We start from the raw sequence: 72,089 nt of genomic DNA, 5'->3' as shown, positions 1-72,089 counted from the left end.
AGACCCGGGTTTAGTATGTGTGCTTCAAGCAATTACATTACATTACATTTATTTGGCAGACGCTTTTATCCAAAGCAACGTACAAAAAGTGCATTTCATGGTCATAGACAACTGCTTAACACAGGTTCAGTAAGGTGCAATACTTATTTTGTACAGCTATTTCTAGCCAAGAACACAGTTTAGTTCACACACTGAACACTATTCAGACCTAACCTCTGCAAAGCCAACTAGGCAGAAGAATAAGCTACAGTATTAGGACAAATACAAATTACCAAAAATGTTTTTTTGCTCACAGACCTGCTCTTGGTGACTGTGATCACATTACATCATCCATCCCTCAGAGACGGGGCTCAAAATGGGGCATTTCTAACAGAATGGCATAATTCAGCATGAAAAAAATCCAGTTTCTACTCGAAAGCTGAGAATAAGATACTGTGTTATTAAAAACCAAAAAGATTTTTTGAAAACCAGACATTATCTTGGAAGTCTAACCTCTGAATGCTCTTTTTGTCTTGCCTCTTGATAAACAGTTTGATTTATGGCACACGTACACGACATGCCTGCCCACTGGACCAAATCTGTATTTTTTTAAAAAGTCATAACCCCCGGGCTCCACACATTGATGATGAATTGTCGCTATGGAGACAGCTTGACGAAAGAGCCGGGGTCATCCTTTACAAGCGCGCCATTAATTACACAAACAAATGCGATTTAATTCTTGGCAGAGGCTCCATTTGGCAGAGTGATGAGACAGCCAGAATCTGTGCACAGCTGCGCCGGGGATGTTCATCTTCAGGGGGGACAAACCCAAAGACTGATCTATGAACAGGGGTGTCGCCGAAGGCCGGCCGCATCTTCCCAAATGGGAAAGGGGAACAGTGAGCGGCGGGAGCTGCTGGGAAGAGTCCTATCACGTACTCAAGGCTGTCATGGGGCACGGTAGCGGGACACGGGCTGCTGTTTGAGCTCAGTTTGTCAGGACCCAGGCTCCCCCTTGACACTTTCATTAAGAACAAGCAACAGACCCTGCATCAAGAGACCAGATATGCCATATTTTTTGATCGTGGTTCACATATGTTCAGAAACGTTCCTTGCATAAACAACATAGGGTTTTAAAATTGGGTGCATTCCTTTGCGATATTGGGACTATACAAAACCTGACCTGTATCAGGGTAAACCTGAATTATAGTAATAAGTTATTATTATTTGTATTATTATACTGTATGTCTTTCTTTATTAGTTCAAGTTTAGAGAGATGTCAATGTAAGCAGTTCTGCGATCTAGGATTTTTTCTGGTCAATAAAATGAATTTCTTGTGCTACACATATCCACCAGCTCCCCCTTTAGTTATGTAAACCCGTACATTAGGGAAGAGCTATTCTGGGTAAGGACAAGATCGATAAAAGCATGTGGCTCTGTGCTTTGGGAACTGGTCCCAATGCAGCACTGGGGTCCCAGCAGAAGAGACTATTTATGTGGAGAAATGAGCCGGCAGAGGGAGAATTGATCCTGGAGCCCTGCTCCATCATCCATCCATTACCGAGGCCCAAGTGCACCATTCACACTGCCTGTCAGTCTGCTGCTGCCCTGCAAGGGCAAACCTGACAGTATCCTTCCAGGGCAGGGGCACAGGGTCAGGCAGAGACAAGAGGCTCACATCCCAAAGACATCTTAGAGTCTGATCAGACTCAGAGAGGTATTCATGGTCCCAAAGACATTTTAGAGCTTGCTTCAGACCAGAGAGGTCACCAAGGTCCCAAAGATATCTTAGAGTTTGCTTCAGACTCAGAGAGATTGCCGTGGTACGAACAACATCTTAGAGTTTGCTTCAGATTCAGAGACGTCGCCATGGTACCAAAGACATCTTAGAGTTTTCTTCAGACTCAGAGAGTACACCATGGTCCCAAAGACATTCAAGAGTTTGCTTCAGACTCAGAGAGATTGCCATGGTACGAACAACATCTTAGAGCTAGCTCCAGACTCAGAGAGTTAGCCATGGTCCCAAAGACATCTTAGAGTTTGTTCAGACTCAGAGAGGTAGCCATAGTACGAACAACATCTTAGAGTTTGTTCAGACTCAGAGAGGTAACCATGGTACCAAAGACATACTAGAGTTTGTTCAGACTCAGAGAGGTAACCATGGGTATGGGGATCTGTCATATGTCCCCCCAAAACACTGAAGATATGTGTAAAATCTGCAGAAGTTCTCCAGTCCCCCTACCAAAACACAAATGCACATGACAGGGAAAAAAACAAAGAACTGGCTACTCCAATGTCCAGTCTGACTAATTTGCCAGTCATAGGCAATTAGAAACTCATTAGCTTGGTTAATTCTGCTCATTAGCATGGCTAATTCTGAGACTGGTGTCATTTTTTAAAATTATTCAATTGAGCTCAGGGGATATGTTCTATTTCCGTTGCCGAATGCATAGCATGGAGTGCAGCTCAACCTTCGCTTACAATTTCTGTGTTCCATGAGGAGCAAGAGCTGACAAAGTTTTACAGAACGAATTGCAAGTGACTTTTCAGCTGGAGAAGTTAGAATTTCATTCCGAATTCAGCCATAAGCTCCCAAATCAGGCACAAAGCTGGATTTAAAATGAAGTCTAAATACCACACTAAGACTGACAAATGACAATTACGAGCAGTCATAAATACTTTGCCTTCAAGTGAACTACATTTTTAGTTCATTAGTTGCCTCAAATTAATCTACATGATTCATCAATTGTGGGTCCTACATTTGAAGTAAGACTTTCACACTAATGTGCCAATTGGTAGTGTCCTGGGGTTGGAAACAGTATTATTTCTAAATATTGTTAGAAATAGGGTTTATGTATCCTATAGCATTATTGTCATTATCTTCTCTGTATCTGTAATACCCCAGGAGAGAATATCATCGTATCCACATTATCATATCCAGCAATTTTATATCTCCTTATACTGCACGAAGATGTAAGTGGGCGTCTGAAGACATCTTTGAGGTGCAGTGCAGCTCGCTGGCACATGTTCACAGATGTGAATGTCAAATTTTTGCATGTAATTATCTGCAGACTGGTGTATGGTGTGCATCAACAGGCAAAAAAGAGAACACACTAACTAATTCAGAGAGAAATACAGATGCAAATATACCAAGCAAAGAGGGACTAAAAAGCTAAAGTGGAGCAGCTACTCAAGGCCAATGGCGCACGAGAGGCGTGGCACGGAATAAAGATAATGGTTGGTCTGAACTCACAGCAGACCAACTCTGCACAAACAGTAGAGTTTGCCAATTACTTAAATCGCTTTTCTGCACGTTATAAGAATGACAGACCATCCCAATTTGAGCCCAAGGGGGACTGGAGAGAGGGTGGCACACCAATACATGTAACATCGGAGGAAGTGAGGCGCACCCTCTCCCAGATAAATACTAGGAAATCCATCGGTCCTGATGGAATGGATGGGAATATGCTACAGAAGTGTTGTGAGCAGTTGAGCCCTGTATTCACTGAACTCTTTCAAGCATCACTAGACTTTCAAATAATTCTGAGGTCAGGGAAAATATCTAAAATAATCCCACTACCTAAAAAGACAAATCCCTCTGAATTAAATGATTTTAGACCGGTAGCCTTAACTTTAGTAGTTATGAAATGTTTTGAGCGAATTGTTTTATCTCACTTAAAGTTACAATCTCGAAGATTTCAGTTTTGTTCTCTATGGCGGTGCCAATGGCGAGAAGCGGTAATAGCAGGTGCGTTTTTGGATCTCACTTCCCAGAGATCCAACTGGATCCAACCAGTGTCGCCTGTGCGACGTCAGTCAGTTGGCACCTGGGCCACGCCAACTATAACACATACTATTTACTGAATAAAACATGGTTGTTATAAAAGTAATGTTATGTACATAATCATTCATTGTCTAACATTAGGCTAACTTAAACTGACTTTACACTGCCGAGCCGGGTTAAAATGCTGTAGCAGATCTGGGGTAGAATTAGTGATGATCAATTTCCACAACGTTCTTTATCCACCTTTTGCCAGGTATGAACATCTTTACACTGCAGAGAAGAATTCGCGGGATTCGCTGTGGCTCGTGCAATTATGTATCTCGTGCACAATAAACAGTCGTTTTCGGAATGACTGTTGTGTGATATTTTTGAAACAACTACCTTACAAAATGTTACCCCTGGTGTTTCTGGTTTTGCTAGCTATACTGTTCGAGAATAAAGCTGAGTTGGGTGTTAAATTAGCAACCAGAAGAAGAATAAAACAAAAACAAAGGAGATTTCATCAAAAAAGGGCATCAAGGCTGAAGGAACATATGAGGAAGCGTAATAAAATAATAACAATGCTAATCCATACTGCCGTATTCTTTTATTTAGTTTTCTCCAGCTTGACATACACAGAAATCAGACCCGGCTCTGATCCATGTATACCCCGGCTTTATTCCTATCATTATAATATACTGATGAACTTGATGGCAATGTAAATAATCGTAACGTTAAGGCCAGTTCAGATCAATGATTCGCAACGAGACGAAACGGTTTTAGAATGTTGCAGAGAAAACTGCAGCGGTGTGAACTGGCTAGTAGCAGAGCCGTTGCCTGCCCCTTTACGCCGGGCACCCACCGCACGCGTCACGTAAGCGTCGCGTAAACAGCACGGCGAAGTAGCACGGCGCGACGCGTAGCGTGTCTCCACTGGTTCCGTTTGTGTCGCGCAAAGGCTTGCGTAAAAGCTATATATTCCTAGTAGCTCTCGCAGTCTACAGTGGGATTACATCGTGTATTTCATGTTTGTTCAGGACTGTTGATTATGGGTTAAGTGAATACTTTGGTGAGAGACCTTTTTCAGTTTGTTAATTTGGTAATATTTCGTTAACTCGTAAATACGTGAGAAAGTAAACGCTTTCAAGAATTACCATAAACTTAAATTGCAACGTAGCCTGCATAACAATCAATCTCAAACTGTATTAATTTATTTGCTTGGTTAACAAGCGTGCCAATTTCATGAAGAATATGTAATGATCATAATAATAATAATAATCCGTAATCAACCATTGGGAATTCCCGTGTTGTCTTGTCATTCACGTCAAAACATTTATAGGATCAGATTTAGTAAAATCAGCTAATCATGAAAAAGACAGTAACAGTTTAATCTTGAAGGGATATGAACACCACAACGCCATGAACACCGGAAGCTTTGAAGTACAAGTGCAATAAAGGCTTGCTTACAATTCATTTATAAAATAGGTGCATTTTCATCGGCAAGACCACTAAATAATCTGATTTTTTAAAGCTCTGTGGATTATCTGATTTTTATTAACAAGCCCTTTTTGAAAGCACGGCGAACGAAGACAACGGATAAGTCAAATAGGCTGAGCAATGGTTGGTTAAAAACTACCTTCCAACACTCGAGCTAACAAACCGCTGCTCGGTGCATTCACTTCTACGTCTTTCTGTGGTGTATTTTCAAATTTACCCCACCCCCTCCGCAAAATAAGACAGCGAAACTAAGTTTCGCTGTCTTGCTTTTCCCCAGGTTCCAGTTATTTATTTATTTATTTATTTTTACAAAACGAAAAGGCTTGTATTTTTTTAGCTGCTTATAAAATATCTGGGAGGTAACTAGGGACACACCCCCAGTAATATAAGGATGAAATATAAATCAGAGCATGTATACCTAGCATTTTAGGGCATATTTCTGTGTATAAACAGGCCATCGTGACGCGCGACAAGCCGAAAAAATAGAACAGAAGCGAAAAACTACGCTTCAGTTCGCTTGTGTCGCGCGAGCTTCGCAGCCGGTACGCGACGCGTTCGCATCTGGTGGAGACGACGTCGCCCGCTGCCGTTGTAATAACAGTACTTCAACTACGCTTCAGTTACGCGCGTAATATGCGCGTAGTGCGCTCGCGGTCGATACGCGTGCGGTGGGTGCTCGGCTTTAGTTAGCTACATTGCAACGTTGCAACAAGGTAGCATTGCATTCGAGAGACGGTTGGCGAGGTCGGTAGCGTTAGCTAACATTTTTTCTAATTGTTAGCTGACATTAGATTGTGTTAATTACATTAGCTAGCTAGCTAACGCAACGTTACCTGATATGAGAGATGGATACTGTGCACAACGTTGTCTAAACTAATGTTGCCTTTCTTGACATGGTCCGGTAGCTAGCGTTAGCTGTGCGAATAGCTATGTAATTTACTAACGTTACATTGTCATCAAATGTAATACGAAATTTACATCAACAAATAATATGACCTCTCATGTTACACAAGAACTTTTTAGGGTTCCATAACTTTCTCTGTTATTGTAGCAGACACCAAAAAAACAGTACGCCGCTCACACACAAGTGAGTTGAAGAGCAAGCCTGTAGCGTTAGCTCCGCCTACTCTCTCTGGCGGACCAACCACTGATGGGTGATGGAAAACGCGTCACTATCTACGCCGCTTGTTATTTTTTCCCGGGAATGTCGCCACAGACACCCAGTTCTTTAATCATAAATAATAATAATAATAATAATAATAATATAAATTCATATAATAATAGGCTCAATCACCATTGTGTTACCTAATTCGGCGATAGATAGTGACTTAACAGACATTTATTTTAATGAAAATCTTCGAGATTATTACTTTAAAGTCTGAAACCAATGGCCAGATGGATGCTGTACAATTTGCATATAGAGCAAAGAGGGGTGTGGAGGGTTCAACAGTAACACTTCTGAACCAAGTTCACAAACACCTGGAAACCCCATCATCTCATGTGTGCATACTGTTTGCTGATTTCTCATCTGCCTTTAATACTGTCCAGGCAGATCTATTGACAGTGAAGCTGGATAGCATGGGTGTAAAGCATACCCTCATAAGATGGATATAAAACTTCCTTACTGAGAGGCAACAGTATGTCCATGTCCCAGTCATCTGTAATCAGCACTCAGACTGGGGTACCACAAGGTTGTGTGCTCTCACCTTTGCTGTTCACATTGTATACCAATGACTGTGTTAGTCATCAGCACAATTGTACAATGATAAAATTTGCAGATGATGCGGCTCTGATAGGCCTTTTAACCGATGATGAGACCAGTTACAGAGCTGAGATTAACCACTTCTACAACTGGTGCTCAAATAACTCATTGATTTTAAACACAAAGAAACTAAAGAAATGATCATTGGTTTCAGAAAAAAACTCTTCTCTGTCCCCGGTAATTATGAACGACACAACCATTGAAAGCATACAGGAGTACAAGTACCTGGGCACTATCATTGATAGCAAACTGACATGGAATGCTAACACCAATGCTAGGTTTGCAAAGGCTCAACAACACCTCTACTTTTTAAGGAAACTCAGAAGTTTAAATGTGGACAGAACTATGCTGACACTGTTCTACCTTCATTCAGAGTATTTTGACCTTTTGTATTGAGTGTTGGGGGGAGCATTGTCTTTACAAAACAAGAACAAACTGGACAAGGTTGTTAAACTGGGTGGCAAGATAACTGGGGAACCAATGTGCAGTATTACCTAAATGACAGACCAGTACACCACAAATTTAGCTCACAAGATCATAGCTGGTCCACTGCACCCTCTATGGTCTGAATATGTACTGCTACCTTCAGGGCGAAGGTATAGCACACCCAGGATGCGGATTAAAAGAGGCATCACATCCTTTGTCCCACGCAGCATACAGCTTCTCTACAAGCTCTGATTACATGATCTCCCAAATGATGCCTTTTATGATGTTTTATGACGTTTTTATGATGCTTATGTTTTATGTTATATGTTTGATGTCTTTTGATGTTTTTAAGCTCCTTGTGCAAAGCAAATTCCCCATAGGGGCAATAAAGGCTTCATTCATTCTTGAATACCCAAGGATGATGATGATGACGATGATGATGATTATTATTATTATTCATTAAAATCATATTTCATTATAGCAGTTAATTTATGTAATTGCTTGATATCTCTTGAAAATGTTATATTCAGCTTTAATTTATTGATAATTAGCTAGCATGAGTTTTCATCAGGAATGGTTTTAGTCATGGGTTTTAGCAGGGTGATTATCAAGAGAATAATCTTTTTTGAAGTTCAGAAGTTTTGTTGATATTGGGACACTGATAATTATGCATGAACTACATCCCTACACAAGCAGTAAAAACTAAATCAGAGTTTGCCAAACATATTTTAAAATTTTACAAACAGACAAACTCACTGACTGTGCAACTCTCATTTCCTCTGCTGATTACAAATAGAGATTATTAGATTATGATCTTCACTGACAGGCTCTGTGCTGGAGCACTGATATGTCCAATATGTGGATGGGTTACACTCTCCTTCACATTGACTGTAGCATTGACAGATTCACAATATATTGAGATCAGTGGAGCTCCACAGAACCTGCTGTTCTGAGTAATCCAGCAGCATTCTACACCAAAGTAATATTTTAAACACCACAGTGTTTAATCCAACAAAGCCCACAGTGTTCCCCAGCTGGGGAACTGCCCACCAGTGAGGTTTACTTCTGGTTTTCAGTCTGCTCTGTGGCTTTTCAGCTTGTGTAAAATGTCATATTGTGACCACCTACCAAAAAAAAATGTTTGTGTAACATGTTTCTTTCTCACACATCAATTGAATACCTGTAAATTATAGCCTGAGCAATACTAAACACAGCTAATTAGGAATGAGAGATTAAATGAGTTTGGTCTAGAACTCATAACAATACTAATAATTACACAATGCTTCCACCTAGTGGTCGATTCTTGAAAAGTTATTTTAAAAAAGAAAGAAAAAAGGTACTAGTTTACACTGTATGTAGTTTCTGTTTTATTTATTTATTTATTTACTTATTGCAAAATAGTGGTCTTGGTTCAATTGGTTCAGCTAATTTTGATGACTAAAAGGGAATATATGAGCAATTTACATGCCATCATTTCTAAACAAAAACAAAAATGAATTGTTTGGTTGGTGATCTGAGGGGATGACAAAATGGGAGAATATTTACTGTGGCTAGTATTAAAGACATAATTCTTCCTTCCTTCTCATTTTACAAAAGTTATTTCAAACATTTTTCAAAATATAAAACAATATTATAGTATTTTATATCCAGCATGGCCTCTTGAATGCTTTAGCAGGCAGAAGCCCAGCTAGCACAGGTATCGCTCAAGATGCACTGTGGAAACGTGCTAGCGTGGAGGACAAAACTCTCAGGCCAAAAAACCCTCGGGGAACATTAAAAGTTATTAAATTAAGCTTAAAATGAAAACAGTGACAGACTAATTTCTAATTTACAACTTGTAGCATACAAAAAAAGTCACTTATTCAATCATTTCTGAAGCCCACATTGCTGAAGTTTTCTTTTTATATTATATATAAAGTATAATTGGTTCCCTGTGTTACACATGTTAATTAATATAATCTTTTACCTTTGTTAACATAAAGCACTTTCTGCGGTCTTCCTCTCTCATAGCCTGTTTCGCCTTCTCTGAATCTTCTCATGCTATGCCACGATTGTGATAGGCTAATAAATAATTGATAATTAAAAGTACTATTTCAAGATTACTATCTTAAGATTACATTCTTGTCATGAGTTAATGCAATATATTTATGGTTGCTGTGCCAACATAAAAGGCTTGTCACCAAAGCTTATAAATTGAAATTCACAACACATTGAGTCTTGAAAGTTGAGCAAAATGCCATTGTAATCAGCTACTTTAAAATTTTTAGTTACAGTGGGCTCGAGAATTATTGGCACCCTTAATAAAGATGAAGAAAAAAGGCTGCATATAATAAATGACACAGATAATAATCTATATGTTATGTTCAAACATACGGGAAATCTATATACTTTCATTTCAATACATTTACTCTCATGCTTTAATGTTTTTTTATTAAGTAATCTAATTTTTTCTGAAAACCATAGGTGCCACAATTATTGGCAACCCTAACAATTATTGTAAAATTAAGTAAAATCAAACAAAATGAAATTGGCAATACAATTTTACTTAATTTAGTTCATCTCAGTCTAAAGGAACTATATTGTGTCATTCCATCACTTCCAGTTTCACAAGAGAATAAAAATGAGGTAACAAGCATAAAAAATCCATCAGCATGGGAAAAGCCAAATAACTATCAATTCAGAAGAGACCGATGGTAATTTACAGTCACAATCTGGTAATGGGTACAAAAAAAGACATAAACGGTTAAACATACCACTTAGCACTTTAAGGGCTATAATTAAAATGTGTAAAACATATGGAATGGTTGCAAATTTGCCAGGAAGAGGAAGCAAGTGCATGGTGTCCCCATGGATGGTGAGGAAGATGGTGAGGGAGGCCATTAATAACCCAAGGATCACTGTTTAACCCCTTAGCGCACATGCCAAATCTGGCTAATCCTTGCCCATTTAGGGGGTACCCTATTTAAAGCCTTATAATTCCAGATGTGAACACCACAGAGACTTGAAAAATGGCTTAAATGATGCACATTTGTACCATTTACAATATTAGCTTAGATTACTTTATATTCATAATTTTGGAAGAAATACAGTGCCACAAATGCAATTGTCCAGGCAAACAATCTAAAATGAATTTGTTCTTTTTTGGTTCGCAATGAAATACTGAGAGATTGCATATATACAGCAGGTTAAAGTATACATGGATCAAAGACTTCTTGACCACAAGTTCATAAAATCTAAGGGTGGATATGTAGAACTACTACAGATCTATGAAGCAAAAACTAAGCAGTGTACCCAGCGTCTCCAAATCTACCCAAAATGTCTAAATTATGCATTGCTGTAAATCACAACATATTCACGTATTTCACTACAAATCAACTGTTTTTACTCAAGAAACTCACAGTTGCATCATTTTCAAGTGGGAATTACAATCTTTCCATCAGTACAGTGGCCTAAAATAGCTAGGGGTCCAGAAACATATCCAAAATCTCTCCAAAAAGGAATATAATGTTTTTTGTCCACTGTAAAGCATATAAATGAGCACCTTATGAAGGTTTAAGATTAAACATTGATATCAGATTTTAAAATAATGCAAAAATATTGTCACACAATGCTGTACAGTACCTAAATGTGTAATAAATAACTCATGTATGTATTTCTATACACTGTACTCTCGTATGTTTTCTTGTATGGGGATGTGACGACATGAAACTATTTTCAATTGTTCACCACGTTATGGCAATGTTCAAACACTCTCGTGCACTGTACACTCGCTAACTAGTGAGATTGTTCCCACTTAGCTAACACAACAATACTTATTTTCCGTTCTTTTACCAGTGCCGCCTGGAAAAGTGTCTCAACTTGTAGCTCGATATCGGTGGTCCGCTCTTCCTGACGCGACGATACCAACCCGAACTTTCACGCACCTACAACGATCAGCTACACTTCTTCCATAACACTAAAAACATATATCACCATTTTTGCTTCTCTTTCAAAGTTAAAAGCTCTTTTCTTCAGACTGCCGACTTGCGCACATCTTCCTCCTCACCTCTCTTGCTCTCTCGCACTCGCTCTCCCTCGGTCCTGATTGGACGGCACCTGCCTATTGGCTAACAAGATGCCCACTCACTGTTCATGTTACTCCAGCTCGAACTTCCAACAGGAAATATCATGAGTCTCTGAAGCTCCGTACGGCTTGCCACAATAGTATTTTCCAAGAAATTACAAAAAATCGTTGACAACGTTTCGTTTGGTGCAGCGTCTTTTACTATTACCACAGAGTGAATACGATGATAACAAAACTTTCGATTACGTTCCAAAAGCAAAATTAGACATGGTATACATCGTTAGAAAGCTTATACTCTCACCTTCTGAATAAATGAATTGTCGATCAAGCCAGACTGTACTAAAAAGGGCGACAACGCCGTAAACTACACGTGTGGTATTAGGCACAGCTATTTTGGAAGGTACCCAGGCATCACAAATGCGCGTATATTTCACAAACGGATTGTCCAAGACAATATATGACCACTCAGTCTCAAAGGGACATCTCTATGCGTAAAACCAATGGTAAGGTTGTATATTTATTCAATATTCAGTCCCAGATATTGACTGTAGGACATTAAAAAAAAGGTATTTAAAAAAAAAACTTTTTCTCGTTTATTTCGTTATTCAATGAGCAGCGTTTTCACTGCTCTATTGGCATATCTTAGGACTATTGTCGGGTTTATCTTGTTGCTATGACGGAATACGATTTTTCAGTGGTGAAATAATATTTTTATGAATGCCAAGATAGACAATATTGTCATTATGTCATGGGTGGGGGGTATAGTTACAGATGAGACTGCGGGGAGGGGGTGCATGTTAAATGAACGACCAGAGCGACAATGGTGCCGCTGTGAAACTCTGTATTCGGCATATTTGTCGTGTATCGTCTACTAATGAAACTAAAACAAAGCGTTTCTGTTTTTAACTTATACTTTGGTTGCAGTAGCACCGAATGTCTGAGTTTAGTAATCTCGGCACGCCAGCGTGCCGACCACTAGGGGCTAAGAGGTTAAGAATAGCAGAGATTGGTTTGTTTCTTCAACAAGTCTAAAAAAAACATAAAAGAATCTGGAGCTTGCCAAACCTCATTGGAATTAAGAGAGTGCTATTGTCAGATGGGACCAAAATTGAACGTTTTGGCCATACACACCATCAACATGTTTGGCGGCAAAAGAGGAATGCATACAGGAGAAGCACCTCATACCTACTGTCAAAAATGGAGGTGGGTCATTGATATTTTGGAGATGTTTTGCTGGCAGTGGTCCCGGGGCACTATTTTAGATCAATGGCACTATGAATTCAACGAAGTACCAGAAATTCTGGCAGAAAAAAGTGGTTGTCTCTGCTAAGAAGCTAGGACATGGACATAGGTAGATTGTCCAGCAGGACAATGACTCCAAGGATACATCAGAATCTAAACAGAAATGCTTAAGTGAAATCAACATCCATGTTTTTCTATGGCCATCTCAGTCTCCAGACTTAAATTCCATCAAAAACCTGTGGTCTGAACTGAAGAGGGGGGATCCATAAGCACAAATCCAAAGATATAAATGATTCTGAAAAGATCTACATAGAGCATTGGTCAAAAATTCTCTAACCTTATCACAAACTATAGGAAAACACTCATGGCTGTCATATTTGCCAGGGGTGTTTTCACAAAGTATTAAACCAGGGGTGCCAATAATTGTGGAACCTGTTTTTTGGGGAAATATTTTTTTTATTTAAAAAATTTAAGACTTTGGTTGATTTCAATGAATCATTAATCAAGCACACTAGTTTACACATGTTGGAAAATAAATCTTATGTCAATAACTGTATAATATTTTAGTTTAGCATTTTTTTAAAAGCATTTTTGTGCATATTTATCAAGGGTGCCAATAAATCTGGAGCCCACTGTAGGCCCTCTGTGATTATTATTCTCACCAGTGCTCTATTTCTACTTAATCTCATAAAAAACGTACAAAAATGTCAAGTTACTCACACATACAAGACCGTACATACACCGTCTATAACTCATTCATTCACACTGCCATTAAAAGTATTGATATCAAAATGACGCCAAGTTATGGTACTACAAACAATATAGGTGTGACAGTACGGGTGCTGGGACCCAGGCGCAGAGTGGGGGAAGGAAAACACGAAACTCAAAAAGGGAAAATTAACAAAGATTTTACTAACACAAAAAGGCAAACACAAACAGGGAACAGGCAAGGCCACAAAGAGCAAAACAACAAACTCAAAATATTCTTAGGAACAAAAAATAAACAAGAACAGAACTACACTAGTACAGAAAACCAAACGGCAGAAACGCACAGAAACACACAAGCGGAAACAAAGTAGAAACACAAACCGGTCAAAAACATAGGCGGGAACAAAACAGATCTCAGGAACAAACACGGGAAACCAGAACATAGACAGGAATGCATGGAGCAGATTTGAGGAGGGGAGCACAGAACAAGCAGACATACCGCAAGAATCCAGCACCTGAGTCAAGGAAGAGGGCAACTTAAATAGACCACACTGACGAGACACAGGAGGGCACCATGAACAATCAGGCCACGGAAGGGGAAGGGAAAACGAGACAGCCAGAAAACAATGATTAGACAATTGGAAACAATCATACAATTAACACAGGGGGAGCAGGACACAAAACAGGAGTGCCGCCATCTGGTGGCCCAACAGGGAAAACGCAGACAGGAACGCAGGACCATGACAGTACCCCCCCCCCAAGGGACGGCTCCTGACGTCCCAGGAGGCCGACCCGGGGAGGGAGTGAACAGAGGGTGGGGGCTGGAGACAGGACTCAGGACTGGACTTGACAAGAACAGGGACAGAACTGGACTCAGGACTGGACAGGACAAGACTCAGGGCTGGACTGGGCAGGACAGGAACAAGACAAGAACAAGACTGGACTAGACAGGGCTGGACAGGACAAGAACTCGGGGCTGGACTAGACAGGGCTGGCCAGGAACGGACAGGAACTCGGGGAAACTCAGGGCCCGCACATCGGGCGACACGGGGGAAACTCAGGGCCCGCACATCGGGCGACATGGGGAATTTCAGGAAACCAGGGGGGACTAGGACAGGGGCAAGGCAGACATACAGGACAGGACTGAGACGGGGCACGACAACACTGGACTGGGTTGGACAAGACTGACGGGGAAACAGACTGCCAGATACTGGCACAATCGGGAAACCTACAAGGACAGACACAGGGACAAGCAGGCGGGGAGGCACACGGCGACACCGACGGACACACAAAGGGACAGGCAGACAGGGAAGGCGAGGGGGGAGCCCAACAACTGACATAGGGTCTGACACACAGGCAAACAAGACAAAACACACGCAGACTGGCACACTGACAGACAGGCAGACAGGCGGGCAAACACGTTGGCCGATGGGCTGACGGCCTGGGGGGCAGACAAACAGGCCAACAAACTGGCTGACACACATACGGGTAGACCAACAGACAAACAGGCGGGCAGACAATTAGACAGGGGGGCCGGGGAACACACGGACACACGGTTGGGAGGACGAACACCAAAGGGAGAATGGACACCAGGGGGAGCGACGAGACCGGGGGAGGGACGACCACTGGGGGGAGGACCGACACCGGGGGAGAGACGACCACTGGGGGGAGCGACGAGACCGGGGGAGAGACGACCACTGGGGGGAGCGACGAGACCGGGGGAGAGACGACCACTGGGGGGAGCGACCACACCGGGGGAGGGGCGACCACTGGGGGAAGCGACGACACCGGGGGAGAGACGATCACTGGGGGAAGGGCGAACACTAGGGGGAGCGAGAACACTAGGGGAAGCACGAACGCCAGGGGAAGCACGAACGCCAGGGGGCAAGGTGTGGACACTAGGGGGAGCGATAACACTAGGGAAAGAACGGACACTGGGGGGCGTGAGAACACTAGGGGAAGCACGAACGCCAGGGGAAGCACGAACGCCAGGGGAAGCACGAACGCCAGGGGAAGCACGAACGCCAGGGGGCAAGGTGTGGACACTAGGGGGAGCGAGAACACTAGGGGGAGCACGAACGCCAGGGGGAGCACGAACGCCAGGGGGAGCACGAACGCTAGGGGGCAAGGCAGGCGGCTTAGCCTGCGGGGCGGCCAGAGCCGTCTGCGGCGGCCCCTGCGGGACAACAGATGGGACCGTTGTCCTCTCCGGGGGTCTGGACGGCTCTGGAGGCCTCTCCGGAGCTCTGGACGGCTCCGGAGGCCCCCCCGGGACTCGAGGCGGCTGCGGAGGCTCCCCTGGGGCTTGAGGCGGCTCCGGAGGCCCCCCCGGGGCTCGAGGCACAAGTACAGCCCGAAACTTGGGTGTAGCAGGCGGCCTCCGCGGAAGGGTCAGAGCAGGCGAGGCCTCCGGGGCTCGAGGCGGCTCTGGGGGCCTCTCCGGGGCTGGAGGCGGCTCTGGGGGCCTCTCCGGGGCTGGAGGCGGCTCTGGGGGCCTCTCCGGGGCTCGAGGCGGCTCTGGGGGCCTCTCCGGGGCTCGAGGCGGCTCTGGGGGCCTCTCCGGGGCTCGAGGCGGCTCTGGGGGCCTCTCCGGGGCTCGAGGCGGCTCTGGGGGCCTCTCCGGGGCTCGAGGCGGCTCTGGGGGCCTCTCCGGGGCTCGAGGCGGCTCTGGGAGCCTCTCCGGGGCTCGAGGCGGATCTGGGAGCCTCTCCGGGGGTCGAGGCGGATCTGGGAGCCTCTCCGGGGGTCGAGGCGGATCTGGGGGCCTCTCCGGGGCTCGAGGCGGCTCTGGGGGCCTCTCCGGGGCTCGAGGCGGCTCTGGGGGCCTCTCCGGGGCTCGAGGCGGCTCTGGGGGCCTCTCCGGGGCTCGAGGCGACTCTGGGAGCCTCTCCGGGGCTCGAGGCGGATCTGGGAGCCTCTCCGGGGCTCGAGGCAGATCTGGGAGCCTCTCCGGGGCTCCAGGTGGCTCTGGGGGCCCCTCCGGGACTTGAGGCAGAGCAGGCCGTGAAGGCCGCTCCGGGACTTGAGGCAGAGCAGGCCGTGAAGGCCGCTCCGGGACTTGAGGCAGAGCAGGCCGTGAAGGCCGCTCCGGGACTTGAGGCAGAGCAGGCCGTGAAGGCCGCTCCGGGACTTGAGGCAGAGCAGGCCGTGAAGGCCGCTCCGGGACTTGAGGCAGAGCAGGCCGTGAAGGCCGCTCCGGGACTTGAGGCAGAGCAGGCCGTGAAGGCCCCTCCGGCACTCGGGGCAGAGCAGGCCGTGAAGGTCCCTCCGGCACTCGGGGCAGAGCAGGCCGTGAAGGTCCCTCCGGCACTCGGGGCAGAGCAGGCCGTGAAGGTCCCTCCGGCACTCGGGGCAGAGCAGGCCGTGAAGGTCCCTCTGGGACTTGGGGTGGAGCAGGCCGAGGGCCCTGCCATCTGGGCTGGGCAGGGGACAGGAACACAGACCACAGCTGTAGGGAACCCGGCTGGGCAGCCGGACGGGACCGGCGGGACCCCCGCGGGCCGGACCCTGGGAAGATCGCAAGCCGAGACCCCTCAAAAGGGTCAGGATCCGCCGGCTGGGCAGCTGGAGGTCTGGCCGACCGGGAGGCAGCCCGACCACGGCGCCTCCGTGACCGCCCGCCCCGGGCGCTGGGAAGCTCAAGGGCGAGGGACTCCCAGTCGCTGGGTGGCGAGTCCTCCGGGTCACTCCACCACCCCGGTGGCATGATAAACAAAAAAAAAAAAAAAAAAAAAAAAAAAAAAAAAAAAAAAAACTCTGCTGGGTCCCAAACTGGCTGGATTCTTCTGTGACAGTACGGGTGCTGGGACCCAGGCGCAGAGTGGGGGAAGGAAAACACGAAACTCAAAAAGGGAAAATTAACAAAGATTTTACTAACACAAAAAGGCAAACACAAACAGGGAACAGGCAAGGCCACAAAGAGCAAAACAACAAACTCAAAATATTCTTAGGAACAAAAAATAAACAAGAACAGAACTACACTAGTACAGAAAACCAAACGGCAGAAACGCACAGAAACACACAAGCGGAAACAAAGTAGAAACACAAACCGGTCAAAAACATAGGCGGGAACAAAACAGATCTCAGGAACAAACACGGGAAACCAGAACATAGACAGGAATGCATGGAGCAGATTTGAGGAGGGGAGCACAGAACAAGCAGACATACCGCAAGAATCCAGCACCTGAGTCAAGGAAGAGGGCAACTTAAATAGACCACACTGACGAGACACAGGAGGGCACCATGAACAATCAGGCCACGGAAGGGGAAGGGAAAACGAGACAGCCAGAAAACAATGATTAGACAATTGGAAACAATCATACAATTAACACAGGGGGAGCAGGACACAAAACAGGAGTGCCGCCATCTGGTGGCCCAACAGGGAAAACGCAGACAGGAACGCAGGACCATGACAATAGGCTATCTTGCCTCACCGAAATGAAATAAGATGTATTAAAAAGCAATGCTACCCAATATTTCCTCAATTCTTTCAAGTCACTTCAACCGGAGGTTTACCAGTCTGTGACTTTGTTAGTGCAGCACCATGACATATGCGTGAAATATCATTAGCAAACCTGTCCGTGGTTTTAAAGAAGAACACAGGCCAGTAAGCACAGAAGAGCTCCCGTTGAATCCATATGGCTTTGCAATGTTGTAGCCGGTTAATAACTGAAGAACGTGCAGACGGTACGTCATAATGCAGTGTATACGTTCGGTGAACGCCGGGTAGATATGGTGCAAAAGCAATAATTGAGAAGTAGTAGACAATTATTAGTGAGGGTAAAAGCAAGTTATAGAAATGTGTCCGTAGCTGAGCTTGAACCCAGGACCCTGTATTTCCAAGACTGTAACCTTGCCCACTAGGCCACAACAGACTAGCTGTTGAAACTAGAAATGTTTCAGAATAATTTGATTTGATATGATGATTTGGCTGATGTCGGTAAAGTGTCCAATGGGGAGACATGTTGTTAGTGGGATAGGCGGCAGGAAAAATAAGAAGAAGAAGAAGAAGAAGAAGAAGAAGGAGAAAACGCAAAATCCCCTTAGTTTGGGGCTTTATTGTGTGGACATGTGAAGTTGTTTATGAATTCTGTCTGTTGAAATGGGGTGAGAATGTACAGAATTTAATGTTTTTAAGGGCTGTCTGTGGCTGTTGTGGTTATTTCTGTGGGGAACCCTGAAAAGTGCCTCTCGGTACTGTATAGGTATGGGACATGCCCCCGCCAAGGCGATGAACTATCATTGGGGATGGCATACCTGCAATCCCAATGTATAAAAATACCCTTAAATAAAAGCTGAGAATGTGCAATTTAACCACGCGGGAATTGTTTGATTACAACTCTAAAATAGTGGAGTATAATCGTCTCTGCCCCAAATATTATGGAGCTCACTGTAAATATGTGCGCACACACACACACACACAGAAAGATCAAAAGTTAATTTTGAGACTAACTACTATCAGCTTGTATTGTATGGTATTTGGATGTATACATTTTGCCATTTTACAGAAACAACAGTTTTGTGTTATATAAACACACACAAACAATTGTGAAATAAATTTAGCCGCATATTTTCCATGCGGTTACAATATATTTCGGCATATTTCCTGAATAGGGGACATAAGGTGATTGTTTTTAACTTCGATAGTCAACGGAAGCAGAACCCATCTTTTCCCATTTGCCATTTAGTCTCCTATGTGTTTGTGACAGCTTGTGAAAGTCAAAATGACGAACGGGATGGATGATTTAAAGAGGACTGTGAACACGGCGGATAAAAGAGTGTTTGTTTTTTCTCAGCACCGCATGCATTATTAATGAATAATATAACACTGCATAGTCCAGAGCGTAATAACAGCTTCAGCGAATGAGCAGTGGTATAATTAGTTACCCACTTTTCAGATCACGAAAGCCAGATGCGATGGACTCTTGCATGTATTTCTTATTATTCTGGAGTTTTCGTTTTTATATCGTCCCACATGCTAATATTTGAGACCATATATAAATGTTATTTTGTTTCATTGTTTATTTTGTTCGGCCATTCGTTCGTAATAAGTAGGCTATGATATGTATCGATACGCGATGGACATTATGGAAGTTATCAAGCGATGCCTATTTAAATTCTTATGATTTCCGTCACAGAAATCACATACATGTTTCGTCTTAATGTGAATCTTTTCCCTTTTTTACTTTAATAATGCAGATAACGGAAACATATATACAATGATACAAGTGATTTCCCCTGTTTCCGTTTAGGAATATTCAAATGCGTGACGAAATATGGCGTGAGTGCCTCTGGTACAGTCGAAGAGATGCTCGTAGGGTTGTTCTCGATTTACACCCGCAGATGGCAGCCGTGAGGTTGCTGGTGTGGCACACCTCCCAACGTTGTGAAATCTCCGTGTTTTTAATTTATAGCCGCACCCCCGCCGCGCGGCTCGCCTGTGTGCCTGCCGGAATCGCACCACCCCATCCTCCTGTAACCATGGCGTATCCATGAAGAGGACAAGGTGGCACTCGATGCTCCAAGCTCAATTTTACTTTCGCAGTGATGTCTCGGTTTCTCCGCTTTCCTTCGCCATGTACGAGCTCCCTGGTTATCTGCTGTTAGCGCTGTTCATTTTCTCTGAGGATGCGTTGACGACGCGAGGGGAAGGTGGCTCCACCGCCGCTGGCCCAGCTGTGCTGACGGACAACAATGTCAACCTGATCCTGCAGAAGGCCCTCGCCAGGCCGCTGCGGCTTCGGCAGCTCCACCGCCAGGTCCGCAAGGCCTCGGTCTCCGCATCAGGTACCGTACGCTGCTACTTTTGGGTTGGGTCTGTGTTATTACGCTGACAAGAGATGCGGATACTACAAGGGGAATTGATGCTTAAGTTATTATTATTATTATTATTGTTATTATTATTAGAGTTGTCTCGATAATGAAAATAGGTATGAATTGAATATACAATTAGAATCTAGGTGTTAACTTGACGTATCTTCTGGCGATTACTATGATGTATTTAAATGTATATCTAATGTGGGTGGGCGCTGACATATCTGCTGTCAGCGCCGGCGTAGGACAGTGTGATTAAACGCTTTGGCAATGCGTCAAATTCGCGCACTTCAAGGAAAACCAGCATGGAGGTGTTTTCGTTCAGTTGATTCAGCTGATTAAGTAATAACAACATGACATACTGATACAGTTTCCTGATTAATCAAGCACGGTTGCATTTGCCTATACAATCTGGAGTATGCTCACCAAAGAAGGCAGCCACACGTCTCACCAGGGAGTTTGGCTGGCTAAAATCCAGTAGTTTTATTACTTAATGGACAGATCGATAGAAAACATGTATAGATACGTTATTGGTATACTACGTTGTCCGAGCCTAGAGAGATCTTGCGGTGCCCAATGTAGATTTTAAAGACGGAAGCGTGTAGGTTTTGTGCAGAAATACTGTGCTGTCAATTTTATTTATTTATTGCTTCTATTGCTTAATGCACAGATAGGTATGGACCATGTATAGATACGATAGCTGTCCCAACCTAGAGAAATCTTGCCGTGCCGAACGTATTTTAAAGACGGAAATACATTTTTGTGGAAAAATACTGTGCTATGCGAAGTTAAAAAGGATCGGTAACTATTACTAATGTAGGACTAAGACCCCTAGGGCATGATTAACCAATAAAATAATCTCTCTGTGTAAGTAGGAGAGTTAAACAAATCAAAACATTTCTGACATGTAATTTCACACAAGAAAAGTTATGAAGTGCTGTGGGGATACACAGTGTATTATATATGTAGGTATGCTTTTTAAATTTTTTTTTTTTTTTTTTTTTACATAAAAATGATTCCCAAACATTCCTTCTCTGGCAGACCCAGTAGACCTTGTGGCGGTAGATTCCGTTTCAGAAGCATCCGATCTTCACATGATACTTCACTAAAACTGGACACATACACGCTTTGGCAAACCTGCAAATGCTTAGTATATCAAATTGGGAGCAAGGGGATTAGCTTTTAGGGGTCTGTTCACCTCCTTTAATGTTGCTACCGTTTGATAATGGGACTAAGTTTCCCGTTGTAAAGGTGGGGGATTATGGGGGATTGTGAGCGCTCCGCTGCTGCAGTGACTAGGCCCTTTGCGCCGGTGGCTCTCGAGACCAGGCTTTTTCTAGCGAGTTCCAGTGGAGTGAGTCAGCCTTTACGAGATTAAGCAAGGGATTGTTTTCTCCATTAAGTGTTTCATTGTGGAAAATGACTGCCTTTCCGAAAACACTTCAGCTAAAGCAGCGCTCCAATTCCTGCAGATGAATCCACCTCTCTGCAGTATACCGTATGTTGTTCAGGGGAAGCTTGGCTCCTTTTCATGAAACCTGTCTGGTGTCCGGCCCTGTCTGTTGTCTTTTTATGCGACATGCTGTATACATATCATTTACTCACAGATATAATACATACTGTGATGACTGTGATGTAAACACAAACACAATCATATGTGCATTGGATCTGTCCAAATTACTTCTGGAGATTGTCTGTGTTGGATTTTGTTAGTATGAGGTCTGACTATAAACAGCCCAACATTTTACTGACTGAGACATCCCATAATGAGTGCGGGGGATCACGAGACAGCCCAGCCTGCTGTTCAGCTGCTCATAAGGTTGGGTGAAATGCTCACGCAGTAAACAGGAGAAACAGCGTCTCATTTTAAACTCACAGAAAGAGACAAGCCACACAGTTAAAAATGAAGTTCAAATGGATGACCGTGCGCATTAGACGCTTTGGTCAAACTGCACCGGAAATGAGTGTAAACAGGACCTCGGGTGCGTCAGCGGCGTTTCGTAATTAAAACCGTCTCTGTTGGAAAGCCTGACTGATATGGCCATGGACGTGCTGTGCGTGGGTGCAGCCACACGAACCCCTACAGTCCCCTTCTCCATCTGTTGTTTTTAGCCCTGTAAACAGGAGCAATTCTACAGCACTTCACCGGAGCACAGGACGATCTGCATGCTCCTGTTCAGATCAGGTCCCCTCTCATTATCATTTCATTGACAAAAGGAGGTTCTGCTGTATTCCCAGAGTGGCTAATACGTGTGTAGGAGTAGACTCTTTATTCAGAATGAGCCCATAAAGGGATTCTCTCACAAGCTCGCATTTGTACCTCACTGATGAGTGCAAGGTAGAGAAGCTTTTTGAATAAGCATTGATGTGCGCTTGAAATTTTATGGGGTACTCATGAAAGTATCTGGAGGAATCTTTGCGTTTGGTGGTACTTTTGCCAGTTTGGGTGCTTTGTGATTCTGTTCAGTGGTAAATCAACTCTGATAGAGCGCATTTACTCTAAAAGCGTACATGTGGTCCCTATTGGGCTAATATAAACTATTTAGGATTAGCACTGAACGACTGAATAATAGTTTGATCATTGTTCATTAATGTGCAGGAAACATCAGGCAATGGAGTCTTAAAGTTGGGGGAGCAGTTACTGAGAGTCTTATGCATTTGATGGGTAGGGTACCGAACCTGTGAGCTTCTGGTTACTATTGGAGCTTTGCTGGATTGTGGATGAGCAGATCTGGAGGTGATATCAAAGAGAACCTAAATTGTTGAATGTGGAACTGAATGTTTCAAGAGAGGATATGACAGGAGACTAAGGGCCAGATGTATGTACATAAAACCAGCGGCACAAGTTATGGCCTGACAAGGGTATGTTGCTACAAACGCAGCCTGCATGAAATTAAGGCCTTATTTACTACGGCTACAGCTGATTATGCAGTCAGTGAATGGGACTGCCTACTAATCACATTTCGCATTTGAAGCAGAACAAAGGTGGGTGGAATATCTGCATTGGACATGGGAAAACTAATTTAGCTTCTGGGGTGATGTAAGAGCATATCTATAACTACGGACAGGGCAGGACAAAATGGCGACTGTGAAATTCCAGCTGTGATATTTCAATTGCCGATAATCCAGATGAGAGATTGTAATGCTGTAAGCAGCAGGGCTATTGCAGGGATGGAATGGGAATGCTTGGGAGGTTCTAGGTCATCTTCTATTTCTCACAGAAGAGTAAATATTTCAAGGGCTGGGTGTTTGTCACAGGAGGAGCAGGTGTCACGAATTCCATGACTTTTATAATTTTTTGGCAGTTTTGTGTCTTTCCCTGTTTTTAATGCTTTCCGTGATTTTTCGGCAGTTTTAGATGGGAACTATAATGCAGCTGACAGTCAGTTGTAGCAAATGAATGTTTGACAGCCCCTGTCAACATCACTGATGTTGAGCGCTCTTTCTTCTGTAGCTACGGTAACACTACAGTACAATACAGTCATTGAAAACAGGCGCTCCATCAACGACTCAAACCTCACAATGTAGGCTAAAACATTGACCAAAACTAACTTAAAAAAACAAACAAAAACAACAACACAGTAACCCTGTTTATAATTATTTTATGAATGCAATTTCAGCATGTTCTTAAAAAAATATTATGTTAAAGGAAAAACGCGTACTTTCCCTGAATAAGGCTCGCAACAACTAGGACAGGCCTATATGGTCACAAGACAAGAAAGGGGTGTTATATTTAAATAGCATTTGGTTATTGAATCGTTGTGACTAAAGTGCCGCGTAACCTGGGCATTTTATATACTCCTAGCTTGGTTATTTTAAGGGGCTTTAAAAAATGTTTCCTGACTGGTTGTTGCTAGCCAACATTATAAGCGCCTAATGGCTATGTGCCTATGCTGGCTTTTAGACGTCTGTATTCTTTTAGCCAGATTGTGTCTCGCATGGCATTTTGCTCGTATTTCCCAGAGAATTGCTCTCGGACAGCCGTTAGCTAATTCGACCACTTTCTTGCTGATGAGAGGTTTTGTGATCTTCTGCCCTCTCTGGCGCATCCTAACTGTCTTTAGAGTTCACTCCATTTTTGGCTGGTTTTAGGGAGAATATATTCTATAAGGGAGAAAGGTTTCTGAAGTTTGGCTCTGTTATCACTTTGGCTGGCTTGTGCAAACAGAGTGATAAGGAGTTGCATTCACATTAATCTCAATAAATATGGCTTAATTCAAAAGGCGAGTTGTCTGATTGCAATAAAGGAAAATCCAACCATAGTAAAGTTCCCTCTCTGTAAAGTTCCTGATGAGCCTTCCTGATTTCTGCTCATTCAGTGCCTCGTGTCTCTACCCAGTGCAGGACATCAGCCGGGGAGTATGCGCTTTCCAGAGCTTTTGCTCCTGGCTGATGATGCCGTTCCCTATTCCCTGCCACCTTAGCCACTGTTCCTCATGCAGAACCAGCCAGCTCAGCAGCTTTACTCACTGAAGCTCCTGCCAAACAATGGCCACACAAACTTCCCTCTTTCACAGGCACTGACATGTCTGCTTCTGGGCATGTGTGTTCAGTATACATATGTGGCATCACATGAGAGGCATCAATTGTAAAGTGCTTTGGATAAAAGCGCTATATAAATGCAGTCCATTTACCATTTACCATATGTGCACATGTTTCGAACTTTATGCAGTATAACAGTAGCAAAAATAAACTCCAAAGCCATGCTTTTATGGAAAACCTTCTTCAATATACATGGCATCTCATTTACTCAAGTGTTTATTTTGCAACTTTTCTGTACTTCACAGTAGTACATTAGAAAAATGTGGAACAGGATCGCTTGTCTTTACTGATTACGTTACAGAGGATGGCAGCAGTAGGATGAATTGGGAAGTGTGCAGACAGGTTTTGTCTGTACAAAGAAATTCCACCAACATCATGAGCTACAGTTTCATCATGCAGCAATACAACCATAAACACACTGCTGTAGGGGACATACCACTACTTCTCATAGTGGGGCACCAAACTGTAGAAGATATACATCGATATCCTCACAGGTGGCGCCAGCATGTAATAATCAGTCTCATGATAATTATACAAACTATAAATTAGCAATTCAAATTAATGATTAAAATTATTATTATTAAAATTACACATTGTAGTCAATCTTAACCAAATCATAATATCATTCAGCTAATACTAAATTAATATAAATGATTTAGCTAAGGGGTGAAGGCATTCATTAAGTTCTTTGGATTAGCTGCGGCTGACTCAATTCAACACAAGGTAATATAAATACAGACAACCGTGTAAATTAAAGCCCGACCGATGTATCGGCCATTATTTGACTTTTTTGACGACATCGGGATCGGCAGTTATGCAGCCGATGTGTCCCGATTTTTAAATAAGTATAATAAACAAAAAAACATTGATTATTTATCTGTACTTGTCTGTTCGAAGGTTTTAATTGCTATTTACTAGAATTATCCAGTAGAGGGAGCTCTAATACAAGTGTGAACTGCAGCAGCTGACGCGCTACTTCTGTAATAAGACGTTCGTCACTCGTGCCTCATCCAGTTTTCTTCACTGCAAGACCTGTCTGCACAGATTCGATTGCCGCAATAAAGGTATGTATATTTAGTGAAAGTTTTTAATTAAATGCGTTTATACAACCACTATGTTTATCAATCCTCATTATCAAGCGAGCGAGCTAGCGAACATATTTGGTTCACTTTAGCAAGCTAGCTGGCTAGCAAGCCTTTATGAAGTGGCAGTGAGCACATAAGCAGCGTAGGATCCACATTTCCAGTAAAAGCAAGGTGTGGAGTTATTTTGATTTCACACACTTAAAGATGGTGTTAATATATATATATATATATATATATAATTTAATATCATCTTTTACATTTTTATCTAAAAAGTTCTTTGTGTGTTTATTTTTATTTTTTTGCTTATAAGTTAAATGTTCTTAAATATAGAAACTTTAATAAAATATAAGTTTTTCAAATTGATTTGAAAATGTTGCACTTTTTGACAAAATATCGGTCAAAACATCTGTAATGGTGGGCTAGGACTCTCCAAAATCGGGATTGGCATCGGACCCAAAAACCTGGCATCGGTCGGGCTCTAGTGTAAATATTATAAAGTTTATTAACCACAAAGTACAGAAAAGGCAAAGCACAATTCTATACAATTATGTATAACAAACTATGTGAGTGCATGTGAGTATGGGAGTGAGGAATGTTGGATGTTCTCCTACATGGGGGGTTGTGTACTGCGGACACGTGTTCACAGAGAACAAAGGAACAAGATGGAGTATGAATGGAGAGGTTTTTGAATATAGACAAAGCTAGTGAGAAGCAATGCTGTATGAACTGTACCAAACATGTATAGAGTAACTGAATAGCTGTCTATAGATGTTTGATAGAGATCAGCATGCCGGGTTTTGACCGGTTAGTAATTAAAATAGATCACATGCAAGATATGTTCTGTGCATGACATATATTAAAACTAACGCCGCTCGGTGGATGGCTTAGAGCAGGGGTGCTCACACTTTTTCAGCATGCGAGCTACTTATAAAATGACCAAGTCAAAATGATCTACCCACTACAAAAATGCAAAACATATATTTATTTACAAATATATTGAGGATTCTTTATATGTACAATGTATGTTGATGTTCCTTGCATAACCGCATGAGCCAATATTGCACAACACAACATAATTAACTATGTACATTTTTTTGTCATTACCTGAGTTTACTCTGATGACTTGCACTGAATTGAATCAGCCAGGGATACATAGTCCGGACAGTAGCTGCTGACAGCCAGCCTCAAGCACACTTCCAAATGTTCATCAGTCATGGTGGAACGGTACTTGGACTGACTAGCTTGTTAGTTTTGCTGCACTTGGCGCCGTTGTGTCAGAAAAATTCAGATGTCATCTAACTGGCTGCCCTATATCAATCAAGTGACGGGATGGCTGACGTCTATTTTTTTTAAAGGAAAAAATATGGTGATTTTCACACTTTCTCGGTTTTATGTGCTATTTGCACAACAGGAATTGAAGAAACACAATGAGCAAAGTATTAAATATGTCCGTTCTGTATTTTTGGAGAAATATGCGTTTTAAATTCATCGTCCTATTTTCAACCGGTTGAGAAAGTTGTCATTTTTTTGCGTCACGAATACAGTAACCACTCCCATTTCCACGCTCCGTAAAGAAATCTGACAGGACACACCGTCCTGCTGTTCAGACAATGCAAATATTTGACTAACGTTAGGTTCACTTAAATTAGAGTGCCTTTAGATTATTTCTGGTTATCAGAATATCAGATATTCATTTAGCTAGCTAGCTAACGTTAGCTAGCTAGGAGGTTTGCTTTCATAAGGCAATGTTATCGATAACGTTAGCTTGCTAGTTTGCTTTTATGAGGACGTTATAGTTGTGCTTTTATCTTAACTTGGCTAGCTAGATAGCAAAAATTATAATTGGATATAAGTCAACGTCCTTACCTTAGCTATCTATCGATACTTGATATACTATTAAGCTAGCTAGCTTGTGAAAATTCAGTCTCCCAAAGAGAGCGCGTAGCATGGGGGTAGCTATGGTAACGGGGCACGGTCTGTCAATCATAGCTAACTGACAGTTCTCATTACCACGTCCAGACGGTTCGGGTGAATTTTTATAGTGGGAAATTTAGGCTTAGAAAAATACGTTTTAAAGTACATTGAAATGACTGAAGAATAAAAAAATTATGCACATTTGTTTTGTTGTTGCTTAAAGACAACTGGGAAGTGTCACGTTCAACCACCATGGTACTCATGCGATCTACCAATACTACCTTTGCGATCGACTGGTAGATCGCGATCGACGTATTGAGCACCCCTGGCTTAGAGCCAATCGAACGAACGGAACGTTTACATTAATCATTAAACACAATAACCGTCACAGTTACATACATCCAATCATAAATGTGGCTAAATTCGGTCCGTCGCTAATTGCACTAAGCCCAGAGTTACAGCCGTACTTGAGTGTCCTTTGCTTTACGTTGGTTGTTTAAAATGTTTCCTGGTTTCCAGTGCGAAGTCTGTGGAGGTTGTGGTGGAAAGGGGAAGCTGGTCGCACATTCTGTTCCAAAACACGCAACCGGATCCTCCGTTAGCCGCTTGCTTCTTGGGACTCGCTCTGCAGGATGCGTCGGTCGTGCGTGGCTCTCCTGGTTCTTCGACCACCTCTAAAAATAGCGCTTCGTAGCGCCTCGTTCCGCCAGCAGCCACCGAGGATATTCGGGCCTGGATCCGTTGCAGGCCTTGCGAACTGTTCCTGGCGTTTGGACTCACGCGGGAAGGGAGACGGGAGATGGGTGGCGAGTCCAGGGAGAGGACAAAGGAGGCGAGAGCGGAATGGGAAAGAGAGGCGGAAAAGAAGAAGAGTGAAAAAGAAAGGGAAGAGCGAAACAACAGCAACCTTGGTTTAATTCAAGGCTGTGCGTTTCGAATGTACAGTAAGCCAATACTGTTACAGGAACGCTGTAGTAGGGGGCGTGGTTATGTGAGTCACTGAGGTGGACATATGGGCTTTGTAGTTTAAGTCTTTTGTAGGCCATGGTACCTACACTGCTTATGCAACCAAATAATTAATCAGTGGGAAAACAGTGGGACGTTTTGGATTGGCCAAATCAGTCACCTGATCCAAATAAGTATATAGCAAAGTATACAGCATATACTGTAGCAAAAATATATAGCAAGTATATAGCAAAAATAACAAATTTCACTCTTCTGTTCCCATACTTTTGGAGGGCACCGCATATGTGGCAATATCTATACAGAAATAAGTGGTGATCATTAGTGTATTTGCTGAAATATTGTGAAAATCTGCAACATCTTCATAATATATTTTATTTTAATACACTGTATATTTCTGTATGTGGAATTTTTTTAATTGTTTTGTCATGCTATGAATCACCATAATGCTGTGCAGATATTGATGTGAAAGCATTGATGTATGATGTGATGCAGATTATGCAGATTGTACATGTAAAAAGCACCATGGTTATGTTTACAGGCTGCAAATCTCTAACAGGATTAGCCCTTATCACAGGGGAAGAAAGACTATTATGAATTGCCCCTGTTTTCTTCTATTGTCCTTCTGTGGAGACAAATCTTTGGTTGAAAATGTTCATTATTGGCAGTTGAAACCATGGATGAACTGTGTATAGATCTTAACCAACAGTGTCCACGCAGTTGTAAGATGTTTTCTCTGTGGCCTTATCCATTTCTCAGATTGATATTAGAGCACATTAGACAGATGTTGTTCTGAGATAAAACCATCAGCCAGATACAACAATGATTATAGTGAAAGAAAAACAAAGAAGTGTTAGGCCAACGAGGTCTGGACCAATCAAAAGCATGAGGCTGACGGTCTGAGCCAATCAAAAGCATGCAGCTGACAGTCTGCACCAATCACCAGCATGAAGCTGATGGTCTGCACCAATCACTAGCATGAGTTTACTGTACGCTGTTGAGCAGTTTAATTCAGTGCAGTGGGGTCACAGTAATGGCTTCTGCTGAACAGGCTGGTTTTGCTGTGTGGCTGTTACGTGACTGGTTGAGAAGGGGTTGTTGAGCACGTAGATACTCCTGCCTGGCAACAGCTTGGCCTGCTCTGAGCGCCCCCTATGTCACCCCAATGGAAGTGTGTCGCTGTGACTGCTTCCATTCATTCCACTGAAGGCGGATATTTGGGCTAGTTCTGTACTCATACCCAGGCTCTGCACCTGTGGGCTTTCAGTCTGCCTGATACAGCATATTCCAGAATAAAAATGTGACATTAAAACATAGGCCTAATGTTATGCCCCGCAGTGCTCCCATTTGAACGGATGACATTAGCCAGTTAAGTGTTTCAAGTCTATGTTTTCTTGTTCAGTCATTTTTAGAGTCGCTCTTGTCATGAATGTAAAAGTGACCTGTGACATCAGCAGATCCTTTCATGGGCTTGAGTCCGCCTGATTGGTTAGTTATGTCAGTGCTGACTGCAGAGACAGTAGTTTCGGAGATGGTAATGATTTATTTGCCACTCAGAGGGAGTGTGTTCCCTTGTGCTTCAGCGTTTGTGTTTTCTGGGTCGCTTTGTGTTGTGGAAACACCCACAATGCCAACAGAGTATTAGGGACCCTGTGTTAAAGAACCAGTTGTGTTCAAAATTAATATGTAATTATTTCTTCCACATTTGTGCAGATAGGAATCTTAATTTGTGCTGTGAAAGATAATGAAAGAGCTGTGCCATGTTTATTTACGTGCAGTGGAGGGGTAGCTGCTGACGGAGCGGTGTTCCCCTCCTGTGTCTCACTGCTGCCTGTGATGAAAGCTCTTCAGACCCCTTGATGATAAGATCCCCTGCTCAGATCCATCACACCGCTCTGCCGTCTGACAGCCTGTGGTCTGCCTGTGCCATTTCTTATGACTGGCTAATTTGTTGTGTTCCGTTGTTCCATCTGGGTTTAAGAAATAAATCCCCACCCACCTTGCTGTACATTGATCTGCTGTGGCCTATCCCCCTTTTTGTTGATATCTGTTAGCCCCTCCCCCTTTCCCTGTGGGCTTGAAAAGGACATTTGCAGGCAGATTACATTTGTAAACATGCACCTCATTTAATGCAGGAATCCCATGCGCCTCATTAATGCAGGAAGCCCATGCGTCTCATTAATGCAGGAAGCCCATGCGTCTCATTAATGCAGGGAGCCCATGCACCTCATTAATGCAGGGAGCCCATGCGCCTCATTAATGCAGGGAGCACATGCGCCTCATTAATGCAGGGAGCCCATGCGCCTCATTAATGCAGGGAGCACATGCATCTCATTAATGCAGGGAGCACATGCGCCTCATTAATGCAGGGAGCCCATGCGCCTCATTAATGCAGGGAGCACATGCACCTCATTAATGCAGGGAGCACATGCGCCTCATTAATGCAGGGAGCCCATGCGCCTCATTAATGCAGGGAGCACATGCACCTCATTAATGCAGGGAGCCCATGCACCTCATTAATGCAGGGAGCCCATGCACCTCATTAATGCAGGGAGCCCTGCAGAGATGACAGGGGGCAGTGGCTCTTTGGCAGCCTCATTACCGTTGCCGGGGGCAGCGGGTGTCCTTCTTGACGTGGGGCTCAGGCAGCGCTCAAAGGGCAGGGCTTTGCTAACTCAGTGTTTCAGCAGCACTGTCCAACATCCCCATTACAGTCCCTTATGACTACAACTACAACATCCCCATTAACCTCCCTTACAACTACAACATCCCCATTAACTTCCCTTACAACTACAACATCCCCATTGACTTCCCTTACAACTACAGCATCCCTATTAACTTCCCTTACAACTACAACTACAAATCCCCATTAACTTCCCTTACAACTACAACTACAACATCCCCATTAACTTCCCTTACAACTACAACTACAACATCCCCATTAACTTCCCTTACAACTACAACATCCCCATTAACTTCCCTTACAACTACAACATCCCCATTGACTTCCCTTACAACTACAACATCCCTATTAACTTCCCTTGCAACTACAACTACAAAATCCCCATTAACTTCCCTTACAACTACAACTACAACATCCCTATTAACTTCCCTTACAACTACAACTACAACATCCCTATTAACTTCCCTTGCAACTACAACTACAAAATCCCCATTAACTTCCCTTACAACTACAACTACAACATCCCCATTAACTTCCCTTACAACTACAACTACAACATCCCCATTAACTTCCCTTACAACTACAACATCCCTATTAACTTCCCTTACAACTACAACATTACCATTGACTTCCCTTACAACTACAACATCCCTATTAACTTCCCTTACAACTACAACTACAACATCCCCATTCACTTCCCTTTCAACTACAACATACCCATTAACTTCCCTTATGACTACAGCAGTTAGGTCTCACTGTCTTATCCAAAAATTACACTCTTTTCATATTTACACATCCTGTGTGTTGCCATTGTTGGTCTGTAGTTTTCTTGTGACTTTGTGTTATGACCCCAGCTGCAAGTTCTGTGTTTACATTTGTCCCTGCTGCGTGTGTGTCATGTTCGGGTTCGTCATCAGATTGACGTTTCCGTCTCCGGGTGCTGGGTTTGAAAAAGCCGCTGTTTGCTACTTGGAGACTAGCTCTTCAAACTCGTACGTGGTGCGTCATGTATAGTGATTTCTTCCTTTTATTTCATGTATTCACCCCTATTTTTGTTTGATTCTGATTCCCTGATCTGAGATCAGCACTTCAGCTCCAAGACATGTAATGAGTACAGGCCCATCTCTAATGGAGTTGTTGATTCTAAAGCAAAATATACTATTGAATTCTTTCATTTAGATTTTTGGAGGAAGTGCATGATGGCGCAGTCCAAATCTTATTATAGATATATGTGTGTATGGTGTACATTAAAAGCACAAGTACACAGATGTCTGAGATAAAGACAAGAATACAGAATACAGGTCATCTTCATTTGCAATTTCCATAAGCTGCACTAACTGGGTTTTATTACCAATTAAGTGGTATTAGAAGCAGTGTGCTGTTCCACACTGATCTGCGGAGTGGCAGCGGTTGTTAATTTAATCACACGCTCCTGTAGTAACTGTGTGGAACTGGGGAAGTGCCCGGTCAGCACACGGCCGTTCCTGGATGTGCGATTCTGCTTATGCAACATGACCATGGCCACGGATCCATAGAGAGAGTCACACTGGACTGGAGATGAGCAGCTGCGCAGAGCATCGGCTCATAAAACCATAACCCGCTTACACAACACCTGGACACTCAGTGATGCTCAGTGATGCTCAGTGATGTGCAGCGATGCTCGGTGATGCGCGGTGATGCTCGGTGATGCTCGGTGATGCTCAGTGATGCGCAGCAATGCTCAGCGATGCGCAGTGATGCTCAGCGATGCTCAGTGATGCTCAGTGATGTGCAGCGATGCTCAGCGATGCGCGGTGATGCTCAGCGATGCTCAGTGATGCTCGGTGATGCTCAGTGATGCGCAGCGATGCTCAGCGATGCGCAGTGATGCTCGGTGATGCTCGGTGATGCTCAGTGATGCGCAGCGATGCTCAGCGATGCGCAGTGATGCGCAGTGATGCTCAGTGATGCTCAGTGATGCGCAGTGATGCTCAGTGATGCTCAGTGAGGCTCAACGATGCTCAGTGATGCTCAGTGATGCGCAGTGATGCTCAGTGATGCTCAGTGATGCGCAGTGATGCTCATTGATGCGCAGTGATGCTCAGTGAGGCTCAGTGAGGCTCAGTGATGCTCAGTGATGATCAGTGATGATCAGTGATGCTCAGCGTACCAGATTGAGCCACAGCCACGTTGTAATGATCCATTTCTGCGGTATTTGGAGAGGAGACTCAGCCTCAGTGGGGGTGGGGTTTCCCTGCATCTGATAAGGTTCTATTACCTCGATGATTAATGTAATCTGCCCTTATTCCCCGTCCAAGACCATTTATTTACCTCCTCTGCCAAGATGCTCCACACTAAAGTTTGTATGATGCTTCATTATTATCACTGCAGCACAAACCCATAAAAAAAATAGAAATACCACCTCACGTTGTATGCCTCCGCCAACCAGTAGCCAGTTTGGATATAAAATGTCATCACTTCATCAAGGCTTCATGCATGTGATAATTCACTCCTTCGCTGGTTCTTTTTCCTGGCTAGATCAATGACCCTTCACATATTATAATTTCTAGTCACCCAGGGTTGCTTTTCAATGGCTCTCGGCACCTAAGTCTCGGGGGAGAGCTTGCATTTGAATGGGCACAGTTTAAGTACAATCTCTAAACAATGGGGTCTAGCCAGGAGGAAAGGCTTCATGCATGTGATAATTCACTCCTTCACTGGTTCCTTTGCCTGGCTAGATTGACCATTCGGATATAAAATGTCATCACTTCATCATTGTATCCTATTAGACATTTGTGTGAAACTTTGTCATAATTAACGTATGAATTCTTAAGTTATGGCCAAAAACGTGTTTTGTGAAGTCAGTGACCTTGACCACTAAAATTCAGTCAGTTCATCTTTGAGTCCAAGTGGACGTTTGTGCCAAATTTGAAGAAATGCCCTCAAGGTGTTCCTGAGATATCGCGTTCACGAGAGAATGGGACGGACGTGAGGTCACAGTGACCTTGATCTTTGACCACCAAAATCTAATCAGTTCATCCTTGAGTCCAAGTGGACGTTTCCAAGTGGAAAACATTCCCTCAAGGCGTTCACGAGAATCAGGACGGACGGACAGATGGACAACCCGAAAACAAATGAATGTCTCAATAGGTGTGGTGTGTGAAAATGGTGCCTATGCAGCTTGAAAGAATACAATCAGTGTTTCCCATACAATGAATTTATTAGAGCGGCCCACCCAAATAGATTTCCCCCGCCAAAAATTTATTTTCCGGTATTTAGTTGCTTTTTTCCATAAGCAAAACACTATACTTTTGTATTATTTTTTGCATTGTTTCTTCAAAAGAACGTGTTTTCTGGCCTAACCAAGACTGCAATGTCATCAACGTTATTTGGATTAGCTAGCATTTAGCAAGCATTAACATTCACCCAGCTAACATTAGCTTCGAAAGCTAATGAAAATATTAACATTTCACTTTTGGCATGTGTATAGAAAAATTATTTAAAAAAAAAGAAGACTAGAGGAGGAAGAGGGAGAAACTGCACGACAGATAGGTTGCCAAAGCATTACTGTTATGGTGACAGTAAAGGTTAACAGTTAGGCCAACTTACTATAATTTAAATTGATGAAAATCATTGTGTTTAGAAATAAGGGCATAACTTACTGTATGTTTAGAATTTATATGTGATTATATTATCCTTCAAATCATTCTGATAGCTTGTCTGTAACTGAGATCATTATTGCAAACATGGTTCTAGTGCCCTAACACATCATATAAATAAATAAATAAAGTGCCCGAACTTAAAATGTGAACTCTGTCTGCGCAGCAAAATGTAATGACCTCTTAATAGTTACAATATGATTTATTAAACAGGGGTAGGGTTGGCTGATGCCCGGTTTTCAACAGGAACGTCTGGTTTTCAAATGATTTGTACATGTCCGGTTTGTGGTATGGGACAATTCAATGTCCGGTCTGAATAATTGATGGAAAAAATGTACCTGTGGTTTGTAATGAGTTTGTGTCCCGGTCACTCACCGGTCTGTGATCCGATAGAACCCCCACCCCAACCCCCCCGCCCCCAGTCCGGACCCGCTCCCAGTCCAGCCCCATTCCCAGTCCGGCCCCGTTCCCTACATCCTCAGGTCCAGTAGAGCAGTGCGTGCTGTGCTTCTGCGCGAGCGGGTTAGCAGCCCCTCAGGCAGGGGCCAGATGGGCAGCCTGACCGCAGTGCTGAGAGCTGGCCGGAGCGGGCCGGTCGATGCCAGGCGCTACGTTAGCTCAGCTGTTTGGATGGCAGAGTGATGGAATGAGTGGATGTTAGCGTAGCATCTCATCAGGAGCAAGGGATTAATCGTGGCTTTGTGTAGCGCTCTGGGTCCAGGTGGCGCGGGTCCAGTACTGGCATCTGCAGAAAACCCGCCAGCTTCCTTATCCTCTGGTGTCATTATGGGACATTATTGGACCAAATGTGTATTTGCATATAATGGACTGCATATATTTGTATATACCTGGCCCCTTGTATGCTGTAATGTTTTCCAATTTGGATGCAATATTATTGGGTCTGTCCTCAAAAGGATTATTTTAAAGACTGGAGAGATCATATTATGTTGGGTATAATGTGTGCTCGGTCTATAGTGTGTGCTCAGGTTGCTTCTTAACTTTAGTTGAGCCTTCAGATCAATAGCATGTCTCTGATCTCTGTGCTACCTGGGGTTTATTAACCTCATCCTTTTGAGTTACAGTCTCCGAGTGTGTGTGTGTGTGTGTGTGTGTGTGTGTACGTGTGTGTGTGAGAGAGAGAGAGAGTGTGTGTGTGTGTGTGTGTGAGAGAGAGAGTGTGTGTTCGTGTGTTTGTGTGTGAGAGAGTGTGTGTGTGTGAGAGAGAGAGAGAGTGTGTGTGTGTGTGTGTGCGTGTGATGTGTATGTGAGAGAGAGAGTGTGTGTGTGCTTGTGATGTGTATGTGTGTGAGAGAGTGTGTGTGTGTGTGTGTGTGAGAGAGAGTGTGTGTTCGTGTGTGTGTGTGATGTGTGTGTTTGTGTGTGAGAGAGTGTGTGTGTGCGTGTAATGTATATGTGTTTGTGAGAGAGAAAGTGTGTGCGTGTGTGTGAGAGAGACTGTGTGTGTGATATGTGTGTGTGTGTTTGTGCATGCTCTGCTGATGTAATGGAAATTGAAGCAGTATCATTGATTGCTTTTCTTCAGTAATTTGTAACTCCACTCTGTGTCCTCGTTCTCTGTTAAACAACCTACTACACATCACTGACTATGTTTACATGCACAAAATATTCCGGTTTTTTCTTTTTATTCCAAAAAAGACAATATTCCTTCTAAGCTGTTTACATGGCTAATGAAAATGAATATTCCACTAATGTTCCCGTTTACATGCAGCCGTGCATACTCCGATTAGCGTAATGACGTATGTCCTACGGCTGGAGCCTCCCTCTTTTAAGCCCGGTCCACACCGCTTACCTCACCTGTGCGTGACGGTAGCGGAACCTCTTGCTTCTAATTTCGGCGCCCATGTTAACAGGTTAGAGCAGCCGCACAGCCTGCGTGAGACGCGCGTCTGAGGCGCGGCTCGAGCCTCGCTGCAGCGGCGCGTCATCTAGAGTTTCGGTATGGAGCCTATTTTTCATGCGTGAGGCGCGTGGTTCTCAGCAAAAATAGACAGTGAAAAAGATCTGTTGATAGTCATATTGACCTCATACCAGCAACATTACATAACTGACACCTTTCACTATAGTTTCAATGTCTAGACTATATCTGAATATGTCACAGTAAGACATGAAAAAAATCTAAATGTTATTTTTTTTTTTTTACAATTGAGCACACGCTTCTTAACACGCTCTGTCTAAACTAAATATAAATTAAATTTATTATGAAATGAAATCAAACATTCTATTATTAATGGCCATTATCAAAGGCAAACTCAATGTAGAAAGATAGGGCTGGCGGTAGCAGCGCCGCAGCAGCAACGCTGGTGGTGTGGACGCACACCAGCTGCAGCAGTTCGGTGAGGTAGCCGTCACGCACAGGCGAGGTAAGCGGTGTGTACCAGGCGTCATTCATTCAACCACCTTCTTGAAAAGGTCGGCGTTGCGATATTTACGCATATCCAAAAACCTGTTGATATCCAAGTCTTTCATAATGTTTAAAAGTAGGTGTGTTTCTCCTTCTGACCAGAAATGTGGGCTTTTCTTTTGTGCATACATCTCTACCCCAGCCTTGCAAACTGTTGGCTAGTTGGTTTGTTTACAACGCACAGAGTTGACCGTAAACAAGCGAGAGGCTGTGTGTATACATGTCCAAAGAATGCTCCTAAAACCCGAATAATATCGGCATATCCCACATATGTCTTAATCGGAATAAGGCCTAATTCGGAATATCCAAACGGAATATGCTTTTTACATGACCCGTATCAAATTCGATATATTGTCATATTCGGAATAATAGTGGAAAATGAGTGTGCATGTAAACATAGTCAGTGTTAGTTAATATAACATTATTATACAGCACAAAACAGGCTGAGCACAGCCCTTGACCTTTCCCTTCACAAACGGGCAAGGGAAAGACTTTGTCAAATACGATATCAGGGGTCGTTTAAATTGTTCCCATGCTCTCAGTATTTCTTCAGCTTGCAGGAGCAGGGGAATTTCTCTTTTTTTATTAACAGCTAATTATGCAAATTCAAATTAACCAGCAGTTTGTCTGCTTCACAAATACCCTGCAGCTCTCTGTCTCACAGAAAATCAGTTTCATTTAGGGTTTTTATATCTTTCTTTTGACAATATCAAGTGCACTAATAATGTTACTTTGTCATTTTATTTATTTATTTTCATATTCTGATCTGTAACGGATGGCCATTTTTTGATGTTACACAACTGTGCTTTAAAATACTGATTATATTCATTGTGATTCACTGACATCAAAGTGCATATCACCTAAGATACACAGTGTGCCATTTTATTTGGATTATTAGGGTGCAGTACATTCCCTGAGAGATTCCCTCATACGTGATACTTGGCGTATCTCCGTGGCACAGTGCATTTGGACTGTGCTGCGCACACACACCCTCCAAGGAGACACTGGCAATAACTCACTTTATCCAGCGACCAGCCTTCTTCAAACATGGCCCCTCCTCACGCAAGCCAGAGATGTCAAGTCAGCAGTTTGGTCACACAAAGCTAATCTCACATTCCCTTCATGCAATAGTGTCACGGAGTAGCCTGCAGCTGCCGTGAATGTAATCTAGTTGTACTAGCTTTCATATTTTTTTAAGTATTACCTGATTTTTTTTTCTTTTACATATTTTTATTAAAACATAATATGGGGGTGTGTTCTTGAGCCGTGGTTTGGGGGTGCAAGTGTGCAAGGTCTTTTGGGTGTGCATGCTTTAACAGTCTTACTTCCTTTAACCAGTTTTCAACTACCCTTTAATGACACCCTTTAGAACAACTGGATCTACTCTCTGACCTGTGGGAAGAAAAACTACATGATCTGTCATTTTCCAGTTGGAACAGCCAAACAAAATACATACAAGAGATAGTGGAAAAAGTCAGGACTACTGGTAGGCTAAGTGTGTCAAGCCAGGGTTGCTACTTGCAACTGCCTTTGGGTTTGTAATTGAAATATTGTTGCGAACGCTAGCTAGCTAGCTAAAAACAGATGTAAGGAAGTACGACTTTAAAAGCTGTGAAGCTGAAAGATGTAAGCTTCACAGCTGAAAGATATTGTGCCAAAGAGACATTACAGCAGGGAATTCTGCACACTTCCAAAGAGACATTACAGCATGGAATTCCATACACTTCCAAAGAGACGTTACAGCAGGGAATCTATACACTTCCAAAGAGACATTACAGCATGGAATTCTATACACTTCCAAAGAGACGTTACAGCAGGGAATCTATACACTTCCAAAGAGACATTACAGCATGGAATTCTATACACTTCCAAAGAGACGTTACAGCAGTGAATTATATACACTTCCAAAGAGACATTACAGCAGGGAATTCTGCACACTTCCAAAGAGACATTACAGCAGAAAATACACTTAAAGAGACATCGCATGGATTATACACTTCCAAAGAGACATTACAGCAGGGAATTCTGCACACTTCCAAAGAATGTTACAGCAGGAATTTCACTTCAAGAGACATTACAATTCGCACTCAACTTATTACAGAGGGATTCTAGAACAAATCACAATGTTTTATCATCAGAGAAATTCCTTTTGAAGTGACAGTAAGAAGAGAAAAGATTCTTATTCTTACAGATTCTCAATACCGATGTATTTACTAATGCACTACATTTTCAGAGGAAGAAGAGTCTCATTTTGCTTGCAGGGGTGTTGAGGGGATTTCCCTCTTTGTGTTGAATCTTTAGTCTTTCTGTTATCTGTTTCCGTTCTCTTCTTTTTCTCTCTTCTTTCAGGGGAGCGGTAGAACCCAGTGTTGTGAGCATCAGTCTCACACAGAAAATGTTCAACTCTGATAGCGTATCTGTGAAAAATCTCATAGATAGTGAGCATGTGTGTGTACACTCACTGGGAACACAGAGCAGGCATAATGGGCAGGTTTGAGTTTGGTTTTTTGGGTTTCTGAGGGGAGTACACATTTTCTGGATTTAGAAAATGTAAGATTTATTTAATCTCACTTTGAATTATTAATCAAAAACAGGCGACTTCCTGGTCTTCCAGGAATTCTGTGAAACACCCAAATGGATGTATGATGTAAAACAGGTGTTTGGGCCTTTTTCACACCCTTCAACTACAAGTCCCCGGTCACTTAAAGGGCTGGTTCACATTTACGCCTTTGGGTGTTTTAAATTAGACCAGAGAATTATTTCTGTGCCATGAGGAATATTTTAGATACCAACAAAAGTTTCTTATGACCACCTGGCTATAAAATGGCTGCTGTAGGGGCATTTGGGGTTTGTAGTTTACAGGAATAAATAGCAGGAAACAAAGCAGCTTTGACAGACCAAAAACCTGGCGCGCCCCTACCCCAACCATTATTGAGGCCTCTGGTCATGGAAAACAATCAAATCGTGCACTAAAACAGATTTAATAGCAAAAAAAAAACAAAGTGAACTAGCCCTTTAATATCAAATCAGCCTTGTGCGGGGCTTTTTAGTGAATGGATTATCTGTCAATTACCGCTCAGTAGGAATGCCTTGGCACTGTAAATGTTGTTAAATATTAATACAAATTGGTATTCCTTTCCAAAATAAATATTTTATGCGGAATGTCGAAACGGTATTTCAGTAACATGATTTAGTGATTTCAAAGGAATGCAGATTGCGGTACAACGCTTTTAAGCTGATATACAGTAATTTCGAGACAGTCCTAGTTTAGATTAGATTTGATGTTTGTCTAAAAGTTTTTTGTCAGACAAATTGCCTCAAAAAAGCACTTTATTTGTTTTTATTAGATGGTATACAGAAAAACAGTACATTAGGTGAATGATGGCGGAATTGCACACGATACATGCAGCACAGTCACTCACAGCGTAAAAGACAGAAAAACGTGCGCTGTGACTGAGGGGTCTCTGAAACCCTCCGTTCTTCATCTTTCAGCGGGTACCTTCACGCTGAAGGTCCAGGTGAAGGACGTCTGCAGCCGGCAGTCCCTGAGCCGGGCGGCGGTGGACGTGTTTGTGAACCACACGAGGACCGACTCGTCCCTCACCGGGGACGACGGCGCCGTCCTGCTCCAGGTGCCGTACCGGCTGGGCCTCGCCCTCACCGTCCTGGCCCGCAGGGATGGCTACGTCCCCACGCCCCTGCCCTGGAGGACCACCAGAATGCCGGGTGAGCGCAGATCCCGTCCGACGGCCCGGCGGCGTCCGATGGGGGGAGGGGATCTGAGAACGTCAGGCGCCTGCTCAGGGTTTTAATGCAAGGCCCCGCACCGCCCGCTGTGGCTGACCTCATCTCTGACATTAGCCCTCAGCACCTGCTGTCATTATGACATCACACTGTGGATGTGTAACCGTGGTTACAGCGGAATAGAGAAAATTCTATTTTGAATGCTGCTTATATGACAGGCTATTGGATTTATGTGGCCATACTTATGCAAATATAGGAATGATCGTTGAAATAAATTTCTCTGAAAGAAATTAGATTTCTTTTTTTGGATTTCACCACCAGTCAACTATCAACTCCCTTGTTTTTGTTCTAATAAATAAACCCAATAAAGAGATATCTCTGTCTTAAATGGCAGAACAAACACTTTACTGTGGGCAGTTTGTTTTTTCCTATTAAACACTGTTGGACAAATTATGGCCACCCTCGTTCTCTCAAATGTGTTTCTAGAGATAAAACGTCCAGACAAGGATGCTGTAGTTCCGTCTCAGACAATATCTTTAATCCAATGTATTATCTTTCCGATATGAAATTGGTTTCCAGCAGGGCTTCGGGTCTGTGACGCGTTCTATGTTTCCTATGTGTGTGGTGGGGGGGGGGGGGGGTTGCCCTGCGGAGGCCAGTGTGAGTCTGCAGTGAGCATTCATGGGGAGGGACTCATTGTTCCTTTGTTTAGCTGTATTGGATGCTGGGGGAGAGGTGGTACAGACACGTAGACCAGCGGCACCTCCCTTCCCTGCCGTCATACGAGTCATAGCAACACAAACCTGGGCTGAGGTCCCCACCTAGTGGCGCGTTTGTGCAAGTGCGGCCGTGTGTGTGGGTTCAGCTGTCTGTCGGGAGACCCAAAGCTTCCATTCTGACCGAGCTGGTGGAGACAGTCTGATGTGTGAACCTCTGAACCTTACCGCCATTTTCTCCCTGTCAATCGCAGTATTCTCCTCCGTGACACTGTCGCTGTTCCCTCATAACCAAGGCAACATCTGGCTGTTTGAAGATTCTGTGCTGATATCTGGCAAAGTATCTGGTACGTGTGTCATTTTAAGATGTGGTGCAGTATTTTGATATGTCTAAGTGTCCAGAGTGTCTAGTTTTGGATTCCTACTCCTAAGGTATGCTTGTCTGCTTCTCATTGGTCATGCCAGCAAATGAGGTCATTAAACGCTGGTACTGCGCTGTTTAATATTAATAATATTAGTTTAATATTAAGCTTTTGTTATAAATGCCCTCTGCATATTTTAGATACTGCGTCTCAGCCCAGCGTGCGGTTTCCCAAGAGCCTCCTGAATCTTCCGGACCAGAACAACATCTCCTCAGTGACAGCTTACCTGACAATGCCACAGCTGCCATCAGAGAAGGACCACCTCCTGTACACTGTGGGGATGAGGAAAGGTTATGAACACGCATGAGTGTGTTTGTGTACGTGTGTGTGTGTGTGTGTATGCGTGTGTGCACATGCGTGTGTGTGTGTGTGTATGATGTGTGATATACGTGTATGTATGTGTGTGTGTGTGTGTATGATGTGCATGTTTGTATAATATCCTCCTGTAGCAGGAAACCCCCAGAGCAGGTCTCCCCAGAGCAGGTCTCCCTGGAGCAGGTCCCCCAGAGCAGGTCTCCCTGGAGCAGGTCCCCCAGAGCAGGTCTCCCTGGAGCAGGTCCCCCAGAGCAGGTCTCCCTGGAGCAGATTCTCCTGGAGCAGGTCCCCCCAAATCAGGTCCCCCCCAGAGCAGGTCCCCTTGTAGCAGGTCTTTGGCAGGCTGTGTGTGCCATTGCTGCTGTTGTGCTGTTCCCTCAGGCTCTGGAAGCTCGGAGCTGAGCCCGGTGGCAGCAGTCAGTGTTCAGCTCTACAGTGATGGGAGGGAGATTCAGGTGACCGGGCCAATCCAGATCACCCTGCCCCTGCCAGACCACACCCGCCTGCATCCCTCCAGTGCCGTGCCAGCCTGGACCTTTGACCTGAAGACAGGTGGGCACAGGACCTCGCTGAGGCCTTCTTCATATCTGCTGATGTGTTAAAGGATCAGGGGCTTTTTGTTTTCAGTTTGGAACATGCAGTTTGGTGACACTCATTGCTGCAGTCTTGATTGGGGAGAGTGCAAGGAAGCATGTGACCCATATCTGAACCGTATGATGTCAGTATGAGCTTTGTAGCACACAGCAGCAGACTGGCTGGACATGAGTCAGAGGAAGACGCTGAATATGCAGCTTAAGAGGACTTGTAGGATCCTGATCTCTGGAGCACAGTGAGATGCTGTCATCCAGGCTGTTTAAAACCCACTTGTTCCACGGTGACCAATAGTGTATCAGCCTGGGAGCTGCCAACTGCCATCCATACACTAGAACAGTGCCTTAACAGATACCAGACCATGCAGCCCATCCATGCACTAGAACAGTGCCCTAAAAGATACCAGACCATAAATCCCATCCATGCGCTAGAACAAAGCCTTATCAGATACCAAACCATAGAGCCCATCCATGCGCAAGAACAGAGCCTTAACAGGCTGAGCCGTTAAAATGACCTCAGCTTTGACATTAGCTGCTCTGCTGTACCTGAAACTGTACAGCTGCTGTGCCACTCTACTAGCACAAGTGCATGTGCAGAAGGTCCAGAACCTATCTGATTGTAGTTATGCTAACATTCATAATGGTAAATCCCATGTTTCCGAATAGAAGGCTCACGTTATCCTTAAATGCAAGGTGTGATCCTTTGGTAAGTAAGACCACGTGGTTCTGTTTTTCCTCCCAGGTGCCTGGATAAAGCGAGGTTTAGGATTGGTCAAGCTGGAGGAGGATGGCTTGGTGTGGACCTATGAGGCGCCTCATCTGGGGTACTGGATCGCAGCACCCCTGCCCTCGCCCAGAGGTATGACCGGCGCTCGCTTCCTTCCACCCGGCTTCAGCTGGGGCTCGATAAGCTCCTTTCATGACATGTCATAACTTGGGTATGATTTTTGTCTGTTTGTTTTTTTGTTTTTCTTTTATGCAAAAGCTGTGAATTCCAGTAACCAGATTTCTGTTTGTGCAAATCTAGGTTACATGGGACATGGTACTACTGTGGACTTCATCTCATACCATACTTACCTTCTCATGGCCATCCTTGGAGGAACGCTAGTCATTGTTATTGGATTTTTAGCTGTGCTGTTATGTTACTGTAGGTAAGACATTATATTTCATTGTACTAAACATCAATGTCGTTTTTCTGGCCTCAAAGTACGTTGCTTTTCATAGAAGCATAAATGTTGATGTTTGACAAATGAAATTTAAACCTGAACTGCTTTCGGGACAAAATGTCTGTCTCCAGATCTCAGTGTTTGCCATTATGTCAAGCTTTTGCCAGTTTACTTTAAATTATGTCTGTGAAGATGTTTTCCTGCTGTAGTGCGATATGATATGAGCTGGTCTTCAGTTCTCATTCGTAGGCAGAACAGACAGTTCACAGAATAAGAAAGATCCTGAGCTCATGTCACACGTGCACAGAAGGAGATGCCTAAACTGCTTCTGGTTTTTATCTCCAGAGGATGCATTTGTAAGCCAGAGAAGAAAGGAAGAAGGGGCACTAAGATGGCGGTTCTGAAGAGGGACCAGACCACCTCCACCAACGGCAACGGCAATGGCGAGGCCTCGTTCCGGTACGAGGATAGGTCTCGACCTCTGACCTCCCGCACCGGCGGCCAGAGGGACGACCTGGCCTCCTCCAGACACAAAAGCAACTTCAACATCTACGTGGAGGACGTGGGGCGCCCGTGTGCCAAGCTGTACGAGAATGTGGGGGGCCCAGACCGCGGCAGGCCCGCGCCCCCCCCGCTGTACGTCAACAGCAGCGAGGTGGTCAGGCCCGCGGAGACGGCCGAGCAGAAGAGGGCGCAGGCGGGACTGGGCGAGAACGTCTTCTTCCCCGAAAGGCTGGTCCACATTTACAGCCAGCCGGTGGCCATCCTCCAGGCGCCCGAGCTCTTCCACTCCGCCGAGCAGCTGACGGGCAGCAAGTCGGCCACCCTGCCCCGGAAGGGCCCGCAGGCGTACGACTCGCTGTCGGAGCCCGCCAGCAAGGACAGCTTCACCCAGACCCTGCCCAAGATCCCGCTGCTGTCCCAGCAGCAGGACGGCGAGGAGCAGCAGGTCCTGCAGGGCCCCCAGGGCATGGCCTCCAACCCCGGGCCCTGGGGCCGCTACAGCAGCCTGCTGGAGTCCGTGTCCGTCCCGGGGACGCTCAACGAGGCGGCGGGAATGGGCCCCTTCCACAGCGAGCTCCAGGGCATCTCGGAGCAGACGCTGCTGGAGCTCTCCAAGGGCAAGCCCTCGCCGCACCCCCGGGCCTGGTTCGTCTCCCTGGAGGGCAAGCCCGTGGCCCAGGTGCGCCACTCCATCATCGACCTGCAGAAGAAGGTCCGGCCCACCGACAGCAACGACACCAGCCTGGACTCCGGCGTGGACATGAACGAGCACCAGCCGGGCCGCCGGGCGGAGCGCGACAGGACCTTCATCCGGAGCGCAGCGCACAGCCGGGCGCTGTACGGCGAGGACCCCGACCTGAGCAGCAGCGAGAGCGGCACCACCGCCGCCTGCACCCCCGAGGACCCCTCCCTGCGCAGCGTCCTGGACGGCAGCAGCGGGGCCATCCCCAACATCCCAGAGGAGAGGGACGGCGCCGACACGTCCAGCGCCCAGGAGGACAGCGAGTCCCGCTCCACCCCTCCCCCGCGCCGCCTCCGGAAGGTCCGGGACAAGAGCAGGGGCGAGAAGCACAAGAGCACCTGGCACCTGCGTGAGGAGAGGCCTCTGATGAAGCTGAATTAGGGCTGCACCCCGTCCCGTCCCATCCCATCCCGTCCCGGAAGAAGCCCTCTCTTGTGTTCCTCTATAATCCATTCATAGGAAAGATACAAAGAGCTCATGTTAGATATAAGTGAAAGGGGTAAGCCTGCCTGCCTGCCTACAGAAGATTTGCAAGTTCTGATTGATTGGCCCTTACTACAAAAAGCACTAAAGACACCCACAACACCAGCACTTCCCCATAAATAATGTTAATAAAGAATACTAGCACAACCCTGCAACAGTTTATTGCCCCCTGGTGGAGAGGAGGCTGTGAGCTGGGGAAATTCATCAGGGGTATTGGCTGCTCTACAGAACGCAAGCAGAAAGTGATCCTAATCAGGCTGAACTAATTTCTTGGTGTGGAAACATTCATACTGTGCATTTGCTTCAGCCTAGCTGAGACTGGCAGGTCAGTGATGTGATGAATCCCAACTCAACGTGCTGTTTCACAAGGCTCATCTGAAACGCCCTCGTACGTCAAACTGAGGCTTGCTATGTTTCAGTCTGCTCCTTTGTATGCCTGGTGATTGTACAGAGGTGGTCTGTGTCGCTGTTACATCTTTGTCTAAATTTGAAAAAGCACATGTTGAAAATCAAACAGGTTTCAAGTTCCGCAGTGATCATGGTTTAGCCTTCTCTTTCATTCCGTTTGGATATCAGTGACTGAGGGTATGGCCTGTTTGCATTTGTCTTTAGCACCAGGAAATAAGCCGTCCTCCAAAAGCGTTGCGTATACAGGAATACATGTTTATAATATGAAACGTAATTCATTCCGATACTGTTTGTCACACCTGCTGGCAGTGGAATACAAAAGCTAATAATATTTAGTAATTACATTGTATGTTCCTAAAGCGCACAGCACAGTCTGAACCTGTGAAATATGGATTCATGATACTGCGTGGTTAGCTGGATAAGGAACTGAATAAGCTGTGAGCAAATCTGATCTTCTGGCCTGTAAAAAAAAACAGCTTGAGTTCACCTAGAATATGGGCGAGTGTGCATTCCATCATTTTCTGGGTTTTAATGTGAACACTTCATCTGTTTGCAGCAGAGATCCAATCCTTTCTGCTGAAATAAATGACCAGGTTCCTTCACAATTATCTGCATTGTTGTAAAAAGTAAAAGAAATGTGGGCCATGTTTGTATCAAACATGTTCCCATATGTAGCATTTTCCCTGACCTTTCTTTACCTGAATGTCTAACCTGTGTCATTTGGTTTTCACTTAGTGTTAATTGTGCTCAGACATATAGTAGTCCTGTGAGCTGTCACAGAAGAGTCGGTATTGGTTTACATATTTGTAGGTGAGGTGGGTCCAGGGACTTGTTTTTGATGATGAAAAGATGAAAATGTTTTATGAGGAGTATGTCACAGAAAAGAACCTGATTTTTCTGTGTGAAAACCGTCTGGGCATAGACTAACCCACATATAATGCACAAAATATGCTTGAATTGATACTGCTGGAAGCATCAGTCACTGTCTGCCAGACTGCAGGTCATGCAATCCACCACAGACAGTCTGTAAAACCTGCTGGCCAGCAAAGATTGAACAAAAAAAATGAAGGTCTCAATTTTGGCATAAATGCTCCTATTCTATTGTAGTCCTTCATTTAAAAAACATTTAATAAAACAATTTTGGCTGTTAAAAAAGTTTCAGCGTTGCACAAAATTGGAGTAATAGTTTGGTTAATGGTGCAAATGGTGTTTTTTTTTTTTTTTAATTATATTTGAAATTAGCCAACGATGATAAATGTGAAACATGAATTTGTCGAAAAAACGTGGACCTTAAGCACTTCAATTTATAGTCACTGTAGACATTTTTTATAGCTCAAGACTGAGGCCATCCAGCCTTTCTATTTTCCTGTCTGTTTTTTTCCAAGTGTTAGTTACCTAATTTAGATTTTTGTAAATTATAAATGTATGGTAATAATAATGTAAATAGAATTGAGTAAGACAAAAACAAAAAAAAAAGCAATGGTGTTCTCCTGCCTTGCACAGTATTAAATTGGTCTGGTCCTGAATTCGTTTCTGGAAAATGAAAGAGCCAACAGCTATCCGTATTTATTAACATGTAATATATAGCCTTCCGATACATAACGTCATTTGAACATGGTCTCGTTAGTTACCCTTGATTGGCTGATTGTAGCGACACGTGCAGATTTATTTATTTCCAGCTTAATCTGTTGTTGTCTGAATAAAAAACGTTAATTAAATGCACAACCCTGAGCGAGACATCGCTGGGCTCACAGTGTGAAGAATTCTAAATCGCCTGCCGTGGATCGAAACGCTGTAGCGACCGCGTTGAATTCCATCGTCTTTTGTATATATCGATTACGTAGCGATTATAAACATGGAAAAACTTAGCAGTGGATCCCCGTTGGTTTGTATTGTAAAAGGGGGCACATGACACATTGAGAGCTGGAGGTGTGTTGGTGTCGAGATTCCCGTGCCGGGCGTGGCAGGGGTGCATGGGTGCATGTCTGCTGTTTGTGTGTACTGTACGTGCTCCACTCTCACCCCTCCCGTTATAAGGAGGCCCGTCTCTTGTTATGTGTACAATGCCAAACAGTTCATGGTCTGCCTTTTCTGTACCATTCTGAAATTTATTATGAATAAAGTTTCTTGTCAGAAAGATCTTGATTTGCAGCAGTTTAAACTTTAATGCTGTTTGTGTTTGTGTGAGTGAGTGAGAGAGACAGACTATATTGGCATTCACACTGCCAAAATCCAGGCCTGCCATTAAAAGTATTGATATCAAAATGACGCCAAGTTACGGTACTACAAACAATATAGGCTATCTTGCCTCACTGAAATTAAATATGTATTCCAAAGCAATGCTACCCAATATTTCCTCAATTCTTTCAAGTCACTTGGCCCAATTGTCTTTTTTGATGGGGGCCCGGCACGGGCCTGCGACAGACTGATGGCAGCATTAAGCTAGGGCCCTATAGTTTCTGTGATAACAGAATAACAGACGGAATCGCAGAACTGAGAATGAAAAAAAGTTATAACACAGATTCCATAGGGCCCTACATTAAGTCAGTGCTAAAAGCTGACTGAAGATTTGAAAATATAACTACGTAATGTGAATGTTGTTATAAATAAGTCATTTAGTCAACACACATTTAAAAAAATCAACAACTATTTACAGCATAGCATAGTCTTACAAAGAATCTGACGACAATGTACAGACTTGGAATGCTGTGTTTTCAACAACAACAAAATAAATTAAATTAAATTAAAATAAATAATATCAAAGTTTTTGCACTCTACAAAAAACTTGAAAAAAGTCCTGATTGGCTACTGATTCTTACAGCCTTGGAATGCTGGGCACATTTAAATAGGGATGGGAATCGCGAACCGGTTCCAAGTTCATTGGAATCGTATGGCTCCGAGCTTATCGATTCCGCTTATCGAAGCCAGCATGTTTTTACGACAGCTGCGCATTGCAAAACAATGACGTACCACCTTGGGGGAAGCATGCACGCAGGCAGCCTCTCTCAGGTGTTTATTTTGGACGGCAGCTGTCACAACAAATTTGATCCGGGCTGCCAGCCTTGATACATTCTGTTGCGATAAAGACAACTCAGCAATTTCTCTGGATTAACAGGTTATTTTCTATCCTGAAATGCGATCGTATTACGAAATGGCTACACATGTCATGTAACATGCAAGTAGTTGGCTATCTCCCTGGATACGAAGTAAATGTTTTACCAATAAATAATGATAAATGCGATTTTATCCATGGAAATAGCTATACAAAAAGGCAAAATGTCATTTTTGCGATTGCCGTCGTAGATGTCAGAAGGAAATGTCACTGACAAAAAAAGAAGTTGCCTCTCTTTGCAGTGGTTTGGGCTGGAAACGAGCTGTAAGAGCGGGATATGCACAACACTGCCTACTTATTGGCTACTAAATCTTACAACAATGTACAGCCTTGGAATGCTGGGCACATTTCAACAACAACAAAATATTTGTGTTACTGACTGTTTGGCTAGCTAGCTAAGTTAGCTAAATGACCACGTTGTCATGCACATCAATGTCACCAAGCTAACGTTATTAATAAACAAGTGAAGTCGTTATTTAGATGGCGATTAATACATCATGTAATGTTACAATGTATCGAACGTTACATTCATGCTACTAGTTTAACGTTACCTACACACTGCTTAAGTTAATATAAAAAGAATGTACTTACCGACGAGATGAAGTGATAACACAGTTTGTAACGAGGTTAATTAGCCTACTAAAGAAATGGTGCCTTGCTAGGTACCGTTAGCTTGTGATAGTTGGAAGCATCAAGTGTTGAACGTCACTCTATGCACAATGAGGGTAAAGAACAGACCTGCTGTTTTCCTATAGTGCGTTCACGTTTTAACAGATGTCGCTGGTGAGCTTTCCAACCAAGCCGCCCCATTGTAACTGTAGTTTAAAAAACATATTAAAAATACATAAAAAAAATAAATAATAATAATCCCCGATGCTTAGGCCCGGCGGGGGGTCAATTTAGGCCCGGCGGCCCGCCGGGCTTGTAATACACTGGCGGAAACCCTGCGAGAGTTTCCCTGAGTGATAGCCGGGAACGGTCAGCTCTCAGCCCGCTGCCTGCTGTGCGCTGACTCGGTGGGGGGGCGACTACAGAATATAGCGATCACTTTTCAATAATGTGTAGTAAATGAAACGGCTAGTTAGTGAATCTAGTGGCCATCCACAATGATATGAATCGATTTGAAGAAACATAATGGCTAACGAAGATAGAACTTATTATTTTTTTATTTTTACATTTTGCAATGCAGTGGCTCAAAGTTTGTTGGTGTGTGTAACTGGTGCCCCCCCCCCTCTGCCTGTGTAACGTTAGATAGAGGCTATGAGAACTCCACATGGAGCTGACTTTTTTTTTCCGAATCCGAATAATAACGAGCAACTTCGGGTAGAAGAAATATCTGTTTCCATCGCATTATTCGTGCTTTCCCGAATACAGTATTCGGATTCGGATACATCCCTAGTAAACTGTTTTCCCTGAGGAATAAACACAAATATATATGTAAACCTTGTATAAGCTGTTGTCAAAGAGGTTTCAAAGCAGCAAATAAAACTACAGAGCAGCAAACAAAAATGGTTACAAACCCTCTTTAAACTGTTTTCATAATTGATTCATGAGAGAAAATACTGTCAACTTACAACAGTGGATTCACAAGAGAAAATGAAAAAGCAGTCCAAATGGTAACACCAAAGATGCCTTTGAGGACAATTCAAATGTTTTGTGGTTTATCGCTGGCAGCGCAATCTCTCTGACCCTTTCACTGAAAGAGCCAGTTTTTTAGAGCTAGTGCTTTGTTAGAAAGTTTACCTCCATCCAGTTCCATGAAAATCTTTTGGACTATCTCAAAGGTGTAGCGGAGGTCAGCAAAGTAGCTGAGGTTCAGGGCATACATCAGTCCGAACAGCATAGCAACAGCTAATGCTACATTATCCAGATCTTGCAACACCTTGAAGCCTTCAAGGACAATACCAATGTCCTCTGGTTCATCACTTGAAGCATGTTCTTTAAGAACATAAATCCCAACAGTGGTGTCGTCAATGGCCTCGTTGATGGAGTCTTCATCCATGCCCTGTACGAAACAGACAAAGGTAGGTAAATAAAGGTAAATAAGACCTATTAACCAAGCCCTATCAAGAAAAGAATAAATAAATATGAAATTGGGGAGGCATAGTGACAGTATAGATCTAGACAAGGTTAGGTGAAAGTTAGAATGAAGGTAAATTTAGAGACAAGGACACGTAACTACAGTAGAACATTAATCAAACAAATACGTTTTTCAGCTGACGTTTAAATCACATGAACTGTTGTGGCCGCCATACTGCCAGTCAAACTTTGACCATCATATTGGCGACTGACTTTTGTTTTATTATCTTATGATTGCTTTACTCATGGCAGAGACCTGTGTAGCTGTTTAACAGACAAAATGAAAAGGTTGTCTGATCCGCACCACTTGCCATGAAGGTTGTTTCGTTCGCCCGATATGCGGCAAGCCCTTTGAGCATTTATTCCATGTCCTTGATATCAGACCTCTGTTTCCTCCACTAGTTCGGCCTTTGGCACAACTAGTTGGACATTTGGTCTCACTAATTTGGCATTTTGTCTTACTAGTTGAACAAAAACCCTTACTAGTCACTCCTTTTCAGCCATTAGTAGCACTTTTGTCCAACTACTTCCAACAGAAGCCTTACTAGTAACACTGAGTGCCGCACTAGTAGCACCAAAGTCCCAACTAGTCTGCTTTTTGACGCACTAGTGGCCCTCTGGCGCAAACCACTGACGCTGAAAGTCTTACTAGTTAACTAGTGAGGTGCAAAATGTCTGACATGTTACCTACTCAAGCACGTATTCACCTCACTAGTTAGGTCCAAAATGAGTCACTGGTTAACTAGTGACACTGATGTTTTCCCTCACTGGTTGACTAGTGGAAGGCATTTTGTCTCACTAGTTAGGCTCTATACCGAACATGTTGGACATTTTTCTTTCATGTTGGGCCTTTCTTTTAACTAACTAGGTGTAACTAGTGAGACTTTTGTGTCATGGTTCTGTGTGTTGTCTCTGTCTTTCCTTGTTGGGCCGCCAGATGGCGGCACTTCTGTTTTGTGTCCTGCTCCCCCTGTTTGATTGTATTATTGTTTTCAATTGTCCAATTATTGTTTGCTGGTTGTCTCGTTTTCCCTTCCCTCTCTGTGGCCTGATTGTTCTTGGTGCCCTCCTGTGTCTCGTCAGTGTCTGTCTATTTAAGTTCCCTTCTCCTGGACTCAGGTGCTGGATCCTTGTTGGTTGTTGTTAGTGTGTACTTCTGGCCATGTTTCTGCCCATGTTCCATTGTTACAGGTTTTTTGATTCTTGGAGTTTCTTTGTGTTCTGTGTTTTTGAAGTTTTCCTTTGTTTGTTGAGAGTTGCCCTGCGAGGCCTTTTGTTCCCTTTTGTCCTGGTTTTAAGTAAAGTCTTTGTTTCAGTTACCATTTGGGAGTTTTGAGTTTTTCCCCTCTGCGTTTGGGTCCTCACCCCCCTCACATCCTGACATTTTGTTTAATATGTTGAGCTTTTTGTCGCACTAGTTGCCGTATTCATCTTACTAGTTTGACAAATGCTCACTGGAAAACGTGCGCAACTAGTTAACTACTGAAGAGGTAAAATTTCACTAGTTAACCTCTATGATAATTGAAGCACTTCACTACATAACTAGTTGCGCACATGTTTACTAGGGAGCATTTTTGTCAAACTAGTAAGATGAAAGCAGCAACTAGTTTGCCGAAAATGGCAAGTAGTGCGACAAAAAGCCCAACATGTTAAACAAATGTCTTACTAGTTATGCGCAGTTGCTCAATAGTGCTAATTGAGGTGCAGCTAGTTAAATGAAAGGCCCAACATGAAAGCGTGAAACATGAAAGACTAAAATAAAAGATGAGCAACAAAGAGTGAAAATGTAGACCTAGACCAAGTGAATAGTTACAAAAATGATGGATTGTAATAGAACAGCAGTAGTGGCCAGGACAGAGACAAAAAGAATGGTGACAGAACAGTTACTGAGCGTGTGAAGATATATAGGGCTGCAACTATGATTAATTTAACTGATTAATCTTCTGATTGTTTTCTTGATTATTCAAATAATTTGACTTTTTTTTTCAAATAATCAATGATGTGTTAAGTTAGTTTAACCAGCAACCAAGAAACATTGTATTGATTTTATAATGGTATGAAACAGAGAAATTTAATAGATTATCAAAATTATAATCAATACATTTTCTATTAATCAATGAATCATTTCAGCCCAAGTGATCAAGTAGGAGAACAAGAGAAGAGTGGAAGATAAGGGAAAAAAGTAAGCAGTGATTCATGTACATACCTCATATTCCCGCACAAGGTTTTCTGGATCTTCACCCATGTAGATACAGACTCTCTTAATGATACACTCTCGTCCAGCATCTACATCATCACACTGAAAGGAAATTTTCTTGATTAGCGTCTTAATTCAGCCCTTGTGCTTTATTTTAAAGTCAACTACTGGTGTAAACTCTCATATGGGTACATATTTCTCTGAGAATATAACACCAGGGTTCCTACGATGGTACGAGCCTTGTTGTGAGCTCCAAATCATGTAGGAAGGAGATTGACAGGAAAGAGACAGAAAGAAAGAGGAGGTAGACAAATGTATGAAGATAAGTAAGTAAATAGAGGAAAGATTAAAACTGAGACAAAAAGATGCACAAATAGTGGAAGGAGAAAGATGAAAAATAAATGCACTCATGGCCTCCCTGGCTTTCCGTACAAATTGTATGCCCTTCTTGCCAATAAATTATGTGGCAACTAAAACATTCTACAATTTTCCATAACCTTTCCACAATTCTAAAAATCTTAATATTTTCCATTTTCCAAACATTGTCAAAATTCTTAACGTTTCTAGGTTTTTCATGACTGTGGGACCTCTGTATCACTTACATCAGCCATTCGTGCAATGATTGTTTTGAGCCTTTCCCCTAGCTGTCCTCCTCTCTTTTGGAACAGCCTCATAAGGTTGTCAGAGTGGAGGTCCAGCTGAGACAGGAACTTGGATTGAAGTGGGACGGTGGTGATTCTTTTGAATTCAGCATTGATCTGAAAACAGGTAAAAAGCACAAAGGAATCAGGTTCAAATGGTAAACATCAGGGAGAAAGCCACCATCACACATACAGCAGACCAGGAAAGTCTAGGAGGGAGATAAAGCACAGACGAATAATATACAATCAGGCATATTACCAGTTTGCCAGTGTACCCAAGACTTTCCTTATATCAACATCAAATCCAAGATGAAAACCCCAGCATGAGATAAGCCTGACCTCACTGACTTCAAACAGAGCAGGCCATCTTGCCATGAAATCCTCCACCATTGGTACATCGTGAACGACTTTATGTCTTCTGTGCGGCAAAGTCTTTTCCATCTTGAGTTTCACAACCGCTCTGTTGTTCCTCTTCTTTACATCTAAGAGTAAAGCTTTCTGCATTGCCTCCAGACTCTCCTCAGTTTCTGCTGATGGGTATTTCGGGCAAAAATTCACCTCCGCTCTCTTTGCCTTTTTGACACCAAAGGCTGCACTGTGCTTTCCTGCTGGTTTGTTTTATAAAGAGTTCACTGTCACCTCTGGGCAGCCCAGTTTTCTCAGGTGTGTGCGGTAGTTAGATTTATATTTATATTTAGTTTATATTTTAAACTGGTCTTCCATCCACCACATCCAGTGCAGGACCCCTTCTCAGTTAAACATGGATGCGTCTTGATAAGACTCTGGGCTACCTGTTCCATCTCCTTATCACTGACATAGACTTTATACTGCACAATTTCCTGCACTAAACTATCAAGGATGGCTGACTTCAACTTGGGATCTGGAATAAGTACAGTGCCGTTTTGAATATAAGCTAAACTTGCCTGCTGAAGTTTTAATTCAGCATCGTAAGAGAACTTAGGCACATGAAAAACAGCAGGCCAAGAGTACCGTGAGCTCGTAGACTCACTCGATGACAGTATATCTGTATCCACAGATCCACCTGACAGGGACGAAGAGTCTTTTACAGAGGAAGGACTAAATGCTTGGGGTTCTGGGTTGAGAACAGTAGACCTCTCATCATGCTGCATAGTGGTGGGCCTTGACATATCAATGACTTTAAGAGTACCTTTGTCTTCTACTTCTGAAATTGAGGTAAGGTTAAGGAACTCATTTCCAAACAAGGAATCCTTAAATTGAAGTCTAAAATTGCCCTGAAATCCACACTGTTTCTTCACTTCAACCATAAGGTCATCAACAGATGCAGGGAGTCCATGGGAGAGAGTCAACCTCTGAGAACTGCCATCAATCAAGATGATCTTAAGGATCACAGGAGTCCCCATCTTCAAAGCCGTTGCACAGACACACACAAAAAAATTATTAGATTTCAAATTCAGTGGTAAAAGCCTACTTTTCAATTACTGAGTGCAGCAGGTATGCAAATTTATAATAAAAATTGTTTGATAAAACAAAGCCTAATACTTATAAAATTGAATTTCAGACATTTTAAGACTTTTTAAGGACCTGCAGACACCTTTTATTTCAATATGCCTTTTCGACATCACCATGCGGACTGATCCAATCTTGTAAGTCAACTAGTGGATACGTATCAAGGAGTTCACTGAGTGCCACGAGAGTGAATGTTCCTGTGGGTGCTGGGCTGAGTTCGAAGGCTCTATAATGCTCTCTGTACCAACAACAGAGCTCTTTAACAATGTAGAATACACTCTCATGTAAAATGCAGATTTGGTAAATTTCACTAAATTCAGGCAATCCACTTGCTTCTCTGTGGGCCAGTATCATTCCCTTCCTATAGGTTATGCCCTTGGTTGTCACACACTGTGCAAGGTGAACCTCAGGTGTGTCAGAGAACTTTTGCCTTATGACTTTTTTTCCTTATGTGCTATCTCCTCTTTGAGTAAATCTACTGGTAGAGTGGATACAGCCTCTAGATACCTCTAGGTCAGACTTGCTCAGACATGGAGAGCTCAGATGGTAAGCAATCATCATCTGATGCTTTGAGGCTAATGAGAGGGGCACATTCTTGAAGCAGCTTGTATGTCTGATAACCTGCTTAAAAAAGCTATGTTTAGCCTCAAAGCCCATTGTCCACCGCCCAACAACTGGACCAAACAGCCTAATCATCTGGGAGTAGTGCTCCAAATAATGGTGTTTTGGTAGCAGCTTGATGTCAGGGAACAACTCTTTGTATCTCTGCCTGTGCTCTATGATTTTACTTTCTAAAAAAGCCAGCGAGTCATCACTATGCACAGGGGCAACAACAAGCTCTGTGATGTCCTTCAGGTCCATGAGAACAAGCCACGCAGGCTCGTCTTCAGGTACAAGTGATCCAACCAAAAAAGGTAAGAACCGGAGCAAGCTCCAGTTTTCATGAGCGTTTCCCCCCACTGTTTTTCTGCTGGAGAAACTTTGTGACTACATGAGGTTTGTTTGTCCTGTCAGCCCATTTGTAGGGAAACTTCAGAATGGTATTGTTCAGGTCAACTAATGTGAAACGCTTTCTGGATATAAGCACTGTTAAGCATTGAGCTAGCTCTACTAGGATTATACCCTCAAAAACATCATGGGCAAGATCAGGTGGATAGTCAAAGATGACATGAAAATGAGACAGATTTTTTGTGAAGATGCATTCCTTTTTCACTCCACAACAACCTGTACCTGTATCTTGGGCTTGTTTGACATGGGCCTGATGAAGCTCCTTGGTTCTCAGACTGAAAGCACCACATGCAACAGAATGTAGCTGAATATCACTGCTCTTTCCTGTGCAAAATCTGCAATAGTATTCCACCGAAAAACTCTCCATAAATCCTGCGACGCTGTGCGCTCCCAGGTTGTCAGCCACTACACTGAGTACTGTACCTTTAACTGACTCACCTAACAGCGAGACATAAACACCCAGCTCCTCCAGAGTTTTCAGATCTTGTAGAAGAGGTTCAAAGATTTTATCATAACCATAGGTTTTAACATCTTCGGTTTTGCACAAAACTGACAAGTAGATAGATGATAACGAGGAATGAGACCCCGGAGGCAAGTTAGCTAATACCCAATAAACAGCACAAAGCTTGTGTTTCTTTCGCAAGGTGCCAAGGGGGTTACAGGTTTCAAAGTCATCCACATAAAAATTTAGGATGATCCTTGGCTTTTCTCCAGCGAGGAAACCATTTTCCTTAAATAGGGAACCATTTCTTGAGGACTTGTACTGACATGACACTCCAGAATATGTGCCCTCCTGTCTTTGATGGGCCTCAACAACTTTATCAATGATATCCCTTCTACTTAACAGCTGCTGTAAGGACTTCAATAACAGGACATATTGGAAACTGCGTTTGTTTTTAGCATCTAGGATATATTCAACTGGCTCTACAACACTGAAGTTCTCTTTGTAATACTGCTTACGCAGATACGGGGTACTTAGAGGTACTGTAACCCCTCCCCGACCTACTCAACATCCACTGATACGCAGTGGTACTTTATTATCCACCGAGGCGTAACCAAGCGGCCAAAACCAGACTTCGTTTTTGAAGCTCATTTCCTGGTGTTGTAGTTCCTGGTTGCTCACTAGCGCCACTACGGATGGCTCCAGTATAGGTGTTTTCATATCCGGTTTCCATGTAAGTCTACGGTACAAATGCGATCAAAATACAAAGTCAATAATTTTTTCTCAAAAGAACAAATAGTCATAATAGGTGTATTTTATTCGTCTTATGACTGTCCATGGGTCGATTTCATGATTTATTGCGTCATTTGGGCACAGTGCCAATATTTGTTCTGGACCAATGAGGTACAGCTTGCGTCACTTCCGGATTACTGCGGAGGACTGAGCTACAGTAGGGGCTACAATCTGTGGTCACTGGGGTGGGAGGTGGCGTCTCTTGGCCTTGACATTGCGGCTCCGACCACGGTCCACATGTGCGAAGCAAGCGGCCAAAACCAGACTTCGTTTTTGAAGCTCATTTCCTGGTGTTGTAGTTCCTGGTTGCTCACTAGCGCCACTACGGATGGCTCCAGTATAGGTGTTTTCATATCCAGTTTCCACGTAAGTCTACGGTACAAATGCGATCAAAATACAAAGTCAATAATTTTTGCTCACAAGAACAAATAGTCATAATAGGTGTATTTTATTCGTCTTATGACTGCCCATGGGTCGATTTCATGATTTATTGCGTCATTTGGGCACAGTGCCAATATTTGTTCTGGACCAATGAGGTACAGCTTGCGTCACTTCCGGATTACTGCGGAGGACTGAGCTACAGTAGGGGCTACAATCTGTGGTCACCGGGGTGGGAGGTGGCGTCTCTTGGCCTTGACATTGCGGCTCCGACCACGGTCCACCTGTGCGAAGTCAGAAAATGCAGGCATCCCATTTTGTAGTGGTTTCATTATAGCGTGTGCTATTTACAGCTGCACTAGACGACCATAAAATAATCCTCCTCTGAAGTTTTGCGGTAGCAAGTCATTTTTACTATTTCTTTAGCCCACTTAACCAAATTAATTAGTTGGCAGAAAGCGTAATCAGCTAACACTTATTTGCTATATGTGGTAGTCCAGTAGCCTGTGCTAAAACAGTTCGCAACTTCGGCTACCAAGCCATTTGACTAGCTAGCTAACCCTAATCGGCAAATATTCCATCTATCAAACGTGTTTGACGGTTTGTCAGTCGTGTACATTCCGTAAATGTTTACCTGGGCTAGGCTGCACGAATGTGACAAAGCTAGAAGCTAGCAAGAAAATAATAATAATTAGAAATTCAATGTACATTATTTTTGTCTTTATGCAACAGGTGGAAAACTTGCTCTTCAAAGTGCGTTGTCATATTTACACGCCTGTAGATCAGTTATTAAAATACTTGGTAGATTTGTTAATCACCGCTGACAGTGTTAATTTTTATTCGGTAAAAAGTGACTTGCGAACGATCGGTCAGCTAGCGTCACCCAGCAAGTAAACACCACAAACGGCGATGGAATAGTAGCAGTTAATGGCTCATTAACTGACTGTGGCGAAAACCTACGGCGATAACTTGCTTGGTTAACAGCAGGTCTACCAGACAGTTATATGAAAATTAGCCTAGTCAAATCACCAGTAGTCTACACATCTCTGATTGACTGACCATCAGATCAGTGCAGTCGATGTTCTTCCCCTGTAGTTCATATTGCTAATGCGTGAGCTAACCACGGATAGCTTACCTAGCTCACTGGTAAGCTGATATGCTAGCTAAGCATTGGTTTTGCCGAGAAACATAAATTGAAGATAACTGAACATAATTGTATTATTAATGTCATACATATAACGTGATTATATGACACAGTACAGTCACGGATGGAAATTAAACTCCGTAAACATTTGATCATATATTTTAAAACATAACGGCAGACAGTCAGCTAGCCTCAAGTTCATTCTGCAATCGTTCGTTCAGGTTGATGGGCTTTTCCGCACCGGACTGTCAATCACATTGTAAAAATCACAAGACCGCTTAATGGTTTTGGCTCCAAATCGAGAACATGGCCGCGCCCACCATTGAGCTTCAAAACGTGTTTTACAGACCCACGGAGAGGCAATGGGTGACGTCACAGTAGCTTTGTCCATATTTTTTTACAGTCTCTGGTTCAAACTTTGAATCGCGCATGCTCTGTTGGAGCAAAGTGACCATTGCAAAGGTGTTTGAATACAGACTGTTAACGTAGCAAATAATTCCTATTATTGCAGCCAGTCACCCGACCGGCCTTGCAGTTAGAAAATAATCATGACGTCACATGACGAGGATACTAACAAGGAGAGCCTTCCATAATATGGCATAAGAGAGAGAGCAACAGTCCTACTAAAAAGAAGCGAGTCCATGCCCCCCAAAAGTTCCTTGCAATATATCAAGAGCAATGGCCGTGCCTCCATGCATTTTGCACGTTGTGCAATTATGATTTTGACATTAGCCACCAAGGAGCTTCAGGTAATAATTTAGCTAAACCTCTAGTTACAAAGGCCTACATTCCTAGATAATTTTTCAATTGAATACTTTTTTTTCATTAGGCCTATATGATGTGTGCCTATATAAGCTAATTCAATTATTTAATTATTAAATAAAAATGGAAATCATGAACAGAAACTTGGTTTTATTCATAATTGACAGTGTTTTACATCGTTTTTTTTTTTTGTTTTTTTTTTACATTACAACAAGTTTCTGTAAATACTTGAAAATGAAAACATATGTTACAATATACAAAATAAATTATTTCCATTTTTATTAAATAATTGAATGCAATTCACTTATGGTTATCTGTTTGTATAAGCACACATATCATATAATGAAATATTAATCATGAAAAAAATTGTTTTAAGCAGGCGTACTCAAACTTTTGACTTGCAAGTGTATCATAATATAGCCCAGTGCAGTGCAAGTGATATTTTAGAATCAGGTCAAATTATACAGTTTTGCCTGATCACTTCAACAGTCAAAACTAGAATTATGAAGAAAGGCTTGTGTGTGTGTGTGTGTGCGTGCAAAGTGAAGTGGTATGTGCGAAAGCATGTGCACTAAGCGTTACACTGACTATTGTGGTACTCAAAATATTTTCCTAAGGTTGGCAGGTCTGGATAAATTGTCTAGAAATCGTCTATGGGAGGCATTACACTAGATTTCGCTGCCACCACTGTAGCTGAATGCCATTCCTTCAACTGTGAAGATTGGATATTTTTATCATTCAAGTTTAATCACTGAAGATTACTATCTGAAAATACAGAAAATTACAGCAATTGGTTCAAACAAATACAACAAAATGGAAACAACAAAAATAAAACTTGATCCATCATTGTTTACAGAAATGAAAAGAAATAAGTACACTGCAGTGATCATTCTGCATTCTCCCTATCAACTGCATTTACCCACAGAAATTTGGACACTGGAACTCTTGTGAAAATGAATGAAAGCAACTGTAAAAACAAATAAAATGCACTGATAACTGGAGGAGTTTGCCCCTGGCATCCTTTATTTATACAAAGATGCAGACACAGGAGACAGAATTATAACTTCAAAAGCATTTTACTCTGCCATCTTTTGCCAGTATCACACTCTTAATGCTTTTTCATGTTGTAATCATAAAAAGTACACAAACACACCTTGACCATTTACAATATCCTTTTTTAAAATAAAAAGAAAATATATAAAACATCATCTGTAGTCAGCAAGTGCTTAACCCGAACCTGCTAAAAGATCATACTCTTATGTACAGGGTTTAAGCTGTACTGAGGTTAATATTGGGCACAGCTGAATCTGCAGTGGTTAGGCATTGCTCAAGGAAGGCTGGGTGTACATACAAGTGCGTCGAAATATGTGTGTGTGTGTGTGAGTGAGGGTGTGAGTGCGTATGAGTGTGTGAATGCAGGTGTGTGTGTGAAAGCATGTGCATAAGAGTGTGTATGCGAGTGGGAGTGAGTGTATTTATGTGTGTGTGTGTGTGTGTGTGTGTGTGTGAGAGAGAGAGTGTATGTGAGCATGTGTATGTGTGGGTAAATATGAGTGTGTGCGTGCTTTGTGAGAGAGAGACTGTGTGTGTATGTGTGAGTGACTGTGTGTGTGTGCATGTGTATGTAACTGTGGATAAATAATTGAGTGAGTGTGCATGTGTGTGAGTGGGTTTGAGACTGTGTGTACGTTTGCAAGCAAGTGTGTGTGTGTGTGTGCGCATGTGTGTGTGTGCAAAACAGAGTGAGTGTGTGTGTGCGTGTTTCAGTGTGTGTGTAGGAGTGTGTGTGTGTGCGGATGTCTGGGTGAAAGAGAGTATGTGTGCATGTGTAAGAGTCTGCGTGTGTGTGCATGCGTGCGTGTGTAGGGGTATGAGAATGCGTGCGTGCACGTGTGTGTGTGCGTATTGTGGAAGAGGGTGTACTCTTAAGGGATAATTTTTAAAGTAGTAACATTTTTGCATGGTTATGTTTGCACTTCAACAGTTGAAGTTGTTTCCCCCCACATGAGATAAAGGTGTTTTGCTTAAGAGCTAATTCAACTGGAACACGAAGAATATGTACATGGTTGGAACAGTGAGGAATGTGATAAATATAGTTTTGATGTAAAACGCAGAGTATATATATCGGAGGGCTTACTGCTTTGCTTCAGAGAAACCACTGATGAATTATCTCCATGCTGCATGTAATAGAGTGCATTATCTTAGTGGTCCTTCTAAACCTAGAATCGATTATTTCTCAACAATGTGAATTATATCTTTTTCCAGTGAGCATGTGTGTGTTTTTACGTGTGCGTGTTTGTGTGTGTGTGTGTGCATATGTGTGTGTGTGTGTGTGTGCATGTATGTTTGGGTGTGTGCATATGTGTGTTTGTGTGTGTGTTAGAATGAGAGGGTATGTGTGTAGGATGTGTGTGTGCATGATACTGTTGTTCCCGTGTGAGCACTTGGTTGTCCTCTCCATTGCCTTGTACTACTTTGGACAGAACTGGGAACTGTCCTCAACCAAGTTTTTTGCTCTGCTTTCTTCAAGCGTTTGGTGAGTTTTACCATTCGTATCTTATCATGGCTGTTCACTCGTACTCCAATGAGGAGGGAAGGAATATTATTGTCACGGACTCTCTTTTACATGCAGAAGATGCAAGTCTTTCTACGGATTTTAAAAAGACTGAACATGATTTACGAAAGTTACTGGAAAAGGATAACTGAAGTGGCATATTGTTTCATTATCGGACTATTGGAGAGAGGGACACATTCAGAAGGGGATTCGTACAGCCAAGTTCCCTTCTATTAACAATGACGATACTACCTTTAAAGCTAAGTGGGAATCTATTCTTATCAAATGCTGTATGGACTTAAAGTTATTAATGATTGAGGATGGTAAAAAAACAGAGAGAGGAGCTTAAAATTAAGATTACAGACATAGAATCCTCCCTTCCCATGTCACCTGAACAACAGATCCCTTTTCAGCTTAAACTCAAAGACGAGATCCGCAAATTAGAGATCTCAATTAGGGAACTCAAGGTGCGCAAGTTCAAGAGGGATTTGGAGGATTACCAACGTGGACAGGTATATCATTGGGATCGGCCTCCACGCGTTTCTCCCGAGATTCTGACCAACAGCAGCGACATTCCAGGAGGGTTTCCTTTAACATCACAGGTAGTGAGGATGAGAGGGGATCGAATGCATCTACTGACCAGGCCAATTTTTTGGAGAGCGACTGGCCATCTTTCCCACCTTCCAGAACAGCAAATCCAAGACACGCCGGGGCAAGAGGAGATGCTCAACGCTCACACTGGAGACCGCCGGCACTGAGGAAACATTATCCTCAGCAGTGAACCTCTCTTTAGACTACTTGAATAATGAACAGTTGTCGGTTCTGTCTAAAGGTTTGTCTTTTGCCCCTACACATGACACCAGTTTATTTAACACCAGAATTGATCTGTTCTGTGTTTATCGTAACTTGCATCTTAAAATAGGGTATTATCAAAAATCTGGGTACACACACATAACTTTTCCAATCCTGGTTCGGTTCTTGGTCCTGATATTGATTCTGATACTGCTTCTGAACCTTACTCTGTTTTCAGACCTAAATCTCGATTTGCACCGATTGTATCCAATCCTTGTCTTATAGCCTTTACCAAAGCTTTTGATTTTGAGATTAATAAACTATTTGACGTTACTTCTAGATTTGGTTTTAAATCCAATTTAACTTATAAGGAACACATTGCTTTGGTTGAACTTTCAAAAAAGGATGACATTATTATTCGACCCGCAGACAAAGGTGGTGCTATTGTTCTCTCCAGAGACCAATATACTCTAGAGGCTAGACGACAATTAGAATCTAAATATTATGAAAAGCTTTGTGTTAACCCATTGTCTGATATGACGACGCAGTTTCATAACATTTTAAGAAATGCCAAGGACACAAACTGGATCAATGACAATGACTTTAAATTTCTATTGGTTGAACATCCAACTTTGGCTGCTTTTTACTTACTTCCTAAAATACATAAGGAGCCTTTTGACAACCCTCCGGGTCGTCCTATTGTAGCTGGTAATGGAACGTTAATGGAACTGGCGTCTAAATATATTGATTTTTTTATCAAACCTTTTGTTAGGAAACTTCCTTCTTTTATTGAAGATACGACTGATGTTCTCAATAACATTACAGGTTTGACTAATTTACAATATCATTTTCCTGTAACAATGGATGTCAAAAGTCTATATACTAATATCGGCCATGAGGAGGGGCTATCAGGAAGTTTGTGGGTCCCAGCTGCGTGGCACATCGTATCGTGTGAAGATGTCTGACTGCTTCAAGGTTCCGCCCAACCTGTCTGACAGCCAGCCCTCGCCGGTGCCATATCCAGCTGCCTACTCTACGGATGATGAAGATCTGCTCCTGGATCTGCACCCGCCTCCTTTGCCTCCTGCTATCCCTGCTGCCGTAGCGCCACCTGTTTCCCAGGGCGGTCCCTGCCATGAGATGTTCCGCCCTCCTGGCGGCTCTGGCATCTCCTCCTCCGAGGGTCTGGCCTCTGACTGTGTGGAGGCCGTGCGGGACGCCCCGCCCGCTCCGGCTGGGCCCGCCCTGTCGGCCTGTGATGGCCCTCGGCGGTCGTTACGCCCCTGGCGCCCGCCTTCATGGTTCCAGGACTATGTTGTTAATTTCTAGTTTTGTGTCTTTGCTGTTGATGTTGGGTTGTCCGGTGTTTATCCATTGGTGGGTGTTTTTGGTGGTGGGAAAGAAGGGTTGCGCCAGTACCGACCAGCGGTACGTGGTCATGTTAAGCTATCGCGGGTGTTGTTGGCTATATCACGTTGGGGGTACGTGGTCATGTTATGCTATCGCGGGTGTTGGCTATATCACGTTGGGGGTACATGGTCATGTTAAGCTATCGCGGGTGTTGTTACTTCCTGGTGTGTGAGTAAAAGCCAGTCTGCCTGTGTCTCGGCTTTCTGTTAATGACACAGCTCCAACTGGCGCTACGCGTGCGATTTTTTTTCCTACGCGGACAATACTTTTGGCACTAAACTGACGCCATAGATAACCTTCTATGAGAATATAAAAAGAGAATGACATGAATATATAATGTTAACAGCACGAATAGAACAAGCACAATCTTAGAATAAAGACATAATACATTATAAGAAAGGTGTCAGATCTATTTCTTTGTTCAGTCCTGGCCTAACTGTGGCTTTTAGAGAATAAATCCAGAAGGATTCTCTTTGTAGCAGGCGCTTTAACCTGTCCCCTCCCCGTTTGTTTAAAGTAGCCACTTTGATGACACTAGCTTTGAGTGAATCTGCGCTGCCGTGTCCGGCCCCCTTATAATGCACTGCCATTGGGTGGTTCTCATTTGCCGTTCTTATGGCATATTTGTGTTCCGTTAATCGGTCCTTGAATCACCTTTTTGTGCATCCAATATGAAAACATCCACATTCGCATTCAAGCTGATAGATTACGTGATCAGTGTTACAGCTAGCAAAAGACCGCATATTGTAATTTGTCCCGTTGTGAACATCCAGAAATTTACAGGTTTCGGTTACATTGGGGCAGCGGGTACAATGCCCACAGGGAAAAGTTCCGACTGGTCTAGCGAGCCAATTTTGAGTCGCTGGAGGGGAGAGGTGACTGCAGACCAGTGTGTCCCGTAGGGTAGGAGCGCGTCTAAAAGAAAATGTCAGTGGCTCAGGAAAAACCTCATTTAAAGCTGAATCGCTCTGTATAAGTTTCCTATTTCGTTTTAAAATATTTTTTATTTTGAATGCCTCAGTTCTATATTGGGTGACAAAATAGACTTGATTCGGTTTGGGGGATCTGATAGGCTACTTTTTTTCAACAGTTGTTTTCTATCCAGAGAATTGACTTTCTGTAAGTGTTGGTTAAGGAGTCCCAATCTATATCCTCTTTATTTGAATCTTTCTTGCATTTCTCCAGCTTTTTCAGTGAAATCCTCCTCCTGGTCACAAATACAATGTAATCTCTGAAATTGTCCAAATGGAATGTTGTCAATTAGGCTTGCGGGATGGAATCTGTCCGCCCTTAGGATAGTGTTACGATCCGTGCTTTTCCGAAAAATAGAGGTATGGAGTCGGCCCTCCTGATTCTTTATAATTTTAAGATCCAAAAAATGTATTTCTGTTTGACTGTATTCTATGCTCAGTTTCAGGTTTTCATTAATAGAATTGACATATTCATGAAAAGACAATAAATCTTGCTCAGTAGAGTCAAACAATAAAATAATATCATCAATATATCTGGCATACCAAACCATGTTTTTAAAGAAGGGATTGACAGGGTTAAGAATGAACCTTTCTTCCCACAGTCCCAGGAGAAGGTTGGCATAATTTGGGGCGAAACAAGCTCCCATCGCAGTTCCTTTCACTTGCTTGTAAAGTTGATCCTGAAATAAAAAAACGTTGTTGTTGAGGGTCCATTCCATCAGTTCCAGTAAAAAATCAGTAGCGGGAGTATTCCCCTCTGTTCTATGATCAAGATAATATTTTAGGGCCTCCAGACCTTCACTGTGCACTTTATTACTGTACAACGATTCCACATCCATAGTGACAAGAAAAGAGGATCCAATATTCTCAAATTCAGCCAGTTTGTTCAACATGTGAGTTGTATCTTGGAGAAAAGAAGGCAATTCAGGCACTAATGGTTTAATATGAAAGTCAACGTACTTGGAGGTATGTTCAGCTAGGGTGTCGTTATTGCTGATTATGGGTCTTCCAGGGGGGTTGTGGAGATCGTAGAACGACGCCAGCCTAGGGGCAATAGGGAAAAGAAAATTAAATTCTTGGTTTGTGGTAATCCCATCCTCCTTAGCTCTTCCTAGGATTTCTCCCAATTCCTTTTTCATCTATTTTATAGGATTAGGTGAAAGAGGCAAATAATACTGGGGATTTTGTAATTGACAATTGGCTTCTTGCTCGTATTTGTCCCTGGCCCAGACAACAACTGCTCCTCCCTTATCAGCACTTTTAATAATTAGGTCTCGATTTTTAGACAGACATTTAATGGCCTCACTCTCTTTTTTGTTCAAATTTCTCCTCTTCTCTTCCTTCCTGTTTGCAAACATTTATTCCACATCATAGTTAACTTTTTTTATAAAAGCATTTAGACAGGCATTGTTACTCGCGGGATAAAAAGTGGACTTGGGTTTGAAACGGTAACTAGGGGGTGGATTTTTACTGGCTCTGATTTTCCTCCTCCTCCCCCTGCTCATTTTCCGCTTTGTTGGGTTCTGCCTCCTCCGTTCGTCCCCTCAAAAAAAAATCCAAAGTGCTGGGCCTACTTGATTGCAAATTCGAGGGCTCTTCATCTTCGCTGGACAGGTTATAAACGTGTTTACTTTGAGAGCAGCCTATCATGTCTTTCAGGACTGTCAGCTTTGACCATGGCCATGCGCAAAATTTCACTGGGGCGTCGGGGAATACAAACCAGAGCAGGGGGAGCACGGATAGGGTACCTACACTACAAAGCTACATAAATGGCCTACATAAATAGAAAAATAATGTTGCTATAAAAAAATGTAGGTATTGGGATATTTGTGTGATAACTTTTGAAATGAGAGGTTGGATATGGGGTGAGAGTGTGTGCTGTGTGTGTCTCATGCTTAAAGGTGCAGTCGTTTTATCGCCGATATTTGATTGATATAACTACTTATGATATTTCTATCAGGAATAGTCAAGGGAATATTATGGTCAAAATAGTTGATATCCTTGTTTTTTTATTTAAAAAAATGACTAATAATATCAGAGTCTGTCTGAATATATCTATTTAGGATCGTTTTATTTCTACATTTATGTCTAGGTTCAGTAAGATAAATCTTTTTCCCAACTTTGTGCAAATTGTTGTGTTTTAGAATTCACATTAGGTGAATTAGAAAGAACTAATTGGGATGGCAGGTATGCCAAGTTACGCCTTGGCGGGGGCATGCCCCATACCTATACAGCACTGAGAGTTTGGCACTTCTCAGGGTTTCCTACAGAAATAACTGCAATGACCACAGACTCTCAGACCTTAAAAACATTAATTTCTTTCATTTATGACCTCGTGCCAACAGACAGAATTCACAAACAACTTCACATGTCCACACAATAAGTTCCAAACTTAGGGGATTTTGCATTTTTTCCTCTTCTTTTTCCTGCCTGATTACATCATCACAAATGCTCCAGGCCCACAAACAGTATGTTTCCCCATTGGACATTTAGCTACACCAGCCAATCAAAACACCACATATACATGCAAAAAAGACATATATATTTTTCACCAAGAAAATTCATGGCCATTGCAGCTATTTAGTTGGTGGCTCACTGTTAATGTCCTCACCTTGTGTATAAGGCTAACCACAAACTTTAACGCTATAGCTAACCTTTAACAGGTCACTTAAAATGAGTAGTAAAGAGAACAATTCCATTTGCAGACTTGACATCCTTGTAGATTTTTCTTAATCAATCGGATGTCTTTGGTAAGTCTGACAGGCTGTTTGCAAGTCCCACCTGTGGACCAGCCTTGCATGGCTGTCTAATTGGCCTTAATAATGAGAAATCATGATGTAAATGCCCATGAGGAAAAAGAAGCCATCTTGTGGTGGTGCCACATGCGGAAGTATCAAATTGAATAGAATTTAATGGAACCACGTGACCACGTTTCCCTTCTAGTTCTTATTGAGTTCATTGGTGGTATGTGACAAGGAGTTAGAATGCTGCGTGCATGGATGATGTCATCAGAAGCGCGTGAGATGTGCTTCACGTTCTTAGGGTCATTTTCATTTAGATGGCACAGACTCACAGAGTGTACCTACACTCTCCAAAACTCTTCAAACCCTTCTTCACAAAGGTGTTTCAAATGCAATTCAGTTTTCTAATCCCCTGATGAGCATTTTGTAGATATAGTACGCATCCCTCAAGTGCTGCACTGATCATTCGTTTCCATGCAAAAAAAACCCCAAAACAAAAAAAAACACCATCACTTATTAAGTCATGGATAAGCACCATGAGACTGCGGCACACTGGGATCATGAAGTTGTGACTTTGATGCTTTGGGACACATACTGCACAACCAAATTAGCTACACGTGCCACTCAATGGATATCAAGGGGCTTGCAGCTCTGCTTTTGTAAAAAATGCCTGTAGATCTCTCTGTACTCTAGATACATTAACTATCCAATAGGTGTCATGGTTTTGGCTGATACCACCAATTATTTTCCTCCTGCGCCTTTTCTTCAGTTATTGCGGCCATTTAGTTTTCTTCTTTTCCTTGATTGAATTATACGCGTGCAAACCCCCTTTAACTATTTGCACCTGTTGGCTCTCTATTTAAACCCTTAGCAAGCCGATAAGCTTTGCTTCAGTGTCACTTGCGTTACACTAGAGCCAGTATTCTGTCATGTGTGGTGAGGTAAAAGATTGAGAATTTGCGGTAGTGGATTGTTGTGGCTACAAAGTTAGCACAACAATATTTAGCTTTATGGGTTGTTGGCAACAAGTTGGTGCCACAACCTAAAACTCTGAATTCTTCTTTGGTGTTACTTTTTCAGCCTCGGTTCGAGGTCTGTTTTCTTTAAGTTACCCCGTTTTCTGCACAGGCAGTTTTGTTTTATTTTCAGAAGGTTCATACTCCTTTTGTTTGTTACCCAGTATACATGGGTTATTTAGAGCTTTTCTTCGGGATACTCTCCCTTAGGAGTTGTTTTTCTTTTCGTTCTTTTTCCCCTGTCCTTTTGTCTCTTTTGAGACTTGGCGGTTATTCTACCTCTGGTGAATAGCTTCAAGAACCCCTGTTCAGTCACGGTTGGTCTCCCAAAGTCCCCACTCCCTCACAATAGGCCTCCAAAAACACAAATCACAGTATTAAACCATCTATCCATGTGATCAGGTGAACAATGTTTGTGTGTGTGCATGTGTGTGTGTGTGTGTGTATGAGGGTGTGTATGTTGTGTGTGTGCATGTGTGTGTGTGTGTACTGTATGTGTGTTCATGTGTGCGTGTGTGTGTATGTGTGTACGTGTGTGTGCGCACGTGCGTGCATGTGTGTGTATGGCGGGGGCCTGGCATGCTGTGTGGTAATATACTCTGAGGCCGTGTGCATCACTGTGCTGTGTGTGTGCTCTGTGTACAAGAACGACAAGCATCTTCAGTGCATCTCCCAGGGTATTTCTTGAAATTACATCTCCATCCTCATGCTATATAGATTAAAAAAACAAAACCATTATGTACCATGCCAGGATCTGGAAATGGTATCATTTTTCTTAAAACTATCAGATCTGTGATATACTGTTTGAAATACTGTAAACACAAAAAAATTAACTGAGATCTGAATCTGATATCACAAAGGTGTGATTGAGATTGTGATTGATGTCTCTCTCCATTGTGACATCAATCTCATCAAAAACATGTTTTCAACGTACAAAAATGCCTAGTTACTCACACATACAAGACATACACTGTCTATAACTCATTCATTCAAACTGGCAAAATCTAGGCCTGCCATTAAAGGTATTGATATCAAAATGACGACAAGTTACTGTGCTGCAAACAATATAGGCTATCTTGCCTCACCAAAATTAAATAAGCTGCATTTCAAAGCAATGCTACCCGATGTTTCCTCAATTGTTTAAGTCACTTGGCCTTGTATTTAAACCATGAAGACCCAGAAGGCATTAAACACCTGGCAATCATGTATAAACCAGTCTATAAACATCTGTAAAGAAATCTCCACTAGACTCAGTAGTCAATGAAGTCAGAATCAGTATTACTCAGATTGTGGTTATTGTTTGACAGCTTGACAGTTGCTTTTGCAATCAAATGTCTATGAATGCACATTAACTTGTACAATGAGACAATGATCTTAGCTTATTGTACAATATTGTTTCACAATGTATGGCCTTGGGTTGATTAAATTAACACTATTTCCAAAAATAAAACTCTCAAGCTCATTTTGGCTGATGCTCAATGGATTTTTATTAATTTCCAATCCACCACTAATCTAATAGACATAAATGAGCCCTGCTATTTAATAGAAGAGTACAGCAGCCTTATTAAGAAGTCCTCTGGCTTGATGTTTGCTGATCTGTAACCCATGCAAAGAGAACAGCATAGAACAGCAATCATACTTTAAATTTACCTTCTTTAAATTTGATTTTCGCTCTTGTCCAGCAAAGTAATTGTCATCTTTTTTATTTTCATTTGGCATTCTTCAGAAAGACAGAGAATTTCCACAACTTTTTTATTTTATTTTCATTTGGTAAGGCATAATGCGTTGCAACAAACAAAACAAACCAAGAAAAAGTTAATAAAGATCTGTTGGGAAAACCCCTTCTGTTTTGAACTTGCAGGCAGAACCACAGACACGCTGTCAGAGACAGCTTGGTCTTTAGTGTCCTTGTCCTCTCGGTCAGTTGGGATGAATAAGGCGATTGTCAGAATGTTTCAATTCACTCTATGTC

General features: G+C 43.0%; 1 protein-coding gene across 1 annotated transcript; it reads left to right on the top strand.

Moving 5' to 3' along the window:
- Window positions 1-19,733: 19,733 nt before the first annotated feature.
- Window positions 19,734-47,804, top strand: fam171b (family with sequence similarity 171 member B). The gene is made up of 8 exons (XM_064310728.1): window positions 19,734-20,226; window positions 40,993-41,226; window positions 42,215-42,307; window positions 42,523-42,672; window positions 43,079-43,249; window positions 44,030-44,146; window positions 44,315-44,438; window positions 44,799-47,804. Exons 1-8 carry the CDS (start codon window positions 19,932-19,934, stop codon window positions 46,078-46,080), a joined length of 2,466 nt encoding a protein of 821 aa, XP_064166798.1. The 5' UTR covers window positions 19,734-19,931; the 3' UTR covers window positions 46,081-47,804.
- The last annotated feature ends 24,285 nt before the right edge of the window (window positions 47,805-72,089 follow it).

Source organism: Anguilla rostrata, chromosome 15 (genome assembly GCF_018555375.3).
Source record: "Anguilla rostrata isolate EN2019 chromosome 15, ASM1855537v3, whole genome shotgun sequence".
NCBI classification, from domain to species: domain Eukaryota; kingdom Metazoa; phylum Chordata; class Actinopteri; order Anguilliformes; family Anguillidae; genus Anguilla; species Anguilla rostrata.
Note: the sequence above shows the minus strand (reverse complement) of the source record. Positions and strands in the feature narration are given on the sequence as shown.

What these genes read in the sequence shown, in the direction of transcription:
- fam171b (XM_064310728.1), top strand. Translation starts at nt 19,932, where the DNA reads ATGAAGAGGACAAGGTGGCACTCGATGCTCCAAGCTCAATTTTACTTT. An exon ending in GGCCTCGGTCTCCGCATCAG is followed by an intron (nt 20,227 to 40,992) that starts GTACCGTACGCT and finishes TTCATCTTTCAG; the next exon opens with CGGGTACCTTCACGCTGAAG. An exon ending in GTGCTGTTATGTTACTGTAG is followed by an intron (nt 44,439 to 44,798) that starts GTAAGACATTAT and finishes TTTTATCTCCAG; the next exon opens with AGGATGCATTTGTAAGCCAG.